General features: G+C 41.6%; 1 protein-coding gene across 7 annotated transcripts; it reads left to right on the forward strand.

Moving 5' to 3' along the window:
- The first annotated feature begins 12,047 nt into the window (after positions 1–12,047).
- GPATCH2L (G-patch domain containing 2 like) lies at positions 12,048–56,062 on the forward strand. 7 transcript variants are annotated; one of them, XR_010783872.1, is made up of 12 exons: positions 12,072–12,110; positions 12,583–12,902; positions 13,008–13,678; positions 19,887–19,951; positions 23,319–23,495; positions 23,871–23,950; positions 26,016–26,083; positions 26,903–26,942; positions 29,087–29,172; positions 38,641–38,732; positions 43,713–44,075; positions 50,915–56,062. XR_010783872.1 is itself a non-coding variant. In XM_066552792.1 (11 exons), exons 3-11 carry the CDS (start codon positions 13,020–13,022, stop codon positions 43,883–43,885), a joined length of 1,440 nt encoding a protein of 479 aa, XP_066408889.1. In that variant the 5' UTR covers positions 12,072–12,110; positions 12,583–12,902; positions 13,008–13,019; the 3' UTR covers positions 43,886–56,062. The 7 variants fall into 7 exon arrangements, 6 of the variants coding, with proteins under 6 accessions (XP_066408892.1, XP_066408893.1, XP_066408889.1 ...); XM_066552792.1 differs by having other exon boundaries at positions 43,713–56,062; XM_066552794.1 differs by having other exon boundaries at positions 13,011–13,678; positions 43,713–56,062.
- Positions 56,063–71,788: the final 15,726 nt, after the last annotated feature.

Genomic DNA, 71,788 nt, shown 5'->3' on the forward strand with positions numbered 1-71,788 from the left:
TACTGTATTTCCTCAGTATCTATGCCTTAGACAAGTTGCTTGTGAGCATTTTCCCTTCCCCACAGTGACAGGACAACATTCCTTGCTCTCCCTTTCAGCCTGCTTCTTGCTCCCTCTATGTCTGCTTTCTGCTTGTCTTCCATCATCCCACCGTTACATGAACTTCTACTTTAACTTCGCCAGCCACTTCCATCAGCCCTTGGACGTGTGCCTGCTCCTTCCTCCTCAATCAGTCTCTTTTGCACCCATTGTTCCTCCCGGTGCCTCTTCCCTACTCCCCACATTCTCAGGTCCTGACTTTTGCTGCATTCCAGCTCCACTATCCCCTCCTGCTTGGTCCTGCTCCATTGCCCTCCCCACAAACACATGGTGCCATTATCTAAGGAAGGGCCTTGAGCACCCCCCTTGGTTTAGCCTTGTGCTTCCTCTTGCTTGGTCACCCCCCTCCCCTACCCAGGTCTGCAAATCACTCCTTCCCATGTCAGCCAGCAAATTGGTTTATCCTCCCCCCATCCCAGCTTTCATTACCTTGCCGAAATGAAGCGATATCTCCTCGGCGGAGGCTTCCCGTCGCTGCAGCCAGTACCCAAATCATGAGAGCTGGCATAATAAATGAAGACAAAGTGCCGGCGGCCCGGGCCATCTCTCCCACTGCGCCACTAGCCGCTGCCAGCTTCATTATTCGCTTAAGTTGCCGGAGAAAATTACTTAACCCTGACCCGTGTATTAGGGCCCTGTATTAATGCTGCGACAGGCGTCTCTTACAGCAAAGAACAATTTATTAGAGCCGAAACAGGCTGCTTTTCTCTGTCATTTTTCCAATCTGAGCTTTGAACACACATCATTAAACTTGTCTGGCTCTCTCCCCTTCTCCATCATTCCTTTTTTATTTTTTTAAACAGAAAGTGCTGTAGAGAATAGAGATTGTTCTGAACTCACTGAGTGCCTCAGACTTTGCCCCCTCCTTTCTCCTGTTATGCTCTTTCCTCCAATCACATCTCCATCTCTCTCTGTCTAATTCACCCATACTCTTCTTCAAACTCTTCTTTCTGAAGTTCTCTCACATTCTCTGCTTGCTTACCTGTCCCTCTTTGTATGGGTGTCACACTTCTTTCACTCCCTAACTTTGACTAATCTCACTTTTTTCTCTGGGACAAACTGGAAGAAATATGCTGGAAAGGCATGTTCCTAATGTCAGAATAGGGTGTCTTACTTTAGTTCTGGGATTTCCTGGAACAGCAGAGATCATCAGAGCATGGAGTTGCCTTATGAACTCATTTTCAGTACCACCATCCTTATCCCCCTCTCTCCAAGGGCTCACCTAACCATTGTTAGGGCCTCTACATCACCCAGCAGTCCCCAGGCAGTGTGAGCACCAGGAAGGGTTTCAGAGGACTAGCTTGCTAAAATATATGCAAATGCTTTGGTGACATTCAGTTGTGCTCTCTTTAAATCTGACTCTAGTTATTGAATTGACAATGCACAGCCTTCAGTTGGGATAGATTTAGCTGGAGGCTAACCATGCAATCTCTCCCCTTCTCTATTTTCTGATGGGCTACAGAGGGAGAGAGACAAACAGAGGGCCAGAGAGGGAGAGATGAGAAGCAACCATACAAGCTCTTCCTCAGACCTCACTGGTGAAGCCTTGCAAAGTTGGTGACAGAATACTATCTGAGGAAGAAAACAGATAGTAGCAGAGGGTTTTTCAAATACTCGATCACGTTTTGTTTGAGATGCAAGGCCTAGATTTACTCACTTGAAGAGAACCTGGGCAATGTGAGTGCAGAATGATAGCTCAGACTGGATATCCAAAGCTGGAAGCTACCAATTTATAGCAGTCTCAGTGGAGTCTCAGCTGTTTAAGGCTTGGTGAGAGTGTATTTGGGTTCAACTGTCAGGACGGTTCAGAGTGCTTAGCCCCTGGGTCAGACTGCCTATTGTGCTGTTGTAGTTTATCTCCAGAACTCCTCTGGCCAGAGGTCAGATTAGCTGAGGGGCTGGCAAGAAGCCTATGTTTGCCTTATTATCAATTTTATCAGTGCAGAGCTGCCTCTTAATAAAGAGGAAGATTCTGTATGAATGAGTTGACTGGTGATACTAGAAATTTTAGGCTAAGCCTTCAACATTGTTAGAAGGAGACAACATGAGCAATCCAGAATTTAAACACGCAAGCTATTTATGACAAACATTCTTCTCCATTTCCATTTTACTGGTGATTTGCACAAGAAAACAGCAAGAAATGTAAACTTTATTTAAAGAAGCTAAATATACAGACTTTCATAAATCATTCTGGTTTGAAAGATGTCTAACTCTGGTTCTGGAGCTACTCTTAACCGTCTGCTAATAGTTTGCTCATTGCCAACAATTTTCTCATGGGAATATGTGCATGAAGAGAACCTGCTAATGATTGAATGGATCTTGGTGATGATCACCATGCCCTCCAGTTTGCTTTCCAAGAGACCATATATTCCTGGAGACGTCCTCTATTTGTCAGCAATGAAACTCGATGCTAAATGGGAGGCCTTGCCTCATGTGGAGGGTCTGCTTCTCTCTGCTTCTGTCTGGATGGCCCTGAGGAGCTGGAGATTACGAGAACTCAACACAGTCACGCATAGATGGGATTAAGCTAAGAAGGGGTAGGAGATCTGCCTGTTTGTGAGTTCGTGGAGATTATTTGTGCTACTGTGTGCAGAACTTTATACACTGTGACAGTGAGCACTTCTGTTTGCTTTTATGGTCTCCTGTGTGATCTAGGTGAGAAGTATTTCTGGTTTTACATCAATTTATTGTAAGTCTTATGCTGGATTGATTTTCCTGCAGCCTATAGGGGACAATCTGCCTCTCATCTTGAATCTAGAAGAATGGATTTGTCAAAGGAAGAGGGAAGTCCAGACTCCATAGTTTTTTTCAATCTGCAGCTGCTCAGTCGACACTCTGACTTCTCTGTTGCATCTTTTCTCTCCCATATGGACCTTGCCAAAGACCCTTTGTCATCTCAAAACCAGATTTTTGACCATTTCAAGTACATTATTGGCAAAAAATCATAATAACTACAGCACTAACTAATATTAACTGTGAGAGTAATAGGTTATATTACTCTAATTTAGCTGGAATATTATTATCTTCCTGTCCACTCAAAATTTGTCTGGGATACCAAAGTTTTATATTGAAAAAGGAATGAAAATTGAAGTGATGGGGTTTTTTCATAGAATCATTCACATTCAAGGTGGGAGTTCAACTTTTTATCCTAGTCTCATCCCCTAGTGCTTATGTGGGCTGGATAAATTTTCAAGGCTGCTTACCTTCACAAAGAGGGAGAAAGTTATTTCTAGCAATGTCAGGAATCAAGGGGATTCTGTAGCTATTTGTCAGGGGAGTGATTGTGAGCTGAAGGACAGGAAATTCATGAAGACATAAACATGGTACATGAGATGGCTTGGGGGCTGGTGGGCTGTATCACAGTAGTGATACCTCTAGAATAGAGGAAATATCTCAGGAAGCACACACAGAAAGAGTGGTGCAAAAGCTGGATCACGGTACAGTATGGGGTAGTTTTCCTCCCCTTGTACATAACTTCTGTGAGTGATTCAGTCAAAGGTCCTAGTTTTTAGCCACCTGTTGAGGGATCAGCTAATGCAGGACACTCTGAATAGCCATGCATGACCTCCTCTTGTAGCTGGGAGGGAGGCCAACACTTCACATGTTCTTTGGCCATCAGGGAAAGGCATTTAAGATGAGCTGTGAGGTGGCCCTTTGGGAGCTGAACAGCTCCAGTGGGCTTTTGTTCAGAGTGTGCAGGCTCTGCCACCACATAAAGCATCTCTTCAGCCACTAAAACTGCTGATCTGTGGAACTTCTTCATTGCTTTTTCCTCAGATGTGATTAAGGGGTCACTGGTACTGACATGGAGAAGAGAGGTGGAGGAGATGGCAGTGAGGGTGAGAGGGGATGGTTGGTTGGTGTAGCTGCCCTTCTGCTGGGAGTCCCTCCCGAATTCCCTGCCACTCTCCTGCTTAGCCTGATAGCTCCTCCAAGTTCTCTAATCACCTTCTTGCTGTAATGAGCCTCTCATCTCACTGATGGAAATCAGGGTATTTGGTTATGAAAGGGACACTGTTAATAACACGATCTCTCTCTTCTCCACTCCATCCCCCACTCCCCCATCAACCCCCCTTCCAGTTCTCCACACAATTCTCTCAATTAATGATAGGCAGAAATTAATTTTTCCCCTGGACTGAAACAATTGCTTGGCAGAGGATTGCCAGCTCAGTTCCAGATAGGGACCTTTCCCAGCAGAGCCCAGAGAAAGGAGGAGAGACCGAGGCGATAAGCAGGGCCCTATCAGCAGCCACAGGACGCAGTAATACAAATGTTATCCTTAGAAATGTATTTAAAGAGGATATGTTTATAATTCGAAGGGGATTGTCAGGACTGCTCCCATCCCCCTCCCCACAGATCCATGCTGCTGCGTTCTTCCTTACCACGAACTGCTCTCAACCCTCCGAAAGGCTTGGCAATGTCAGCACCCCAGGCTCCCCCAGCCACAGTATGAGGTAGGAAAAGGGGATGCCTGGGTGCAGTGCTGGGAATGGCTCTGGAAGGCCACAGCACCCAGCAGGCAAAAGCCAGGAAAGACAGGGAGGAGGAGCTTCTCCAGAGGTAGGGACTTGGAGCAGTTCTACTTGGATTTTGAGCAACAAGAGGCAAGGAGTCATAACTACCCTGTGCTGAAAGAAAGCAGTGGTAGAAGAATGAAAAAGTACATGGAGATAAGGAAGGCAGCCCTAGCTGCCTGGAGGGTAGGAGGAGGTTAAGTACAGCCTGGGGCAGGGATGTAGTTGCTGTTGCATGTGACTCAGAAAATGCTGTCCTCTTGGCTGCTTTCTAAAATGACACATTGATAGATCCCATATGTAAAATAGCTCCATGTTTCAAAAAAGCTATCTGGCCCAACCCAACCTACCAGATGCCAGCCAATAAGTGTGCTCCTGGCTGAAAGTTCACACACCCATGGAACAGGGCACCTTTACCTTCCCCTCAAAAAAGGAATAACAACACACTCAATAAGGCCTTCTAGCAACCCCTGCCTGCCCCCTTCCTGCAGATTTGTGACATGCCCCACAGCTCTATATAAGACCTGCTGTTCTTCTTTGTACCAGTTAATCTCACTGAAACAAACAGGCAGATAATCACAAGACACAAGGACAACAGGAAAGGAACAAACAAGAGAGGCCGTAGAGGACTTTCAGGAAGCAAAACCTGCAATCATTATGACTGCAAAAGACATAATTCCAGCCTCCTCGAGGCTTTACCTGTCCTTGCAGGTGATGCCCACACTTGGCTGTGCTGGGTTGCTTTGAGGCCTACAGATTTTGAAACACCACTTGTTCTTGCTGAGGGCAAGCTAGCACTCAGTTCCTGCCCAACCACATTAACATCCACAATGCTCCAGCCCTCACCAGCATCACTGGTACCACTGCCTGCTCTCTGCTGCCATGACAAGTATACTTCTTTTCTGAACACTGAAGCATCCTCAGGGATTTAGTCAGGTCCCTGCAGCTGCCTGTTTGACTGCTAAGTGCCCCTCTAGGTGTCTCTGAGGCTGCTGTTTTTACACCAGTAATGGCAGGTAAACAGGCACTCCAGTAACAGCCCAGATCATTCCAGTCCTATGAAGTCCTTGATCAACTGCCAAATAAAGCAAAATTGTAAAACAAAACATGCTAGATAAGAGATGAGTAGCTTCATGACCAGACTTTTTGTTGCAAGATTAAGGGGAATTCAGCAATTAATTAGTAGTTCTTTAGTTCCTGCCTTGCTTGCCCTCTGTATCTCTTTTTGTTTAGTTCTTGCTTTCAAATTACAGCATTAACATCCTTCTTTCTGTCCTTTCCATGGAAGAATCCAAGTAAAGCTGATTCCATTTTATTAATTTCTTTCTGAAGGAACTCTGTATCTGTGACACTTTGTCTCTCACCTGTCACAGTAACAATCACATTTGTTTTATGTTGCCTCACACCTATATTTAGTGTACTCTTCACAGCAATCAGGAGCTTGATTTGGCCATATCAGCAGGTGTGGCACCTTGTCACAAGTCCCAACACTGGATCCTGCACATGATAATTGCTCAGCCAACTGCTAGCAGGGATGGAGTCCTCATGAATCCTCACTGAGGTAGGATCTGCATCGCTATTCAGTGCTCAGCACACAATACTGGAAGGAGAGTTCGTACACACCAGGTTCCACAAACCCCCTGGCTCCCCTCACTTCAACTCACTCTGTCTCCACCAGGCAGACTTTATCGATCCAGTGCCACATGTGTGAAGGCAGGCACCAGTCCCAGAAGGTCCAGAGCATCTACTGGGGCAGAAAGGGTGGAGGGGGATTTGGTAGACCCTACTGGCCTTCCAGTGCAGGGGAGCAGTGTTAGACCAGTGAGTCTGAAGAAAAGATACATGTTTTAAAACACAAAATCAATTTGTTGTTGTACAGTGTGAAAAACTCTTCCTTTTGCTGGGCACAAGTTAAGTCTTTTGGCCTCATGTAGAGGTGCTGTGGGAAAACAATAAAACCTAAAATCCAGACCACATTTAATGGAACTAGGCTGACTCACTGCAAGATTAAAATACAACTTTTGCAGACAAGCCAGCCCCACTTTCTGTATTACTTCATGTTCCTAACTAGAAAGTTCTTTCAGACATCTCTGTGGAGTGTATTAGGGACACTGGAAATTAAACACAGGCCTGTCAAAGGATGTTGGAACACAGGTCATCCCTAATCATCAGGACTATCAGGAACCCTTAAAGTCCACATTAAATGGATACCAAAGATGCTGGCAGCCCAAATGTAGGCCTGAGTTTCACTGCACCCTCAAAGACACTTGGGAACCAGAGCATAGTAGGGAAACACCACCTGATGCTTGTAGAACAATAACCAGAAATAAACTGACTCTGTCTGTTCCACAACTTCTGTTGGGCTTTTGGCCCAACATCAGGCAAGAGTCCTGATGTTGGGCCAAAAGCAAGAGCTTTGACTGTAGAGAAGAAAGTATTTACGGCTGTGGTCTGTAAAAGAATGCAGACTGGATATTTGCCCTGCAAATGACACCAAAAAGAGAAAACACCACATTTTTTTCCCTACTGTCTCTCTCCACTTCTGTCCTGACTCCCTCAGCAGCTTGGTTTCTCCACCCATTCCAAGTGCTGCCAAACAGCTCCCTCAGATCAGCACACAGTGATATTGGTGGTGGTGGGGTAACCTGTGTCACAGGAGCATGTGGTGACTCATTTTCCCAGGCCCATAGGAGTCACTAATTTGAACTGTTACTGGCTTCTTTGGCAACACCCATGGAATGATATGGGAATGTGAAGGTAGGATATGACCCACTCCATAAGGGAAGGACACAGAGTTGTCTCTGCAATTGACTGATTTACTTGAGCTTCTGCATTGAAGTTCCTGGGTTCTCTGCATGTCATTTGTTCCCTTCCCTCAGTGTTTCTCACTGTTGCCAAATTGATAATCCTCAGTGATGTGGTGTAGCCACCTATCCTGGTGACAGTGGAATTCTTCCCCTTTTTCATCATATTTGGTAGTACTAAAATATTCTTAATTGATAGTGGCTTGCCCAGTTACTCAGAAAGAGCTACCATGAGGTCCACCATTAAAGCTATCACTAGATCAGTTTGCATGGCCTTCACTAGCAGAAGTTTGAATGAACCCAGTGGTATGAAACACCAGGAAAGGAAGCTGAGCTCTGTGAGTGTGTTTGGATTGTCCTCCCTAGCTATGTTCTTGGGGCTGGTATTCAGTGATTGTTGCCTTACACATAGCCAGAGCCTCCATGACAGCCTCCTCCCCCTCCTTGCCATTTTCACCCAGCTTTTGACACTGGGCTGTCCATACTGAGCCAGCCTGGTGTCACCTCACACAAATGTTGGTGGACTGGCACCTCCAGATGGGAGCAATCCAAGGCAGACTGTACCAGCTCCTAGGGAGAAGTTCCTAGAAGGGTCTTGACATGTGCAGAGCCTCCCAGATACCATTTCTGTCACTTTTCGGTGCTGTTTCAACTTGGACTTGGGAAAATGTGCTTTGAAGGCATCTGAGGGAGTGTTCTTCCAAGACAAGTAGACAGTGCTGGTTAGTCACACCAAGCTGCTGGTGAGTGTTTGATGCACAGAGAAGGTCTCTCCCTCTGGCCAATGTACACCTGTTTCTGGTAAGGACTGGATCTCTGAGAGTGGGTACATCCCAGCACACCCACACAGCTGGACCAAACTGACAGCCCAAGATTTTCCAGAGGGCAACATGCAACTTGACAGCCAAAGTCTTCAGAAACTCCTTCCAGGTGGTGGAGCAGGAAGGAAGCATGGCAGTACAGCCTTGTCCACTGTGCACTTCTCCCTCCCTCGCTCCCTCCCTCCCTTTCAGCCCTGTCCTTTCTCAATACCCAGGAAAGATTAACTCCTCTTTGCACACCAGAGAAAGTTATTATCATTAATGAAGAATTAAAAGAGAGTGATTAATAAAGGGCCCTTATCTGGCCATGAGGAGGAGGCTGGACAATGGAAGGAAGATGGAGAAAATGAAAAACAATAAATATGAAGCGTAAAAGGAGGCGAGCACTGCTCCCACTTGTTAGATCGCAGCTGCATCTCCTGAGGGGGGAAGGCTCCAAATTGCTAATTACTGCCTCTGAAAAGACCTCGCTCTGATATGTTTTCTGCTGAAAGGTTCCCATTAATGAAGCAGCGATGATGCTGTTTCCCTTTGACTTGCCTTCAATTCCCTCCCTGAGCTTCCTCCCAAGCCGGGAACAATGAGGCCCTGGGAGCTGGCGGCTCCCACAGGCCTCTCGGAGACTAGGCCGGGGGCAGCCGAGTGAGGGGAGCCGAGCCGGCTGTGAAATATGGAGGGGGGAGATAAGGCAAAGACAGAGGAAAGAGGCTCACTCCCAGGAGCCCAGGGAAAATTTGCAGTTATTATGAAGGAGATGAGACAGATTAAAAGCCCTTGTGTTCTGCGCTGCCCTTTTATTTAGTGGCTTCATCTCTGAGATGAAAGAAGTTGGAAATGACTTTCTCCGCATTTTGCTGCAAGAAGCTTCACGGCACATTTTTTGACTTTATTCCTCCCTTTGTCTCTTGTCCCCTTTCTGTCTTTCTTTTTCCTTTTAACCCCTGGAAGGTTTTGCTGTGAAATGTCATGGGATGAGGCAGAGCATTTGCTGGGGTAGAGCAATGACCCTGCTGCTCTCCCCATCCTACTGGGCTGTACGGCTCCTGCTGCCCAGCAAGGAGGGAGCTGGGCCAAGGTGCTGCCACGACAAGCAGAGAGCATCCAGCCAAGCTTCCTCTCCTGCTTGCCTCAGAAATGTCCCTCACCACTAACACACCCTCTCCTGCGTCCAGGCCCAGCAGCAGTTCAGCACTGGTGACCACAGCCTCTGAGCAGGAAAAAACCCATCCTTACAAAGCCCAGTGATGGATAAGAATCCATGTGGGGTAAGAGTGCTGAACATTTTGTATCTCTGGAGCATTTAATGAGCAAAACTAGTGCTGAGAAGTTGGGACAGTTCCCATTCAGGCAACTAACAAAGTGCACAGAGAGTAAACGATTTGCCAGGGATATGGGATGAAGTTGAATGCAGACAAGGATTCAAAATTAACTTTTGCTGACCCATGTCAGGGTGAACCTTGTAAGACTGGACAGAAATACCATAAACTGCTCAAAACCAGATTATCCCAACTGCCTCATTATATTTCTTGAACTCCTATTCCAAATTATATTCCTCATTATATTTCTTGAACTCCTATTCCAAATTATATTCCTCATTATATTTCTTGAACTTCTATTCCAAATTTTTTTCCACATCAGTGCTCCTTTGTGGTACCCATTTAGTTCTTGGGACCCTTGCAATTGCAAGAGCTCTTTCATCCTGTCTCTTGCTTTTGCCCTCTCTCACAGAAAACTGACCCTGTGTGTCAGTATGTTGTCTTTACTCAGGCCAAATGCTGGCAATATCTGCAGAAATTTGGGTTTGAGTGTTGAATGTGGAAAAAAATAATGGACGGGTGAATTACAATTTATACCAGTTGAAAAACATTTTGTTGACCTACAGAGAACAGAGAACTAGTTGGGAAATGAGGGGAAAATAAGAGAAATTAGAATGGGCATCTGCTGCCATCTCCCCAGGACATCTGAATACAGGATTTCTTGTACACAATTGTTTGTCTGGTTTGTTATCCTGCCTGGAACGGCAGCCAGTATTGAGTGCTTGAAATGAAGGGGTAAGAAGCTCTGAAGTGATGTTTACAGAATAACCTTCCCATCAGGGGAGTTTCTCTCTAACCCAGACATTTTGTAGCTGTTTTATATCCTGAAGCATGAAAAAGGATTGCAGCAGTGAAACAGGATTAGATTTTAGGAGGGATTTTCTCTCAGATCTGAGAGTAAAAAGAAAACCCCTGTACTGGAAATAGGAAACTGGCCGGGAAAACAAAATGCTGCTAACAAGTAAGGTGAGTTACTGCCCCAGAAAGGGTTAAAAAAATAAAAGGACAGAATTTTACAGGCAAATTTGTGCACATAAAGTAACTTTAATCAAGTAAGCAATTGAAAATGGGATAAAACAAAAATCTACCTATTGGCTGCTTTTCTTTTTTAAATATTTATTTTCCAAGGAAATAATAGAGAACTACAAGGAAATGAAAATGTTAACATGACAGCTCAGACTGGCACAAAGGACTGGTTAGATAAACAGCATGAAGAAAGTTAAGCAAAGCTAAATGAAGCTTGTCCACTTGTCTATTGGGGTGTAGGAGCCAATGGCAAACTCAAGGATTCAGTTATTTTTGAAGTAGCTTGACAAACTAGGGAGGGTGCCAGAGGACTGAGGAAGAACAAACACAGCATTGGTCTTTTGTGGTGGGAGTAGGGAGGCAGCAGTGGTCTTGGCAAATATCACCCTTTCACAGTAACTTCTGTTCCTGGCAACGTGATGGAATAAACAGAAATGGGGGAAAAAGTAAGAATACAAAGGATTAGAGATCTGTGAGCAATAGGCAGTAGTATATATTTCCAGAGAATAAATCACATCTAAATAAATCTGATTACTTTCTTTTGATTTAATTTACAAAATTAGTGAAGAGAATAACTCAAACATAATATAGATATGGACTCTGGCAAAACTTTCAATATGCTGCACTGTAAAACATTACATGAAAAACAAACCGGTATTGGCTTGAATGTGAGTGCAGCTATCGCAGTTAAGAAAACCCCAAACAACCTTCTGGAAAAAAAAAAACAAACAAAACCAAACCAAAACAAAACAAACAAAAAAAAACCCAGAAAAACAAACCAAACCCAAACAAAATCCCACTCTCAACCCCCACCCAAAACCAAACAAAAACCAAACGAACAAAACCCCCAAATAAACAATAACAACAAACTCCGAAAACCACCCAAACAACAACAACAAAAAACAGAACAAAAATTCCCGAAAATAAACCAAAACAAAACGACGACGAAAGAACCCCACTCAAAACCCGCTGAAGAAGCATCATGAAAGCTGAGAAATAAACGGAATGTTATTCAAAACTAGATGGTGCTAGGTTCACACATGGCTTTATTCTGATGGCTGCTGGCGATGTGTAAGGGGGCACGATAGGAAAAGAGATGCAAGCCTTACGGAGAGGGTAGCAGCACTGGGAAGTTTAATGTGAAGTTTAATTTAGGATGCACACAACTAGCGTGGCAGCAACGAAACGGAGGAGTTTGAGTACCAAGTTTATTTACTGCCCATTACAAATAAAATACGATAACCACAGGTTACGTATAGGCAAGGGCTGCCCCGCTGGCAGGTGACGGCCCTGCAATGGCTCCAGTGGCGGCACCAGCCACGGCGTCAGCACACAGAGGAGCACGGAGCTCGGCAGCGGGCCGCGCTCGGGGGCGGGCCGGGCGGCGGGGCGGCGCTGGCCCGGCCGGGCCGTCAGGGCTCGGCGGCGGCGGCGCGGCGGCCCCGCCCGCGGGCGGGGCGGGCGGAGGAAGTGGCCCGGGGAGGCCGGAAGCGGCGCTGACGAGAGGCTGGCGGAGAGGGGCGCTGGCCGGTGAGCGGGGTCGCGGGCAGGTCCGGCAGGAGGCTGCGCGTCCGGGGCGGTGAGGGCAGTTTTCCCGGCGTTTCCCGGTGAAGCTGGGGGGTGTCGGGCAGAAACAGCGGCGTCTTCCTAGAGGAGGGAGCCAGTGCGGCCGGGTCGCTGAGGAATAAGGGAGGCGGCCTGCGGCAGTGGGTAGTTCACCGGGCTGGAGGTGCGGGTTTCTGAGCCCGGTGGGAAGAGAAAGCCCACGACTGCAAGGCACGGGTAGGGAGAGGGGTGTTGTGAGATTCGGGATTTGGCCAGGACTTTAGGATTGGCACACTGACAGCCCTGAGGTGTAGGGGTGGTATTTTTCAGCAGTAGGAGTTGGGGCTTGGTCTCATACACCCTGTTCTAAGGAGCCCCGCGTCCCGTGCGCCTTGCTTTACAGCTGAAGTGATGCTGGCTTGCAAACTACCTGTTTTACCATCTGTTTTACTCCCAGCTTTGCTGCTTGTCTACTTTTTGGAAGACTCAATCTTTTTGTCAAGCAGGCTGATCCTTCTCTGTTGCTTTACTGAGGCCGGTAGCAAAAACTAGTTGCCGGCTTCCATACCCTTTGGGATGTGTAATTAAGCATGCTGCTTCAACACAAAAGATGAACCTTAAGGCCTTTTCAGACACAGAGCACTCAACCCAACTGCTGCAGTAGAGAGCGATCTGTGCCACCATGGCTAGAAGAGGGATTTAACCCTTGCAGAAAGGATTTAACCCTGCCAGGAAGTGGCAGTTGTCCTGCATTGGGTCCTCCCAGGTAACTTCGAAGTAAGTGTCCAACTCCTTTAATGTTACAAAGGGTATAGCATACTACAGTCCAGAGATGTGTTGGTAGCAGTATTTATGTCTGGTGCTAATTATTGTCATTTTTAGTAGGCATTGCCAATGGATGAACTGGTGCATGACTTGGCCTCAGCTTTAGAGCAGACTTCAGAGCAAAACAAACTGGATGAGCTATGGGAAGAGATGGCGCTAAGCCCACGGCAGCAGCGGCGTCAGCTTCGCAAGAGACGGGGTCGTAAGCGACGCTCAGACTTCACACATCAGGCAGAACATGCCTGCTGCTACAGCGAGGCCTCAGAGTCGAGCCTGGACGAAGCTGTCAAGGATTGCCGTGAGGTGCTGACAGCTAATTTCAGTGACTCTGATGACATGGCAGTGGTCAAACGGCATCCAGCTCTTAGTGCCACCCTGAGGAGCAAGCAACACTTGTGGCATGAGTCAGACTCATTTACAGAGAATGCGCCCTGCCGACCTCTCAGGCGCCGACGGAAAGTCAAACGTGTGACATCAGAGGTGGCTGCCAGTCTCCAGCAAAAGCTCAGGGTGTCAGAGTGGAACTATGAGAGGGGCTGCAGGTTCAAGTCAGCCAAGAAACAGCGTCTTTCACGCTGGAAAGAGAATGCCCCTTGGACATCATCCAGTCATGGCCTTTGCGAGTCAGGAGAGAACAGGCCCTTCCTCAGCAACGGAGGAAGGAAGGAGCGGATGGAGTGTGAAGCCGATGATCAGAAACAGGGTTCAGATGAAAACATGTCGGAATGGTGAGATCTCAGTTTCTTCCCTGTGCTAGTCAGATGGCTGCCTTGCTTGCAGCTGCTTGTAAATGCTGTGCCTTGCTTTTTGAAGTTCTTAAAATTATTCAATGCCGCTCTTTTTGTGAAGATGAGAAATATCTCAGCTGCTTCTAAAATGTGGATTTTTTCAAAGTCTTTCCTGTCAGTATTGTATGATGACCCAGAATGCTTCCTTGAGAAGTTGGCAAGCTGATAGGTTCTGGCTCCTGTTACACAAAGAGTCCTCTGAAGTGTCAGTGGCCTTGCAGCATGCTTGTGGCCTGTGGTTCTGGGAGTAAACTCTCAACTGGCACTTGTGTTGTGTGATTGGTACAAGCTGATCTCCATTTCTTATTTTCAGCATTTAAGTAGTGGTAGATAACAGATCAGATCTCCTATCCATAACTGCTGGCCCTCCGTGCAGGTGCTGTGTGAACCTCAGTCTAACCTTCCTTGCAGTTCTACATTTCTGCTCTTGATCTGATCGTTAAAGCCTAGCTATGGAAGAATGTGGTGAGAGGATGAAGAAGTTGAGGGCAACTTATGTTACTTACAGGATAAGCCTGTGCAAACAGTGGAGTCTGATGTCTTGGTGTCCAGTTTTGGAGAACTTTGATGAATTTGTGGCAGAATCACATACAGGGGATTAAAATAAGACATGTAAATGTCATGGTCTAAATTTGCGTTGCCCTTGGGAATTTTTTTCTCCAACTGTGACTTTTATGCTCTCTGTCTAAGGTTTAGGGTCATAAAACTGCTTCTGTTGGAAGAGATTTTTCAGGTTAGAAAAGAGGCAGCTGCTGAGAATTAAATGGAGGAAATTTCTTAATGAATGGCATACAAAAAGCACATGTGATCACTGATTTTCTAATTATCATTGTGTAAGAACAGCAGACATTGAGGAGACATTTAAAACAAACAAAAAGTATTCTTTTTCATGAAGCCTGAGGTCTGGAACTCTCTACTGCAGGACATTTTAGAGGTCAAAATTTAAATATGTTCAAAAGGGAAATGTGGAGCATAGGCATATCGGGGGCTGTTAAACATTACAGCCCAGATGAAAGATTCCACTCAGGAAGTCCTTAAACTGCTGACTTCTAAAAGCTAGAGCAGCATACAGAGAAGTCTGTTTGTCACGTTCTCATGTTCTTTTCTCAAGCACTGTAGTAGTCACTATCAGAGGAGAGTGGATTTGGAAAGTCTAACTCTTTGCTACAGTATGATTGTTCTTATGTTGAGGTTCAATTAAGTGTTGTGACAGTCTAGCTCCTGCAGTTTGTCAGAGTGGACAGGTGGCACTTCATTATTATGGCTTTGTGGATAATAGCTGGAATTGCAGACTTCTCAGTGCTGTTTTCTGGGACCCTGTGAAAAGCTTAGGTTATAGTAAGTCCTCACTGTGGTCCAGGGAACCACTATTGCATTTTTACTGGGTCAGTTGTGATTTGTAGCATGTAACTCTTACAGAGTGGTCACTTTTTTCTTTTAAGAGTGACTGTTGTTCCTAAAAAGTAGGTGTGAGGTGGGGCTTTACAAGAAACTTGTGGATGGAAACCTTTTGTTGCTAGTTGTTAAAGTAGTTTTATCTTCTTAGAGCTGTTTGCTAGTAGTCCAGGAAAAGAAGTGTGCTAAGTAGCTCCTGAATAGTGCATGTCAGTGGTGATGGACTGAGAGATATCCTTACTAGATGTGGCAGTGATGGACAGTGTTCCTTGAGTTGGTTTTTTTAACACCAGTCAGAATCTGTTCCATCATGTCAGACTTGAACTTAAACCAGCAGGCTTTCATCCAGCCTTTATTTGTGCCAGCCTTGGAAAGAGTAAATAAAGAGCTATGTCCAGACTGTTACTTGAGGACCATGCTGGGAGATGGCTTTGTTCTGTCTCAGTTGTCCCTTGCTCTCAGACTAATTATTGTGCAAGTATATGCATCAAATGACACTTACCATCTGCTGCCAAATCCTTGGGATTCTCTCTGGAAAGCTAGTGCTTGGAATATTTGACCTCTCCAACACCACATGTGTGATCTGTGCTGTGACTCACTAGGGAGGGCCACAGTTGGAGGGAGTAATATATACAGCCCTCTTCACTGCAGAGTATCCCTCACAGCATTGAAGGATCATGCTTTGGTCTCTGCTGCTCTAAATATAGCCCTTTGCTGTGAAACTGGCTGTGTTTGCCTCACTCCCACTGTGCTCTAGCTGTTTTTTCTGGCACAGTAAGGGAAGTACTTTTCGCAGATGTATGACAAGGGCATATCCTGAGGAAAGAAGAAGAAAATTGGATGCCTGAGAGAGCAAATGGTGTGGTTGTCATCACAAGCTGATGGGATGAAAGGGGACTGATGCTGCTTGTGGGACTTGTAAGCAATCTGTGGTGATCTGGTGATTTGCAAAACTTTCATACTGAACTGGTTCCACTACTGTTCACTCCTCTAACAATATGGAGCGTGACAAAATGAAATGGGTTTTCAGGCAAACTAAGTTCTGTATTCAGAATGGATTTTTTTTTAATCTTTTTTCCTCCAATACTGACAATTTCTTGGTTTGTTATGTAGGAATGAATCTGTAAATGCTGAAATATCCTGTGTTTTCTCTGCTTTCTACAAGGCTTCCTATCCTAAGTCACTTCAAAGACCTGTTAATTCAGTTGATAAACTCCCATTCACTGAAAAAGTCTTGGATATGGGTTCTTTACAAGGAAAAGGGTTCTTTTCTAGTTTGCTTGTGGGACTATGCCCAGTCCTTTCCTGGAGGAAGATGAGCTACAGTATTGTGATCCAAGTGTACATATAATGAAATCTTTGAAATTGTTTGCAAAACACAGCAAAAGATGAACATAAATTGAGAGAAGGATGGATGTGCAGGAACACAGTAAGGAAATGATGATGGTTCTGAATTGGGTAATGACATGACCCAATGCCTAATCTATAAATAACTGTGGAAACAACAAAGGAAACAAGTTTTAATTTAAGCAGTCATTTGTATATTTGTGCAAAGGTGACAATTAGCTGCTAAGACTGTTAGAAGTAATATGCCTTTCTGTCCCTAAATGTTTTGAGATTCCCTGCAGCCATAATAAAACAAAGGCAAATTATATATTGAGTGCTGAAGTTTTTTCTCTTGTTGATCTAAACTGAGTACTTCCAGAATGTTCTGGGTTTGGTTTGAAGGCAGAACAAACCATAGTACAAGAGCTGTCTAAAAATCACTTTGAGTAGTGTGTTTACTTGGGAAAAAATATGCAGTTGGTCTCATCTGTTTTCAAGAACCAAAACTCTGTGACTTTATCAAACTTGGGATTCTACTGACCCACCAATGCTGTGAGATTTCACTGGCTTAATGCTGATGTATTTGTCATGGTTTAACCTGCATAGGCAGCTCAGCTCCATAAAGCCACCCACTCACTCCCCTGCAGGGATGAGGGAGAAAAATGGAAGACTAAAAGTGAAAAAACGCTTCAGCTTTAGGTAAAGTTGATTTAGTAGGTAAAGCAAAAGCTATAGTGCGCAAGCAAAGCAAAATAAGGAATTCACTATTTCCTATCAGCAGGCAGGTGTTCAGCCATCTCCAGGAATGCAGAACTCCATTATTTGTAACATTATTTGGGAAGATAAAACACCACAACTCCAAATGTCCCTGGTTTTATTCTTCTTTTTCCCAGCTTTTGTTGCTAAGCATGACATTATATGATGTAGGATATCAGTGTGGTCAGCCAGGGTCAGTTGTCCAGCCTGTGTACCTCCCATCTTCTTGTGCACCTCCAGCCTGCTCACTGGCAGGGCAGTGTGAGAAAGCTTTGGCACTGTGTAAGCACTGCTCAGCAATAACTAAAACATCCCTGTGTTATCAACACTGATCACAAATCCAAAACATAGAACCAAAGTGCTGCTATGAGAAAAATTTAACTCTGTGCCAGCCAAAACCAGTACAATGTTCTGGCCTGAGAATGTGACCATTGCTCATCCTGAATGTGCAGTTAAGTTGCTTTACCCTTTGGAAGGGAGCTGCTTTGATGACAGTCTGCAGTTGCATTCATGAGTCTGGCTAAGCTGATGAATTGGAGGCCAGTCTCTCCATAAAAAAAAAAAAAAAAAAAAAAAAAAATTCCTATCTTGGAAGGCAAGTGACAAAGACAGAGTGTTCCGCTTCCCCTCCTTTTCCAGCCCAGCCTGACCTTCTGCAGCCCCTCCGTGCCTCTTGTTTTCTTATTTTTATAGAAAATCAATATCCCTCCTGACACAAACAATAGCTCAGGCAAAAGAATAAATGGGGGAAACCTGAGATCTCTGTCCATCACCTCTCAGTTTAACTCCCCCAAACTATTTAATTATAAGCATGCTTTGCTTCAGGTGTTTGCGACAGTGAAATTGCTAAATGAGGACCATTTTAACCAAAGATTGGGTGATCAATAACATTCTATAGCAGTAGCTTGTCGGATCAATAGCATTCATTATTTCATGGTTAAGGTAAGTAGCCCCCTTTGCAAGTGGAGGTCATTAATCAGTGCTTACTGGACCTACAGAAAGGCCTGCATAGGAGTCTAGTTCATGTTCAGCCCTGCAGTGTAAAAGGGGTAGTGAAGAGGGTGAAATCCCTAAAAGTTTGTTCCTGTAAAGCACTGGCAGTGATGCTTATCTGTAAGGAACTAAAGAGCTCTCAGTGCAACAGGATGCTTATAAAGTACAGTTAATATGACCTGGATGCTTGTCAATGCTTTTTCCTTTCTCAGGCACCTTTCCTCTGAGGATGCTAAAAACCTTATGAAGCAGTTAGTCGGTCCTCACATCTGCAGCTTGTGAGGATTGTTTATCCAAGCTATCAAAAGGGAAAGCAGGCATGCTAAGGGATTGGCCCAGGGTCATACAGTTAGGTGGTAGGAGAGCTTGGGATGAAACAATTAATTCTTGGTTCTCAGTCCTTGACCTTAATTGCTATGGTGTATATGTGGGAGGATGAATGCATGGCCCGGCTTAGTAATGGATTAATTTGGAATTTGATATTAACTTGCATGCTGTATAGATTGTTCATCCTTTAAGTATAAATGGCCTTTATACAATGATGAAGATGCAGAATTTTAGATATCCAGCATGATGAGTTGACTTGGCTGTTCTTGAGAGTGTGTTTTCTAAGACCAACAATATGCTCTCAAAATAGAGTTTTATTCTGTGCCTGCAGTTCTTTAGAGTGACGTATTTTGTGGTCCCTCATTATTCAGCCTTGTAAATCAGGGGTTTCTGGTATGATCTCTAGGATGATCAAGTTTCCCTGGAAGAGTGGCATCCAGAGATACTTTCAAACAGCATTCCCTGATTGGAGACTGATTCTAGTGCTGACTTACACCTGGGGTTCACATCTAAGGTCTTAGTGCTCGGGGAGTAGGCAGTAAGTAGTTTCTGCTTGTCCTGGTATCTCTCAGCTAAATCAGAGGAGGTACTGCCTGAAGTGTCCGAGGAATGAGTTCAAGTCAGCGTTAAAGCCTTCAGATGCTTGGGACTGACATGAGCAGGTACTTCTGCTATAAATATTTGTCTAGCTTTGCAGGTCAATTAATAGCTTTCTACACATTATTTTCTAGCTCTATTCTTTTGTTCAAGAATTAAATATTCTCTAACTGCTTCAGGAAATGCAAAGCAATGCAAAATGCTATGACAAGGTTGCATTCAGCAGGATCAAGTCATGCTGTGCTAAGGTATTTAGCTGGAGATTTGTAAATGTCACAGCTGCTCTTTACTTCACATAAAATAAAAGTTGGTGGAGGGGAGGCTGTGTGATAGTGTAACATTTTTGAGGAAAAGGAATCTGAAATAGAAAACTTAGGAGGGTTTTCAGTTAAGTGACCCAAGGACAGTGTTTTTAACTGCATTTAATTTCCTGGTGAGTATTCCACGTGATGCCATAGTTAGGTTAATTCTAATACCTGAGGCAAATGCCATTTTATTAATTACTTCTTGATAACTTAGAACTAAACTAGATACAGGATTCTACTCCTTTTCAAGTGATGCAGCGTTGATAAGTTTTAACAGAAAGAAAGCAGTTACATTTTGTTCTAGAGCCAGTCATGTATCTGAAATTCAGTTCTTGTGAGACATGTAAAACATTTTGGTCTTGGAGAAGCTAGTAAAATGTAGTAGAGTGGTTTTTGTATTATGCCTGTTGCAATTGTAACCATGTTTTTTTTCTCTGTTTTTGTTCCAGTGAAACCAGCAGTGTTTGCAGCAGCAGTGATACTGGCCTCTTTACCAATGATGAAGGCCGCCAAGGTAACAGGTGTCCTGTGATTTTCCTCATGTGCTGCTAGGGAGTTCCTTGCTTTCTTTACAAGTGCAAAGAAAGATCTATGTTTGAAGAGAGACAGAGAGGGAATTGTGTGAGGAAAAACCAGTGGCAGGGAGCAGCTAGAAGTTAACCAATGAGATGAGGGCTACAAATGTATGATTTTCTTAACACTACACTTTCTCTGATGAAATACTTTGTGTATCAGATCCATAATATTTGCAATATAAGAAACTATTATTGTGGAAAGGCACAGACATACAAGAGGAATTTGAGAGCTCTTCATAATAAAAAAGCACAGCTTATGATTTGTTTCTGTAGGTGTTTTAATGGTTGTCTACATACCATTAGCACCTGAAATCTGTTAGTTGTTTTTTCTATGAGAAGAGAAGAGAAGGAGAAGGAAGAGAAGATGGGGAAAAAATTACTTAATGCTGACAAGTTACCTAATAGACTGTGCTGAGAAGATGATGGTGATATGTGATAGGTCTTATTTCTTTAAATATGTGTTCCTTCCTTGCTCTTTTGGGCATTAGTTGAATGTTGTATTTTCTATGTCTATTGTAGAAATGGTATCTTAGGAGTTTTGAGTGTGAAGTGCAATCTGGTTTTATCAACCACAGCACAGTGTTCAGTTGATGTGGGATAGGGCAGAAGTGTGAAATATGTTGTAGTAGATGCGCTGGCATTGAGGACTGTTACATTTGGAGCACGTGGAATGTCACCCTAGAGACCTGCAATTCTGTGCACTCTGATTCTGTCACATTTCACAAGCTAAGATTTGGATGAGATCTCTTCTGGGAATATATGAGTGCTAAAGGAAGTAGCACCAGTCACTCAATAGGATAAACTGCTTCCACTAGCTTGTTAATGGCCTGGGTACCTGTGTGAAGCAGCACAATGATAGCAAACATGCTTATGTGTTTTCTGATCGTATTTTAGGCTGTAGGACCAGTCTGTGATCTTAGGGGAGTATAATACTTTGCTTAAGAGTAGGGATTTCAAATATCAGCTTTGACTGTTGCTGAAAAATAACTGTTTCTAGACTCTGGTTCTTCAAAGGCAAGAGAAAAGTAGAATCTTTTGCCCTCTCTTTTTATTGATAATTTTTCAGGGGGAGCTGAAATTAGTGAGCCCTTGTATATTAGATGACAAAGCAGAGTAGTGACTGAAGTGTTTTACTTCATCACTTGAGACAAGATGGATGGAGACTGGATAGTGTATATATATAGCTGTCTATATGCTTGCCCTATATACTTGCCCTGATTTTGTACCCTGTTTTAGACATTAACTTTTGGCTGCTACTGGAAGTAGGATGCTCAATATACAGGAACATGTAGAAATATGACTTAGATGAATTAATAAAGTCCAATTACAGCCTTCTCTGTCTTGGTAAGAGAAGAGGTTTGGCATCCTTGTCATCAGGTCTCTCTCTGTTCAAAGAGTTGATACTGTGATAGCTTTCTGGCAAGATGTTTTAGATTACAGTTATGTTAAAAGGGTTAAAAATATTGTTGCACTTTTAGACTAAATAAAAAATATCTCCTTTTCCTTTGTTTTCTTAACAATTCTTAGTCATAAAGTAAATAATAAAACAACAGCTTTCTATGTCAGTAAGATGGAGAGAATGCAAATTTTTTTTTTGTCACAGATCATCACCTTATGAATAGTTTTCCAGCACAATTACAGGCTGAACAATGGGAAACTTAATCTGGCAGCATTCTTAAATAAATGCAGGGTTTTTCCCTCCTTATTTTGAGGTTGCATCATGTAAAATTTGTGCTGTTGCTAATTAAATAAATCATCTTTTCAACTGCACATACCAGCACACTTCAGTGAGCAGAGAATGATCCTAGTTCATAATTTGATTGTAAGGTGGGTTTTTTTGGTTTTATATTTGTTACATGCATTGGGATCTCTCACAGTGAAAATGACTGAATATTAGCATATGATGCTGATGGTTAAAGTTTGTCTTGTGGAAACAGTGATTTGAGGTAGACAGGGCACTATGCCCAAATTTCTAGGAGTAGTTTTGCACAAATTAAGATCTCTTAGAATAACTATTTAACATTACTTAGTTTTAATTTGCTATGAAGTGGAGATGGGATTTTTATACTTTAAGATAAAACTGGTAGGTCAACTAGTGCATGGCAGAAAAAACGATGTCAGACTTTGGGATAAAGTGTTCTGGCTGTCCTCCCTGTTGCTGATCAGAGTTGGTTTTGTGTGTTGCTTCTTCTGTTATGTGCAAGATTGCAGCATTCTTATTAGGATGAGTTTTTTTTTACTTTCTTGTGTTCTTTTTTTTTCTTTTTTTCTTTCTTTTTTATTTTTTTTCCCAGCAAGACGTGTGAGTAGGCATAATGGACTTCAGTCAGGAATAATGTAAGTCAATGAGGAAAGGAGAGTTAGTGGGGATGCTTGAGTTGAGGCTTAGTGGTAGGCAAATGAGAATTTTCCCTAAGGTAGGTGTGTTAGTTCTTTAAGGCAAGATGAAGGACCTTGTAATTACATGGGACTATGTGTGAGTTGGGCTACTGAAATGCTACATGTGTCAGGTTCTTTGCTCTCCTTTTTTTTTTTCGTATGCTGCTCATGTGCTACTGGTCTCAGGGAATTTCTAGCCAGACACATTTACTATGAACAGTGTCTGATGCAGTTCAGTTTTAGATTGCAACTGCATTAACTACAGCAACCCAGCTCCATGGAGACTTTGGTCGTGACTTCTGTTGCTGCTGCCTTAGTTTTCCAAAGGGTTTGTAGTTCTTAGAGATTCTAAGAAGTTGATTGAGAGCAACTCACAGCATGGTTAGTACTTACACTCAGAGTGACCATTTCTGATAATTACGTGTTTTTGTCTTAGCTGCTGTCTTAGGAGACTAGGGGTCTTTCTCATCAGTATGTTTCTTTTGCTTACTCTGTGAGCCTGGTCTTCTCTTGTGAAACTTCTCCTGTGACAGCCTATAACATGTGCCAAATGATTGGCCTCTACCGGTGTCACAGTAATTACTTCAGAGAAAGAGTTCTGCATAAGACATCACACAACATTGAACTAAGGTTGATGAGATGCAGTAGGTACAGAGTGCTAAACCTGCCCTAGGCAGGTCTATAAAGAGGCTTTGTTCTATAGGGAAATTCTGGAGACTGATGAGTTGGATAGTTTAAAGTGTTTAGTGAGGCCCCATAGTTACTGAAGATCATTGAAACAGAATACAAATATAAGGCTCTCCAAGAATGAATTCTTAATGAGACTTCAACTGTTTCACATTCAGATATGCCTACTTGTAGTATTTTGAGGAACTGTCCCAGGGTACCTTGATGTTATTTGTGGCTAATTCCATCCTATTTCTTTAGGAGATGATGAGCAAAGTGATTGGTTTTATGAAGGAGAGTGTGTTCCAGGATTCACTGTCCCGAACCTTCTTTCCAAGTGGGGAGCGGATCACCGATCTGAAGTGGAGAGGATTGACTCAGGCCTGGACAAGCTCTCTGTTTCCACCTTCCTTTTGCCCTCACAGCCAGCTCAGAGAGGTGAGGTCCAAAGGAATTGTATTTGAGAACTTGTGATATGATGGCAAGAGTAGATTCTTTTCATAGGTGTTGCATTTAAACTGGTATTGGTGATCTGTTAGTTTTTTTTTTTTTTTAAGATCCAGTTACGAAAAAGCTGCACTATTGGCCAGTTTACTGAAATAGTCATAACAGCTGCCCATTGGCAGTCTTCCTTTTTTTAAATGTAAGGACTTTATTTGATTTGTGAATAAACTGGCATATCTACATCTTTGAAACTGAAAAACAAGAGACAGAGGATCTGATTTGATTACTGAACTAAGGAGTTTTCCTGGTGGATTTGTCAGGAAGAATCTTCTATGTTCATTGCTCAGTTTTTCTGTATTTGGTTTTCAGGATTTCATGCTCGCCTGAATCGCCTTCCAGGAGCTGCTGCCCGTTGTCTCCGTAAAGGTCGGAGGAGGCTGGTTGGCAAGGTATGACCTTTTGAAAGATGATCATTTTGTATTTCAAATTCTGGTCAGCCCTGAAGTACTATTCTAAGATACCACGTAAATTGTTTTCTGCAGAATGGTCCTGTAAATTTTTTTGTTTCATGTGTTGTTTGATTTGTTTAACTGCTTTGACTGTCAGAAGATGATTGAGTGACTAAGTGGATTTTAAGGCACATTTGGAGTGGCAAAGGCAGCTGATCAGCGCTGAAAGCAGTATGAAAGGAGGCCTGAAGAAGAATGTCAGGGAGCATAAATATCAAGAAGATTTAGACAGAATATTGGGGAAAATGATGATGGCATGAGACTTGCGCATGCTCATCTGAGACTACAAGGGCAGAGAGGTGCCTCAAAGGTGAAGGAAGGCCAAATTTTATATAGGGAAGAAGACTGATATGAATGGCAGCAAAGGAAGGTGGTTTTAGCAGTTGCATTTTTAGTGGGAAGAGAGGAGAGTAAAAAGGTATATGCAGTAAATGCAGACAAAGCTGCCCAAAGCTGTTGACTAGTTTTAATATATTAGGGCATACACCAAACAACATATCAGTCCTTTTTCTAATAGAACAAACAATACTTTGCGGATGTCTGTCAAAAAGAGAGGGGTACACCTGGTTGGGTCTGCATCATGGAATATTGAGCACTGCTGTTTGTTATAAAAGATGGTTCTGAGAAGGAAGGTGTTGGCTGTGTTTGGCTTTTCTTTTTATTGTGATGTCCTCTGTGCTTTTGAAAACATTGGCATAAGTTCTGACCTGGCTGGCTGTAGTCTGCTAACAAGGTTGTGTTAGGGGGGCCTGGAGTCTGGAGGAGTGCGACAGCTGCCTTCTGTTCAGTCATACTTGAAAGATCCTTGTCTGCCCCTTCTTTCTTCCACTCACCTTGCTTAATTGTAACCGGCATTCAAAATATGAATCCTCAGCTGGCAAGAAACTGACTTTACGCAGGGTTCCTGAGGCCACCTGCAAGTGACTGGGCCTGGCGGCACACCTCTAATGATCCAAATGAGAAGGATAATATTTACTTGTTTAATTCATCTTCATCACCTTAAAGGGATCTTTGTCATTTGCAGTGGAGGTCACTGCTCCCCCTTCCCTATCTCTCTCGAAATTGTAATCATAAATAATGAGTTTCATTCAGAGCTCCCCGGCAGCGAGCTGCTAATTACCAAAAGTACGGCTTGTAATTTACACAGTAATAAACTGTAAATTTAAACATTATAGCACTTAAAGTTAATAATTTTCCTGTAACAAATAGCTGTAACAAATAGCCCATCTTTCACCCCTGCTGCTACAGCTGCCCCCAAACTTTGAGTGTGTTTTGCCTATATACCTGGCACAAACCTTACCTGTGGACGACTTTTGCCCTCATCTTCAGCCCCTTGCTGAAAAGCATACTTCTTTCTTGGAGGCAGTTGCTATGCAGATGTGAACAGCTGGTGCATGTACGTGTGTGCCAGCATTGAGCACATACACAGGTTAGCATCTTGCAGGAAGCAACACGCTCCCAGAGCAAGTCCTTTCTCCTAGGACCTGCCTTTTCTTCAGTTGCTGGAGGTCCTGCTGCTGAACTGCTGTTTTCAGAAATGGCAAAAGCATCATGCTTTTACTCCTTAATTTATTAATTGCTGGTTGGTGGATCTCCACTGTTAATAGAACAGTGTAGTGTCCTATCTCAGCCTGTTTGTAGCCCAACTGACCCCAGTAACATGGAAAAAAGCATTTCCCAGCTGTCTCCCCTGCTCTCATGCATCCTTGTGCTGCATACTTTGCTCTAGTTCAGTTTATGGTGTGCCCCTCTGCAAGCAAATATCATCACTAAAAATAAAAAACAAGCCTCATAAATAAAATTGAATTATTTTCTGCTATTCTAATTAGTTAAATCATCTCAGGTGAAGTTCTAAAAGGAAGGAGTGAACATGTTTAGCTGAGAGTGGGCTGGTAAGGAAAGGATGTGCCCTAGGGGAGTAATATCTGTTTTTACTGGCAGCAGCAAGCTATTTTCTGCTCACTGTGTGAGGGTTTGCAACCTTTTGCCTGTCTTTGTGTTTCAGGAGACCTCCATGAGCACTCTGGGCACCGAGAGGCTAGGTCACATTGTTAGTGATCCACGCCAGAAAGAGTAAGGCCCTTAACTGTTGTTATATAGAACTTTGGGAAGGGAAGAAGAGCTACAGGATCCTCTTCCCTTTCAGGGGGTGAAGAACATGAAGAACTGGGTGGACAATTAAGCATAACCTGTGGAATGGGAGGCAGTATTCTACTGATAGCTTCTCTGTTTTCTTACTTGTAATTGCTGACTTCCCTTTGTTATATATATATGTTTATATAAGGCTGCCCCAGTGTGTGGATGCTAGTCAAATGCTCTTTTTTTACAGTCAGCTTTTTTTTTCATCCTCCCTTATAATGTGCCATTCTAGTAACTGCAGATCTTTTGGACATTAAGAGAAGACTAAGCCCCATATGTTCATTTTTTAAAATACTTCTTTGTGGAGCTGTACTATGGGCGCATAACCAGACTGCAGAAATGATGCTGACAAGGCAGCTGTGAAATTACTTCTTCTTTCTTTGGTGTTATGTCTCCTTCCACAATTAGTATATTTAAATTGTACTCAGCACTGGAAATAGTCTTGGTGCTTATCTTTTGGCATCTGTCTAATGCTGTTCTGGGGAATGGGTAGGTAAGGATGGCATGTCTTGACTGTAGTGCAGTGGGTCCAGCCTTCACCAGCTGTAAATACCTTATTTTCTTCCTTGGATATGAAATTTGTTGTTTTTAATATGACTCCTGATGATGTTTAATCTTTTTCCTTCTCTCTCCATCTTTGTTCTTCCTTTCCCCTTCTTTTCTTATCCCAAACCCTCCCAAATCCCTTTTTTCTCCCCATGTTCATTCCTTGGCATTGTGCCCACCTGTCCTTTCAACTCTGCCTCCTTCCAGTTTTTGGTTACCATCCATGGGGAAGAGAGACCGCAACCAGGTAAGGAGACTCTGCTTTTCCTTTTTTATTTTCTTGGTTCCCTTCTCTCTAGAAAGGACACAGTGCTGGCTTCTGATTTCTCACACACTGTGGCCTGTGTACTTGAGGTAAGGCAGTCCTGTCCCTTCTCATTTTGTTAATTGATGTCTTCTGGACTTTGAACACAACCCATTTCCTGGGCGTTGTATTGACTATTTAAACTGAATAGCACAGTTTATACTTTTATTTATCTCCCTGTTTCAGGTTAGTGTTTGCCATCCTTTCTGACAGTGAGTGGGAGGGAAAACGCCTCTTGACAGGAGGAGCTTTGGCCTCTCAAAATTCCATAAGAATTGGAACCTTTTTCTCTTTTTAAATGCTTTGTTTTGCCTTGTTTGGCTCAGATTTCTACCTGATAGTCTCATCCACAGAGAAGGGAAAAAATGGTGAGCTTAAATTTTGTAGTTAAATAGCTGTAAAATGTACTTAAATAGCAGGAAAATGTAAGAGGTGATAAGCAAGAGAAATAGGCATTCTTGTAACTGAAACTCTTGTGTGTGCACTTTTATATTCTCCAGTAACTCTTTCTAAGCTTCAGTGATAGGAGATTTTTTTTACTTTAAGATATAAAAGCCCAGGTTCTTGATAGCAAAGAGCAAAAAAAAACATTCTTCCGTTTGAGCAGTCATATTGTAGCAGTGCTTCTGGCCATGCACACTCCTTTCTATTCCCATATGAGTTGTTTTATGGTTGGTGAGCAGTAGGACTGATTTTTTTCCCTTTCAGGTGACTAAAAATGCATATATGGAAAGAAATAATTTTCAAACCTTTGTGCAATTGCATGTTTTCCATTAGTGAGAACATTTTACAGATTGCTTTCATATTGTTGTAATAATACTCTTATCTAAAGATAAGAGTAACTATATAAGCTTTAAAATGACCAAAAGTAACTTTTGTTTTTCTTAAATGAACTTGAATCAGCCATTCCAGTAACAGAGGGTTCCTGGTGATTCTCCCTACTGTGCAGTTGCAGTGTTACTGACAGTAACCAAGCAGTCCCACTTCAGGAGGAACTCCCTGATAGCAGCAGCTTTGTGGTGCATCTTCTTTCTCAGGAAGGTGGAGGGTAAAGGCTTAGTACTGAGTTCTGAAGTTGCAGACAGCTTGTATGAGGAGTCCAGCTACAGGTGTGGATTGTTCCTTTTTCCTTAATTAAAAATGCATCAGTAATCCTAGTAATACAAGAAAAGCATTCAGGAGATTGGTGTAGCACTTTGCAAAGCAGATGGAAATTAATTTTGTGCTTGAGGTGTGAATTATAAATAAAGAGGAAATAATAAATGGAAGTATAAAGCAGGTCCCTCAGAGAAACTACCAGTCTAAAGCTTCTGTTTACATATTGAGTAAAGTTTGTTCCATGCATTGATTGACCAGATTATTCCATTTCTGTCCTGACCATTAAAAATCCTGACCATTGCATTTTGTACAACAAGCTGTCCTGCACAGGTTTGATGCCCTCAAGATTTGTCTAGTGTATGTCTAATGGAGTAGCTTAGAGTAGCCTGACCATGCATTGTGTCAAAAATTTGTTTTAAGCAGTTTGCAAAGACAGCTTGTGAGGCTGGAGGAGAGTGAAGGAGCAACTCACTTGCCATGGAATGAATTGGGTGCTCATTGTGAGCTTAACCTGGTGGACCTGAGTCTTCTAGAGGTCTGTTTCAGTGATATACACAACCCTTGGGGATAAAGGAACTGCTCTGTGCTTGCACAATTCATAACAGCGACTTTTTTCTCTGCAATGTGAAGGTAGACAAGAGGCTTTCTGAAAGAGAAGCAGATTTTTTTTCTCACGGCGTGCAGCAATAGAGCTCTTAATCAACCAGCATTTTTAATAATGCAAGTTGGAAGAGGAGTGTGCTGAGGCTGTCTGTTGTGAGAAGGTGGTTATGAGATTTGCTGTTTCACCCTTTGTGCTAGCCTTTTGTCTGAACTGAGAGTCTGTTCTCATCTAGTCTTACCTGTTGAGGTGCCCAAAAGGTCTCCTTCTACTATGTGGACAGCTGAAAGTCTCCTTGCACTGTGTGAACGGAACAGATCTGAGGAGCTTTATCTGGACACTATTTCTTTTAATGCTTTGCTTAAATAAAAATCTCTTGACTTTCCAGTTCAATCCATTATCTCCTCTCTACTCTCTGGATGTGCTTGCTGATGCTTCCCACCGAAGATGCTCACCAGCACACTGCACTGCCAGGTAACTCCCTTGCTCTGCTTTCTTGGGGATGTCTCATTTCCCTCTCCTGGATGTCTTCAGTAGTACTGTGTGATCTGAACAGGAATGGATCTGTAACTTAACACACTTTTCCCTGGGAAGTCCAGGTCCAAACTTAGCACAAAATGTAGCAATGCACTTTATTTGAGAATTTCAATGAACTAAGTGCTTACAGTATATGAAACAGTATATGACAGACAGGCAGAACATACTGTTCCTTTAGAAATAACTGCAATGTGTTTTGAAATGTGCAATGAGTTGCTGTAAGTCTGTTTTAAAGGTACAAATGGACATAGTATCATTGCCCACTATTAAAATTGGAAGAAGATGAGAGGGAAAATGCTGACAAACTGGTGTAGGTGACATGCTGAAGCATTTTGCTATCCTAGGTGTCTAAAATAGACCCTCTGAGCAGATTAAGAACTCACCTGAGGTGACCTCTAAAGCTTGATACCTCTCTGTAGCAATAGCTGAAACTTAGATCTGGTTTGGCCAGATGTTAGGTATATTTAAGTCTGCATGGTTTGGGTTAATATACTGTTCAGGCACCTTCTGCTGACTAGTCTTAAATTAAATTCAAGTGTTGGCCTTAGAGGTGACTCCTGGTTTTGTGCTGCAGGTGAGTGTCTAAAGGTAAGGTGCCCTTGAGCTCTTTTTCCTGTGCAAGTAGAGAAGGCCTTGCTTTGGACACAATTCTGCTTATGTACTTGTACCAGGGGCCCAATCTGAAAGAAATGTCTGGACTTTTAGCTTCATGGCTTTCTTTCCCTTGTTAATTAGCAAATAGAGCATGAAAAATGTACTAAGGTTGTATGTGTCTGAACAGAAGCTTGGCACCCACCCAGCAAAGCCTCTCTTCCCACTAGCTTCTGCAGGGAATTCTGCGATGTCGCACCATGACCTCATGCTGCTGTAGCCAGCATGTTAAAGCTGGAAAAGGGGAGGGAGGAAGAAATCAGCTCTTAAATGTTCAACTGGATGAGAATGAAAGGAATTCAGAAGACTGTGCATCAGCAAATTGATTCCTTTCTGTGCTTTTGCCCCACTCTGGGGATGTTTTCTGCCTGGGAAGCAAGAAGATTGAATGGTCTCTTAATTTTCAGCTAGGATAGCCTTTCTTTTGTCTCCAGTGTTTTAATTGGTGCTTTATAGAAGTTTGTCTTCCAGAAACGTGAGCTGGACAAATCCTGCTTGCAAATTCAAACTGGGGAAAATTTCTACCTTTGTGATGGTCAGTGAAGGCCCTTTGCAAAGCCAAGCTCTTTGTAAGGGATTTCTAAACCTTGAGGGATTGTGTTTGCTAGGCTTTTCTGAGTGTATGGCCTAGGTAACCAGTTAATATAAATGCTTGGTTCCCTCCTTTAATGAACAGATGGCTGGTATCCTGACAAGCATAATTACTGATGAATTGTTACTGAATTGACAGAGAAATTGTGCCATCCCAGATGCAATCGTGTTTTTAAATGCCTGGAATTTGAGAAAATAGTTCCTATTTTAGTGTGAAATGTGCTCAAGAGCCTTTATAGGAGAAAGAAATATGAAAAGAATGAATGTGTTTTGTGGCCCCACGTATGTGGGAAAGATTGAACGCTTCGATACAAGGAACTTCCTTTATGTAAAGATGCTGCTAAGGGCACAGAAGGAGATTGTTCCTTCAGAGAAACATCTTAATAGTAGTTCTTCTTTAGCTTTACATGCCAAGCATACTTGTTAGTAGTCCATTTTCTTACAGGAGGTTCAGCTGATCTCTCTAAACTCAGATAAGCTACTGCCCCAGTTAACATCTGCTTTTGCCATGTTTGGAATCAATTTCAGTAGTTTGTGCTTCAGGAAGCTTCTAACAGCTTCCACCTCATCCTGGAGAAATTCTGCGCTGAAATTTGTTAGAATGGGATATGCGTGTGTGTGGGAAGCAAATTCTCTCAAATAATATGAAATATATTGGAAAAGAAATGGTCTTGATGTTGTGGCCATCCAGTTTCTTCAACCTCATGCCTGCTGTGCCATGCAAAATCTCCTTTCTCTGCTTGGTTTTTGCTATGACAGAGTGTGTCCAGTGGAGTATATTTAGAATGGAGTCTTTTCTCTGCTATGGAACTGTTTTCTTTGTCTCACTGGTGGATTTTGGTGCAGTTTATCTGGAATACTGGTAACCCAGTATTTTTGTTTAAGCAGAGCTGAAGGCCAGAATACTGAGTGCAGCTGAGGATTGTGAAGGAACCTCTTCCTTGACACTGACAAGCCCATGTGGAAGGTTCCTTGGGAAGTCTTATTTGAAAGGCAGTATAAATCGTACACTACCTTTCTTGATTTATGTCTATGATGAGAAGAGCTTTCATTCAAAGTGTATGCACAGCACTGGGAATTTCACACCCATCATTAGAAGCAGTTTTGTGTGTGTGGTGACTGTTATCATTAGTGGTATAATTTTATTTTGTGAAGCAAGGAGAGTTTTCTGCTTTCTTGCAGTCTTCCCAAGGGATGGCTGGTGTATTAATTTGCTGTATTGCCTCCTGGCTGTTCCCAGACTGTTTTTCCTCTTCATCATGGAATTTTTAATGGCCCGGCTGCCTCTCGGGAGGCATGCAAGGAAGAGTACCTCAGGGATCTCTTCTTTTTTCACATGCCTATAATTACTCTCCTTTAAGAGCACAAAACGTTTGCTAATCATGTCTTGTCTGTTAAGGTTTCGACTTCATGATGCAGACTGCTAAAAGCAAGCAAGTAGAGACTTACACAGGCAACTCAAGGGATCCTTCCCTCTTTCCCCTCTGCCCGTTTGCCTCTCTGGGAGGAGCGGTCTGAGCAGAATTTTGTTGTTGAGCTTCTTCTACTTAAGAGGATTTTGTATAGGCTGAAGCTGAATAGTTTATTAGATGTTGGTTATTCAATATTCTGTAGCTGAGACGATATTGTAGGTTGTTGTTTGATGGAATGCTATTCCTTTGAGGCAGGATAAGAGTTTCAGAAGAGCCTAGAACCAATGTTCCCTTTAATTTGAATAGCAGGCAGAATAAGAGAGAAAGGTAGACGATAAATTGTCCCTAATGCCCTTTATTATTTGCCTAGCCTTGAAAATAGGATTATGAGAAAAAAAGCAATTAAATGTTCCCACTGGCGGTCACAGGAAAAGTGGACCTTGGATGGCAGGCAGATGTTGAAGGTGGAGACTTGAAGAATTTTATTAGACCTTTGAACAACACATATAAAGAAATGCTTTGCATGTACTCTGTTAATACTAACTGTAAATCTAGAGTTTAATTTGATTTAGAAGCAAGTCTGTCATCTTGCCTGGAACATGGAATAAAGATGTAAATGTATGTATGATCTCCTCATTTACTGCCAGTTGCCCCATACTCTGGGTTTAGTGGTGCTGTTAAATTGAACAGACTTGAATGTCTCAAATTCGAGTTCTGGCTCTAGAAATACTCTTGTGAAAACAAATATTGTTCTGTCACTTCTGTGTCTGTACACAGAGATCTTGGTATTTCTGCTTCTTACCCCTGAGCATGTGGAAATACAGAGATTGCCTGCAAGGTCAGGCCTTTTCTGAGGCAGCCAGAGGAGTGAACAGATGTCCACAATTTCATACTTTTCCCACTTGAGCAGGACAGTATCCAGTTCATTCTAGGCAACTTTTCTCTCTATTTTTTTTACTCATTTTCCATTTAGCTGGAGGTTTTCATGTCTTCCTTTGCTAAAGCCTGGCTAATATTCCAGTTGGGAATATAACTGAATTCTTCTGACAGGCATGCAATGAACAGCAGCTATCAACCTAGTGTCACATGCAGTTGACTGCGGCCTAATATTCCCATTTTGATGAATCCTAATTCTCTGGAGTGAAAAATAAATTCCCCTTGGCTTCAGAATTTTTTTGTTTTACTTGCTATTTCAAATCTATGTACTCAGCAGATCTGGCAAACAGTAGGAGTCTTTCTGGCACAGTTACAGTGTGATTCAGTGTGAAAATAGGGAATATAATATATGGGATCACATCTCTGCTTAGAGTGCTTACATGGAAAACAAGAAGAAAATGCATTCACTTGCATTTGCCACATGCAGACTTTTAGGAATGAAATTGCCACATCGTTATAATGCTTACTTGGGGAACAGACTGCTGCTGTTGAAGATCTATGAGATTTGGATGGTTGAAGAAGTGAACTGACCTATTAGAGATTTTGGAATCTGAAAATGTGCTCTAGAAGCCTTCCCAGGAGGCTCTGCAGGGCATAGGAGACTGCTCTGCATCAGGAATATCTACACTGGGATGTGATAGCAAGAACCACTTGTGCGTGTGGGAGCTTTGCATGCAGATAGGATGAGCGACTTGTATTGATTTACACATGTTATGTGCAGATTAGACTGGTGCCCAGCTGGCTCTGTAGTCAAAGAGGAGGAAGAAGTCTGCTTTTACTATTAATTTTGTGAAGCCACCATCAACAGCCTCAGGTCACACCTCAGGGCTTAGAGAGAGAGCCTTTCATTTGGCTTGTGTTTGCTCTGAATAAAGCATCACAACAGCAACAGCTGGGTTGTGTGGAGATTTAGTAGCAGTATCTTTGTTAAAAGGCAGTCTCTATTAACATTCACTTTAACATGAGGATAATAACATCCCTTGTTTTTCTAGTAGTAGACTAATGACTGCCTCTCACTGTATAATGCACGTGCCTTGCTTCTTCTGAGAATAGGGTTAGAATAAAGAGTGTAAGCAGACAAGCTGGATGGTGTGAGATGACAGTGAGAGGCATACACCCACAAGTGTGCAGTGTGCCTCTTGCCTCCAAGAAGGCCACAGGTTGTCACATTTAGTTCTGTATGGCCCTTTCAGAGACCTTTGTTGCAAGATTGAGCTGGTTTTTACCCTGAATTTTCAAAGGTGGACTTCATGCTACAATTAAGATTTCACAGATAGTGAAGTTTTCAGGGTCCTGGTGCTGTCCAGTAAGATTCTTTGTGGAATGGTGTCTGCTTGTGCTCTGTATTGTCTCCCACAGATTATATTGCCAATCCTAATTTTCTGTTGAAATACTGTAGTAGATGTGAAATAGTGGCAAGCTCCTGTGCATGGTCATCTCAAACTGCAGAAGTGAGATGGGAATCCTGCGTATGCAAGCACAGATCAATAAAAATCATGTAAATAAAGTCATAGAATAAATATGTGGAAAAGAAATGAAAGGAAGCATTACTTCTGACACATTAGAGACTACCATGAATTTAATCTTTCTGCATAACTAAACCTGTTTTTTCTCCAGCATGATCTGCATGCAGATTTGGGTACCATAAGTACTATGTTAAAAACAAAAGACAAAAAGTATTTTCTGAATAATTCCTTTAGTTTGTCATTACAAAAAATATTATCACTGTCAAAAAGACACTATAGACTTTTCATATTGTTGAAAGCCATTTTTCCTATATTTGTGTAATTTTTCATTCACTAACTCCTGGCAGTGACTGCTGTGTGAGTTGAACATATTGCAGCCAACAAAACAGCCACATTTTTGATCCTGATTTGTTTCTCTAAGTGTGTTCTCCTTTTTCTCTTCCAGGGTTAGAATTTCTGTTATCTCTAGATTGTAAACTACGTTTTCATGTTAGTCTCTGGTCACCTGGCAGATCCATCTGTGACTAAGCACTGCAACTTTGTTTTTTTCTTATGATAAACCTGTCATAGTCCAAAAGAAACCAGGGAATTATTTTCTCATTACTGTTTATGCAAAATTGAAGAAAGCATGGAGGCCTAGCAGAAGAGAGTGAAGACTAGTAAGGACAGTGTAAGTTCTATTTTACTTTGTAAGTTTAGGCCCAGATCTTTCATCTTACAAAGTTCTGGTCTCAAACTTCTTCACAGAAGGCTGTGACAATGCACAATTATGCATTTTCTGTCAGCCTTTCCTGTTCTAGTCTACTTTAGAGTAATTTTTAACTGTTCGGAAGAGTTGTTAAAATTCAGCTTTGGAAGGAGAACTAATTCATCATTGCAACTTGTGATATTTTCATGTTTTATAATTCAGCCTATCAGTGCTATGTTGGGTGCTGTGCATATCCATGACCTGATTATCCTAGTGGTGGTGTTTCTAGGAGTCTATAGGAGTCTGCTTTTAAACTGAGATTCATGAATTCTGTTATTTCAATGATATAGACCTTCATGCAAGCTAGAGATTAGAAATTTACATTGAAAAGTGTGCTATCTACCAAAAAATTCCATATTTCTTAAGTTATACCTCAGGCATCCTTTCTGTCCAGGCCTTAATGAGGACTATCATCCATGAATGGAGTCTTCTGCTCTTCTCTCTCCCAAAGTACTTACCACCTGGAGATTCCCTTCAGATTTATGGTGCCTGTAAAGTGCACCAGCCACTTGAAATGACACTTTTACCACTGGGTCAGTCAGAGCCAGTGAATAATCAATAGGTTCCTGATTTACTAACTGAAGTGTGGGTGATCAGTAAGGGATAAACCTGAAAGAAAAACATGTTACAGAGACAATTTATGACCTCTGAGCCTTTGTATCTTACTAGATACAGCTACTAGATAGAGCATTCTTGCTAGTAGTCTTCAAGTGAAGTATGATTTGTCTTTACATGCACTACAAGAAGGGATTTTGAGATTCTTCTAATTTCATTTTTCTTTTTTTTACCCCTTGTGTAACCATCAGGTAGGGGTAGATGTTCGAGTATGTAGCAGAGAGCCAGGAGCTTTTATGCAAAATCTAGCTGTAACATTTGTGAGCTGGGAAAAATTGCATTAAGTCTCTTGGAAATGATACTACATACTTCTTTCCTAGTCCATAGTGCTTCTCCACCTAGAATCAACTGGCTAATGTTGGTGTAAGTTCATAAAATTAAAAAGAGAGCATTTAAAATTTATTTTTGTTGTTACATTATTTAAAATTAATTGGATTATTACATACAATTATATAATAGTCTTGCAGTTAGTAATCTAATACTGTGTCACTGAATGCAAAATAAAAACGGAATCTTTTCTTCAGGCTATGTGTGTTTAGATGTTTCAGAATACATGGTTAAAAGCTATGTTAAAACACTCTATAGCCACTCTTATAGTCGTGTAGAAAAGCAGTTTTTAGCATTCACAGAGTTTCTTAGAGGTGAGTCACTTTGGTGTACAGACATGAGATTTGAGTGTGCATTCTGTAGATGTGCCACTATTTTTGAAAGCTTTTTTACCTCCAGGGAAGGTTTCTCTAACCACCTCCCTGGGCAGCTCATTCCAATGTTTGACAACCCTTTCCTTGAAGAAAGTCCTTCTGATATCCAACCTGAACCTCCCCTGGTGCAGCACGGGACTTTGTCTTCTCATTCTTCTGCCAGTTGACTGGGAGAAGAGATTGACCCCCACCTGGCTACGCCCTGCTTTTCGGTAATTATAGAGAGCAATATGATCTTCTCTGAGCTTTCTTTCCTCCGGGCTAAACAACCCCAGCTTCCTCAGCTGCTCCTCACACGGCTTGTGCTCTGGACCCTTCCCCAGCTCCATTGCCCTTCTCTGGGCACACTCCAGCAGTGTCCTTTGTAGTGAGGGGCCCAGAACTGAACGTAGGACTTGAGGTGTGACTTCACCAAGTACAGGGGAATGACCCCTTCCCAGGTTCAACTGGCCACAATATTCTTGATCCAAGCAATGATGCCACTGGGCACACACTGGCTCATGTTCAGCTGCTGTTGATCAGCCCCCCCAGGCCCTTTTCCTCTGGGCCATTTTCCAACCACCCTTCCCCCAGCCTGCAGTGATGAATGGGGTTGTTGTGGCCAAAGTGAAGGACCCAGCACTTGCTCTTGGTGAGTTTACTGAGAGTACACTCCATCCCCTCAGGAGACTTTGTGTGGTTGTATTCATATGTGCTCCCACATTTGAAACGTAGCACTATTTTAAAATTTTGACTGGCTGTGAAACGTAGCACTATTTTAAAATTTTTGAAGCTGTTCTTCAACGTCAGATTCAGAGGACAGATCTTATAGACTTCTTGTAGAACTTTTGAATTTTACTAGGTGTTATCTTTTTTTTTTTTTCGTGGTTGCACCTTTTTTTTCAGGTAAATAGATAGACCCAGCAGCATTCAAACAACTTATAGACTGGACTAGCATAGGAATTTCTTTGTGGTCCCTGCACTGTTCTGTATAAATACAAAAGCACAATTTGGTTTTGCACAAATTCAGCATCTAAAATGATACATATTGTAAATATGTGGGTTTGGTTTTTTAATAGATTTTTGTCATGAAAATAAAAACCCGTTAAGTTTTTCTTTTTTTATATATTCCAAAGGCTTTAGTATGTGATAAAAGTGTTTGTTAAACTTTCAGGATTATTTTTTTAAAGTCAAAGTAACAAGCTTTGAAGACACTGAAGCTTTTCAGCACTTAATCATCAAAACTTGTAGGGTTACAAATTTTACATCATGTAAGCTCCTCACAGTCTTTAACTGATTTTATTTGCACTGTGGTTCTGCATTTTGCACATCAGATCTCATGATAAGAGTGGCCAAGGAACTTGCCAAAGGAAGTCTGTTATACTGGACAAAGAAGACAATTTGAACCCAATGTCATTGCTGAATTATGCCTTTATATCCATTATGGATGGAATTTGAGGAAGTTCTCTAGTCTGCTGCAAAGACTGTTATTTCTGAATTAAATTTCTCTGCTTCCTACAGGTACATGACTTGGAGGAGTTCTCAGCTCAAGTCAGTTCCACTCATACAGATTTCTTCTTAATTGGCACATGGCTACTTCTTAATTGGCAAATGATTAAACTGAAATAGCCATCAGTAGGCTTCAGACTTAACAGTTGATATTAACAGAACAGATTAAGAATTTGAGCCAGTTTAGAGGTGCAACAAGGCTGACATAAGTCAGATTCAGCTGTTTGCACAGCACTTTAATAAGGAAATAATGATTTTAAAAACACATGAGACAGCTTTGTGTTCCTAACTTTATGAACTTACTACTGTAATGGAAACAACATGCGTGGACATTTGGCATTATAGGTACAGTCTAAGATGACTCTGCAGTACCAAATAGATTGCAAAATAATTTCTGACTAAGGAGCAAATATCATACAGTTTACATAAAGAGCAATCTTGCAGACATTTGTTATTCTTCCATAGAAGTAATGGTAGGACACATATCACATCACTGCTTGATTACGTCTTTATGTATGCAAGGAGTTAGTTTGGAATTAATTCAGAACCAGAAGGCTGAAGGCTTTAAAGGCTAAGGAATAATTATTCTTCTGAGAAGTTTATGTGTGAGCTCTTAAAGGAAGTGGGAGCATAATTTATATTGACAAAGAATGTGAGCAAAACTCCCTGAGAAACTTTTGGGTTGTGGTACTTACTAGTTAAGAAGCTGATGGGAAGGTAGGAGCTGGAGGTGACTGGTCAGTCTTACAGAAATGTGATATGGGAATTGAGTTTAATTTGTTTTATTTTCTCCATAGGCAAGCAAATGTCCATCTGGGACCACCATGTTCAAGGGACATCAAGAGGAAACGAAAGCCAGCTGCAGCCTCCATGTCTAGCCCAACATCAGGTAACCTCCAGCATTTTTATAGTCATGCCCCTTTTGAGTGAAGCACCACAGGCAAAGGTAGCATTACTTTGGTTTGAAACTAATCAAATGTGTTGAGAGGGCATATTGTGGTTTTGCATAGCATCAAAAGCTGCTTACTGAACAATTTTTTGGCAATGTAGCAGTGGTAAGTTAATTTGCAGTGCTTCACCTTACTGTGAATAGTAATCTGCTTCTTCATAAGGTGTTATTTCCACTGTCCTAAAATATGCAGTTCATAATTGGCAGTTGATCAGTATGCACAGTGTTCCTTCAGTATTGGGCTGGCATTAGCTGGTGGCTCTGATGTCCTTTATCAGGGTATTTGTAGACACTTTCACAGGAGCAAAAATCTGGCAATTTTTGTGTAATCATTGGGTGAAACCACTTACTCCTTAGGGGTTGTCTTATTCTTTTGGATGAAAATAGTTTTTTCTTGTTATGGGGATGTAGTCATTAAAATACTGGTCTATTTTCATGTGGCAGATTTCTGGAAAGTCATTGATTAGTCATCAGAATATGAAAAAGCTTTAATCTGGTGAACACAGTGGGTTTTAGCATGTTTCTTTCTGTCCTTTGACCTTACCCTAAGTTGTGACTATCCGCTGATACATGTTCTTCCAACTAGTTTATTAATAACTCTTGTAATCCAGTAACAAGGTAGTGGGTAAGACGATGGAAAAAATAGAGATGTAAAAACAGTGGGGAAGACCAAATAAACTGATGATTAATAGAGGGAAGTTTGTGTTTCTTCCTTGGGCTGGTGGATAGACAGAATAATGAAGTAGGGAAGAAAGCTGAGCTTTCTCTCCAGGCCACTGATCTGGATTGCAAACTACTGGAAAGGTTCCTTACTAAAAAAAAAAGAGACAAGAACATTATTAATCTGTTTTTCAGCAAAAGTCTCATCTATTATTGATTATTTATTTAGGTTATTCTTTCCTGGCTTTTGAGTATTCCATTTTGAGATGTTTGAACTTCTGTAGTAAAAGGGATAGTATCTGAAACCACAGAATCTTAGCACTGGAATACTAGATTTTAGTGGTATGAGTGCTAATGTCTCACTGTCCCCTGTTACCTGTCCATTTATTTATTATTCAGAGAACTTCTGTTTCCATGCCTACATGTTTCAAAGTACTATTTAAGTTGTACTTACCTGATTAGGCAAATTGTATAGTGAACAGTTTTTGAAGAGTTGAGAGTGCATCTGAAGTGGAACTTAGCTCTGGAAATAGCACAGGGGTTTGGAAAGCTTTCTTACTATGGATGAGGGAGAGAGGATTGTTATGTATTACAAAATAAGGAAGAAGTGTAGTTAGTAGATTATGGGCAGCATGCTTAGGCTGATCATCAAGAGACAAGGTCTGCAAAGTCTTTAATGGTCAGAAATGGTAAAGATCCCTTCCTGAGATCCTGTTTAGAAATCTCTTCAGCCAAGTGAACAGATGTGGGCAGGGTGTGCTGCAATACTGACTTGTAGAAAGAAACTTTTATGATTGGGTAACTGAAGTTGTGTCCTAAACAATGTTCTACTACAGATTCCCAATTACAGTTGAAGCACAACCTGGACAAGTAACTTGGAAACTTCTGGAATCTGATGTTATTTCTGTCAAAGGAGATTTTGTTATGGAATTACTATGTCTAAAAAGATACATAGTATTATTCTGCCATAATGTAGAATTAGTTGGACGCTCTTACATTTGTTGGATATTGATAAGATAAAGATTTTTCTCCCTTGCCATGCATCTACTCACCCCCATATAAATGTCATATACTGGGGTTCACATGAGGAGTGCCTGAGGAGTCATGGCAGTCTCATTTTTTTCACTTCTGAGGCTTTTTATGTTTGTGGCATTTTACTTCTGCAAAAGGTGGAGCACTGGTAAATCAGAATACAGGCCATGCCTGTCATGCAGACACAGAGTGCTGGCTTTCTTCACCTTTAAATAGCTCCTTCACTGAGTCCAACTGCTCTCGTCTCACTTGTTGACCAGGTCCTGCTTCAGTGATCTCCTTTTTTGCAACCTGAGTGCCCCGTGGAGGTGAAGGACACAGCCTGAGCTGGCTTCATCAGTCAGCAGAACAAATGGGCTTGCTCTGCCGAACATCGGGCCATCTCGGATTCCACCTCTTTTATAGAGATGAGTGATGAAGAGGGGCTCGTTCCGCTTTGCCGCTGTATTAATACACATCAGGGGCCAGCTCCCGGCACTAAATCACGCTACTGCATACATCTGTTATCGGACTCCTCACCAGTGTGATGAACAAGACTGCAGATAGAGGCTTCCTCGTGTCATTCTTTATAGGATTTTCCTAAAAGAATAAATAGCTCAAATCTCTGCCAACACTATCCCCTGTCATTGTGATGAATTTAGCTTCTTTCTTAAACATGCAGCTACAAATCTTCGCTGTCGCCTCACCCCCCCACCATCCACAGAAAGTTTTGAGTTGAATTTGGCTGAAATCAGAAGATGCTAATAAAAGGCAGATGAGATGTGGGTGCTGTTTCCCTCCTCAGTGCAGGAATGAGAAAAGGCAGCTAGAGATAATATTTATTTGGGAACCAAGCAACTAAATTTATTCCATGTCTTCTCACATACTTTCAAGACTGTGAGTATTTATGAGTTCTGGTAAAGTATCTTTTCCCAGAGACCCTTGCATGAACATAAAAAAAACTGCACTACTGTAGAAGTGCCTTGGGTCTCTATTGTATTGCTATAGTATTAAAGTTCTGGTATTAATCCTGCTCTTTGAGGCTAACTGGCCTAAATACCATAATTGAGCTGTTGAGAACAACAAAATTGGGTAGAAAATTCAGAATTAACTTGCACTTTAGGAAATGACTTTTATCAAAATTAAGTTGGGCAAACTTATGCAAATATTTAGAGAGACTGAAAATTAATGTTTTCCACATTACACAATTGAACAGTGTGAGCCCTAAAGCATGAGGCCTTTACCTGATAAGAGCAAAAATCTGGCTGGTGTAATTTGGCAGTAGAATAAGGAATTCTGGAGGAAGTTAAGGTTGACTGTACTGGATTAGACCAGAGATTCATCCAACTCAGTGACCAATAGCCAGTGCCTAGGGAGGAAGAAGATCTGTGGTGGTAAAGGCCCTTTGACCTTTCAGTGATCTGAGACTTGGAAGGCATGGATAGTGTCCTTGTGTTTAGTTACTTTCCATTCAGTACAGTAGATTTGGAATAATATCCCCAGTGGCACAGTAGAGCTTGTGTGAGAAATACTGCATAAAATGTTATTCTCATGGAAGTTATTCTCTGGTTTGAAAGGAATCTGATGAAGACTGTCACGTCTCTCTTCATTTTGTCAGAATAGGCCACAAGTACAGATGGCTGTGTCATAAATGGTGAACAACTAACAATCTTTACACTGTTGTTTTCAATGTTTATATGGTTTAATCCTCTGTGTATGTATGTAGCAGTGCACATGGTAACTGGCATCCTAATCAGCTATTACAGTGAGTCCAGGCTAAAAATCTGCATAAATCGATTTTTGTCTGCCTTGGCATGTATTCACACCTAGCTTGTAAAAAAGGTGACAGCAGCCTGTGAAACTGCTTATCAGAGAACAGTCTGATGAGTATTAGCAATTTGGTGAATTTTCCTTCTTCTGTTTCTTGCTAATTATTCATTCTTTGCCATACCCAGAAACAGAAGCCAGTTTCAGTCTTTTCTTTTTCTTTTTTTATGAGGAAAGATGGAGAGCCTGGGTGTGGAGGCTGCTAGCAAGGGGCACATAGTGTAGTATAGCTGGTGATTGTGAGTTTAAGGACTGACTTAGTTGTTGGGGTTATTTTCACGTTTCATATGACCTTCAGATGGAGGAAGATGATGGGCTGGATCTAAAATTGCAAGGTACTTTTGTCAGCTGTGTTGTAGCTGTATGGGAATGACTTACTGCTTTGGATTTACAGAAGCAGCATTGTTGGGGTTCCAGATCTACTGAATGTGGAACCTCAAGCATTGAACTGACTTTTTATTTAAACTTCAAAGCAATCTTCTCCAGCTGAGGCTTGCTGTGGCCTCCTTATCCTTCATTCACTACAGAGCAGCAGATGCAACTTGTAATTAAAACACACAAACAACTATTATCTGTTGTGAGACTACAGTGAAGAAATATATTTTGTATTGAAGTAGTTACTTGTTTAAAAAATTCTGTTTGCTCAAAGACTCCTATGGCAATTTCTCTTCTTTACCTGGCCCTGTTCTACTTGTGAGGATTGAGTGATTCAGGATACTGAGAATTGGAGAAAACTCTCATATCTCTAGGTTTTTGGCAATCCTTCTGGAAATTTGGGTGACTGTTGGGTTGAGCTATGGATCTGCGAATCTCTCTGGCTATTATAGCTTGTCCCATTTTGAAGCAGTCGTTGTATTGAGAAAATGAGAATGGATTTCAACCTAGTTTGGCAAGTAGTTTCTTGTCATAATATGCTGATTTACCATTTTGGATATATGTGTAGGTTCATGGTACTGCCCTTTCTGGATGAAGAGCAGTATGTTTTCCTCTTTAGATGAGCTTAGCAACCTGAAATTTGCCACACCTTCAGAGACTTTGAAAGTCTCAAGTAGAGAGTTAATTGAGTCTTTGCAAGGAGTCTAAGTTATTTTAAGATGAATGATTGTGAATTGATTCACTTTAAATATGGGAGAGCTAAAACCTTCGATTTTCAACAGGAACTCTGACTAAGGGAACTAGTTAGTGGACTGGGAACTTAGAGTTTTGAATGTGTGAATCGTTAGAGCAAAATTGTTAATGCTATCAAGAACCTCTGTTTCAGAGGAATTTGGATGAAGAACTTTTAGAAATTCAATAAATAATATCCTCATAAATGAAATTATATATATGAGGGGTTTGCCATGAAGTTAGTTGTTCTAACATTTTTATTGCCCTTTCTTACTGTCTTCCTCTGTTCCCCTTTCCTGCAATTTTATATTTCAGCAACTTTATCTGTCCACGTGGATGCAGCAGAATCAGAGCTACCAGCAGCACCATCCTTGAGATCCCAGAACTCTGAGTGGACTGGGAAAACACCAGCAGCTGAGAAATCTACTATTGCTGCCTCCAGTAACTTTTTTAAAATGCCACCAGAGAAGAGCCCTGGATACAGCTAAAAGGGAAGCACTGCAACTGTAAAGGCTTGCTCGACTTTGGAAGTATTTGATTCTGGTGTTTGTCTGCACCAAACATCTTGTTTGGCAGTGTGGTATCTTCAGTATTGGTGCGTGGTGCGTGCCATCATCCAGGCTGATCTGTGTGCCTCACACACCTAAATCATGTTTGTGAATCTATGTTTAAGAAAAGGTAATCAGTGTTGGGACTGCAGTGGCTTTTAGAAATTTTCCTGCTATCACTGTATTTATTATGTATTCATCTCTTTCCCTGATTCCAGCTCATATGTAATGGGTCTTGTGCAGGTTTTCTTTTGGGTTTTCAGATCCTTATTCACCCTCTGGACATGTTGCTTGTTTGTGTATTTGGCATTTTCAGGGTGAAAGTCCCACTGCCATTCAGTGAGGTAGGAGTCTCCCTCTGCTTGCTTCCAGACCAGAAGGATTTCTTGGCTGGGGAATGAGGAGGGAATGCTAACACATTGAAACATGGAACCTGAATCCTGTATTAGCAGAATGTTTTCTGGCCATGTGCTAACAGACTCAAATTATGTTGATTCTGGCAAAGCAAATATGGTGCTTGTCTTTGTAGAAATTGCCATTAGCACACTGGCAGCATTGTCCATTCCACCGTTTCCTTCTCCCTTGTTCTGAATGTCTTCAGTCTTTATTGCATATTGCATGTTCATTCCTAAACCTGCTACTGGATAAGGATTTGGGAGAGCTACTTGGACTAAATGTGCAAGCTGGTGTCCTGGATAGAAACCTGGAGCCTTGAATATTGTTGCAGTATGGTAGAAGATTATACAAAACATCCATATCTCAGTATATAAATTAAAAAATGTCTGTTAGTGTTTCTAAAGGACGCTTGTTGACGTTAACATGCCATTGAACAAAAAGCCATTTAAAGTGTCACCTGAGTTCAGAGCATTATAGGTATAGATCAGACTCCTTGTGTATCATGCTTCCTCTTTCTTCATAAGTATTGTCTGCTATACCTACTGGAGGTGTCCTCACCTGCTGATAATTGCACATTACACTGCAGTGTACACTAAAGAGATTCTCTTCATAGAACTTCCACTTGGTCCGCTGTTACCTCCTGTGTTGCAGAATATATGAACAGGGATTTCTTCTCTCTCTGTAATAACTCTGGAGCTTATCTTGGACTATGTTTTCAGAATATGTACTTGTGTAGCATGTACCAAGGAACAGGTGGCCTCACAGCTTCTTAAGTCCTTTAAGTCCTATCTTTAGGAATAGAACTTCTTGCTTTCCTTGTGTGGAGCTTTCAGACAGGACTGTTTAAACTTGTAAAATCTGTTTTGATTGTGGCAGTTCATCTAGCACTTTTAAGCAGACAGCAAAATTTGTGTGATTTTACTGATTTTGCAGTGTTCTGTTATCTTATGAATCAAATGACTGAGGGACAGATTTGATTGGGGGAATATGAAGCAATGATTTATATTAGCTGTGTATTAAAATGGGAAATGGTCATAATATACACAAAACAAACTGAATGACTGTAAATCATGATTGACAGATATAGTTAGTTATACTATATGCACACTGTGTCTGATCCCCTAATATCTACTTATTCTTGGGGAGACATCCAAATTGGATTTATATTTTGCAGCACAAGCAAACTGTCAGATCTGTCACTATAAATCCTTCTCAAAACTCTTTTTTTTTCCTTTTTTTTTTCTTTCCTTTTTTTTATTTATTTGCATGGTACATTTAAGAAGTAATTAGAACGGGGAAACCCTTTTTACCTTAATGAAGGAATACAGAAATCCATTTGGATTACAGGACAAGCTGTAACAGTTTATAAAGGAAGAAGTGTTCCTGTTTTAAAGTTGTCATGGCTTTTTCGTATTTGTAGCTATTTTGAACAATGATGCCTAAGGGGTAACACAGGAAGTTTCAGCACTGGAGGGCCTGTAATCTAAAACATCTGAAGAGAAGGTAAACCTGAAGAGTAGTAGTTTGACTATCTAGTACTCATGAATACAGTAAATGGGAAAGGTGATAATGTTCTCCTGACAACTTGCAGATAAAATTTAGGATTTGAAGCCTTGTAATCTAAACTGCATGCTGCTCTAATGATAATGAATGGTTCCCTAAAAGAGCATTTATGAAATTGACTGGTTTTGATCTTGTGGAGTATCCTCCACAACCTCTCTTAGTTTGAGTCTGTTCAAGAGATTTACTCAGATTACTGACCATTCAGCTTTATGCAATAAATACAATTTATTTTATTTACAAACAATTTTAGCCATTGTATTCCCTCTTAAAAATCAGTTGTGCTATATATTGCTACATTCTAAGTATTGTCCAAATAGTTTTTTTCTCTTCTGTGATGTCAGGATGCTTTAAAAGCTTTTTCAAGAAAGGTGTTACGGAATCAAGAGCCTTCATCTCATTGTGGTGGTGGAGGGGTGGGTTGCAATGCTTCATGTGATTTTTCTCTGGGTGCAGGGAAAGAGAATTTATCATCTTTTCCTATTGAGATCAGTAGCACTGTTATCTGGTTTAGCCCTTACTTAGGTTGTAAGCTCCTAGGAGGTATTTCTTGTCTTTAAAGGCAGATTGTACCCATGGCAGTACTGAAGAGCAACTGTGGCAGTGTCATGACAAACCATACTTCCTGCTGAAAAGTTCCAGGAGACTCCAATTATTGCAGCTGCCCTGTCTTTTCTATTTCTAGGTTAGAATGCATTTACAAATCAGTCAGATTCTGAGCCAAATTCTACTGAGTGGTAGGCAACCTAAATGGATCATGTATCTTGTTACTCTAGGGTATTTATCAAAATATATCTTCAGACTTCAGTAACTTGATACAGATTTTAGTACCTACAGCATTATTAGATGAATAAAATAAGTCCATTGATTTGCCTCTTTTTTTTCATCTAAGGCAGATTTCTTAGAACTCACTCTGTCACACAGTACTCAGTGTGAAGGATACTGCTTCCCATGTAGATTACTTGAGTAGAAAGGAGTAATAACATGCCTTGCTTTAGTAGCTGTGCTTCTGCCAAGATGGTCCAGTATGTGATTATTACTCCAAAGATACTCAGCTCACTCGTATTTCGCTTTTTGTGCACCAGGACTTCCCAGTCTTTTTTCAGTTTTGTCTTCTCTCTAGTTGTCTTTCTCCTTGTCCTTATGGGACACTTCAACTTTGCAGACAGGACCTGGGAATACCATACTACTGTGACAAGCAACTCTGGGAAATTCCTGAAGTATGTTGAAGATAATTTGTAGTCACAAGTACTCAGCTAACTAGGAAAGATCCCCTCTTAAACCTGTTATTTATTAATGAAGAAGGATTTTTGAGAGATATGATGGTAGGTGGCTGCCTTTGCCACAGGATCGTGAAATGGGTAATTTTAAAATCTTTGATGTAATGAGAAAAATGGTCAGCAAGGTTCCTACCCTGAATTTCAACAGAGCTAACTTTAGGCAACTCAGTGAACTAGTTACTAGTGTGCTGTTCCTTGAGTCTGGTCAGTTTTTAGGAATCACCTTTTAAAAGCACAAGAGCAAGTGATCTCTCTGTGTTGAAAGTCAAACAAGCCATGCAGAAGACCAGCTTAACAGGGAACTCCTCTTGAATCTCAGGAAGAGAAAGATTCTATGGTCTCTGGAAGCAAGGTCAAGCTTCACAGAAAAATTACAGAGCTGTAGTTCACGTATGTAGGGAGAAGATATGAAAGGCCAAAACTTAATTAGAGTTGAAACTGGCCAGAATTGTTGTGTTAGACAAGCAAGGGTTTTTGAAGTACATAAATAGCAAGACGAGGTCTAAGGAAAACATTTGACTGATATTTGTTGTAAATGATCACCTGACAAATTGGAGTGAAGAAAAAGTGGGGGGCCATTCAGTACTTTTTTTTGCCTTGGTCTCATTATAATACTGACAGACCTTGGGCTGCTCTGTCTTCTGATTTGGAGGATCGTTACTGTGGGAATAGTGACTTTGTTTGTGCACATGGAGATTGTAAGGGACCAGTTGAATGTTTGTAAGTCTATAAGGCCAGGTGGGATTCATCCCAGAGTACTGAAGGAGCTAGTGGTTGTTGTAGCATGACCTCTCTCAATCCCTACTGAAGGTTATGGAAGTCTGGGAAAGGTCTATCCTGACTAAAATCTACTCAGTGTTATTCTAGTTTACAAGAAGGGCATGAAGTGAGACCCAAGAAGCACAGACCTGCTAGTCTAGCCCCAGTACCTGGAAAAATTGTAGGGGAGATCATACTGGGTGCTACTGAAAGGCAATTAAAGTCCTTTAAATCATAGAATATCCTGAGTTGGAAGGGACCCACAGGGATCATCAAGTCCAACCAAACAGGTGTGGTGGATGATGTGGTGGTTGATGGTGAAGGTGATGATACATACCCCTTCTTGTCTCTGGGGGTCTCGTGCAATTGCAACAGTTTTTCACCGATGGCAGTGACCAATCTTAAAATGACATACTTCTCTGTGTAGGGAGAAGATGGAAATTCAGTGAAAGAGAAATCAAACACTGAGAGAAGCACATTTCCTAGTTGTTCTTTGCACATTTCTGGTAGTTCAGTGAGCTCTAGTCAGGATTAATGCCCAGCTTGGTAAGTACTGGAGAAGACTGAATTAAAAGAATGTAGTTTCTGTCATGATGGATTTATGATTTTAAGGTACAGTAACAAGTGGAGAAAGCAGCAAAACAGGAGCTGGAGAGAAACTTGTTAGAGGCTGGGACTAGTGCTACTGGATGATAGATTAGCTTTGTGATTGTGGTATGCAGAGGTGTGTCTTGCCAGCATCATTCTTGAATAATGACATTGAGTAGGTTAGTGCTGTCCTTCAAACTGTAGATGCTCTTGCTCTTATATTGTGGATATTGCGGAGATCTGCTTAGTGGGCAGAGGATGAGAAGGGAAATTGTAGGAAGGGCAGCAAGAAGCATGATGGAGTGCCTCTTTTATTGTAACTCCTTCTGTACTGAAGAAGGAAGATGCTACAAAAAACTTGTGTGCCTAGATACATACAAAAAGTATGTGTGCCTAGACATTGAAAAGAAATTATGTTAAGTGGATAGGAACTTTGCTTCGTTGTCTTGAGGAACAGTTTGTAACCAGAGAATTTTCAGTAAAGGAAAAGTGAAGGATACTACATTTGTTCAGAAAATGTATTTTAATGGTCTGTTAGGAAACTATCAAAGGAAGATGAACTTATGTTCTCATTGTGATGCTTCATTTCTCTGTCTTTGTTTCCTGTATTCTGTTCCAGTTTGTGTTTTGTGATTGCGACATCCTTTTGTACCATCAAGTGGAGGAAAAATACTTTACAGTAATGCTTCTTAAGGCTTGAAGCATAAGGGGACACTTGCTATACAGGAGGTAAAAGATTATCTTAGGCCATTAACTTTACCCAGTACAAGGCTTGAACTCAGCACAGAGGACATAATGGCTTAATTATACCAAAGCATCTCTTTTTAAGAGAGTGAATAGTGCCACAGGCAGGTCAGCTAAACTGGCAGCAGTGCCTGCAGACCCACGTGTGGCTGGGCCTCAGTCACTTGACATCTAATACAGATTTACAATGTGGAGACAGAAGGAACTTTCAACATCATTCTCAACTTTAATGTGGCGAGAATGCCTTCCCATGCAAGCATGGCTGTCACTGTGAGTCCAGCCAGCTGAAAAGATGTGCTCACTGGCATGCTATGTCAAGAGAATTCTTGTGCCAACTTAAAGAATTGGTAAAACTGGAAAATGGACTGGTACAGCCTGTTATATCAGAGAAAGATGCAAAATATATATACTTGCAGACAATAATCAAGAAAAGTATTGCTGAGCCCTGGCTGTTATGGGCTAGAGTATTCAATGTCCTGAAGCAGAGATGCCAGTATTAGGATGATCAGGGTTTTGCAAAGCTGCCCTCTTGTCCTTGTAAACTCTGAAGGAAATGGGTTGAACAGCATGGAAATGCTGTACTGTGTCAGACCAAAGGTCTGCTTGTCTTGGTAGTCTGTCTCTCACAGTGACCTGGTTTGCCTACCTGGGGCATACTGTAAAGATAAAGCAGTAATATAGGGATACTTTTTTTTAGTGTTCTCTTAGCCCAGTGTCCTGCCTCAAAAAAGATGTACAAACTTTTTTTGAGGCTGGAGAAAACATTTTTGAACTTTTGGTTATAGTATTTATCCTGCAATGGGATTTAAATATATTTTTACAAGGACATATCCTGATGATGAAAACATCAAGTAAGGATTAGCATATCTTTGTTTGTAGTCAGTTTTCTTATTAATTACTGTCTTTATAAGTAAAAGCATCTTCTCTTGGAATATTTTTTTCTTAATATCAACATCATGACATTGTTTCTTACCATGCTTTTTTTTCAGCAAGGGTGAAAAGTCTTGTTCTTTCTTTTCAATGAGGCTTTTTTGACATGTATTTGTATGCCCTGTCTACAAGTCCTATGTAATCCACTAACCCATATAAATCATTTTTCATAAGCTTCATACCGTAAAACTTGTCATTTAATCTTTAATTGTGCTCCTGCATGAAAATCCCCAGTATTCCACATCCATATGCATTCAGTTCTAGTGTCTATACATAAAGTATTCTTCAGAGTTACAGAGTAGCTGTTAAGAGTCACTTATGGTACTCCTCATAGAGTGTTCTAATATTGCTATTCAGGCTTCCTATACTCATATAGCCAAATATGCTGCCAGTCTTTGCTGCCCAAACGCTGCCGTAACACTACAGTAGGAGGTGGTATTCAGGCAGTTGAACCTAAAGTTCTTACCACTGCTTTTCAATGTACAAGGTCCTAGAAAGTAAGAATTTTTTTTTTTTAATTCAAAAATCTATTGCATTTCCTTTAGCAGTATTATAGTCCAATTTTGTACCAATTGTATTTATAGTTTGCAATACTTAAGAGCTCAGTCTGTTTAGTTTTATCAGAAGAAGATCAAAGGTGTCATGCCTGTGTGGTAGAAAACTCTTTATGGCATTGGAAATTCTAAGTAATAAAGCATCTTTTTTCTTGCAGGTGGCATATAAATTAACTTGGAGCTAAAGCCTAGGCTGCCTAGATTGGTGCATGTGAGATTTCATTGCTGGAGGCATTTCTAAGAGGGCCATGATCTGAGACTGGTCTGGCCTGACCAGAGTCCTTGGGCACTGCTGAAGTCCTTGAATTTTCCCTCAGGTTTCGACAACACCAGATAGTGACCATCAGTTGCATTTCAGCTTCCTCCTACTGTCAAAGAGGGCTCTCCTAGACATAGCTCACAAAAAGGTCTACTCAGAGTCTGTGAAGAGCTGCCTTGTGCATGTCTCACATATTTTATGAGGTCATAAGATTTAGCTGTTTGATAGGGGTTGGACTCTGGGTTCTTGGGACTTTATTTTAAGGGTAACATGTAAATAAGAAAGATTCCTGCTTGTATTCCACTGTTTTAAATAAGATGTGTATTCTCTGAATGAGGCTCTTGCAGAATCTCTGTTCTGATTATAGAAACTGGAAATAAATCAATATATGAAAGAAGTGTTTTATCTGATATAAAGGAACTGAGTTGAGATGGGGGAAGTTTTGCTGACATCTGCCTAGATTTACAGTATTGGGCTCTCCATTAATCTGCATGCTTCCTTGACCGTTTCCGTAAGTATAAAGTATAAACTGTAATCTGAAGGTCTGTAGGGAGTTGCTATGCTTTTCTTGCTTTGAATTGCAAACCTGAGTGAAGGATTTGAGGTAATTTATCATGTCCGTTCCTTGGAGTTTTTTTGTAATGATTTTGTTTCCCAGTTTGTCAGGACATTGTCTCTAGACAAGTGAGATGCTCCCTGTTTGGAATTTGAAACAATTCCAGAGTTTCTTAAATAGCCTTTCATTTCTAAGCCACTGCTTCAGATCTGCCCAGTTCCAAATGGGATGTCATTTAAATGAGCAGGTCAGTTTCAATTGATGGTTTAATGGATATCAATTCATTTTGCCAACACTAACATCCTTTTAAGATAGATTGGCATTGTTCTTTTTTACCATGATAACACGACTTCAAAGATCAAATGAACAGAGGACTTCTAATTTTCTTTTGCCTATGCCTGTGTCCCAGTATTAATAGCTATGCATATTTGTGGTAGGAGCAACATAGGAATCCCTTTACCTTAACTGTTCTAATAAATAAACTGTAAAAATTAGATCCCAAGTGGACTAAATGTTTTTAACCAAAAAGATCAAGATCCTTTGGAAATGGCTTCAAGTTTTTAACACCATGTTGGCAGTAGAGGGTTGGGCAATTTTTAAAAGTGGTTATTTTCCTCTCTCATCTACAAGCTGCACCTGTGAGAATTGTGAAATGTTCCCTGTGAAATATGCTGATTTTTTTTAGGTATAAGAAGTTGGAACAAGGAGCAATAGATTGCCTTCTGGGAAGGGCTCAGATTTGGCAAACTACTGGTAATGTCAAAAATTTCAGATGTCTAAAAATTAGCTGTTTCAGTCTTACACCTACTTGCAATTTTGTAATTTTAAAATTTTTAATAATTAGGCATTTAATCTGATAATTGGATCAATTTCTATTTAAAAAGGAAAAGCTGAATGGTGCTTTTTTACATGTTTTTAATTTTACATCCCAGGGCTGAGAATTTTCTCAGTTCAGTTTGAATAACTGGTGGTAAGTTTGATAACAGGGCTGACTATGATGGCATTTATCAATTTTGATATTTTTCAAACCATGAAACCTTTCTTTGTGCGTTTTCAGCTCGTAAAAATCAACTGAAACTACAGATGAATGCAGGTAGACTTGCTATATTCTAATGGAGAACTTCTCACATATAAATAAAAGGGTATTTCCAATCTGGGGTACAAATTTTGTTCTCTACTGGCATGGAGCAATTTCCTGGTAAGAACAGATACATACATTCTTTTTTTAATGAAATACAGTACAGGTTTTCAAAGTGGTAAACTATGTTAATTTAATTCATTTTTGGTGGGGGAGTGACAGAGAGGTGTCTAAATATGAGAATGTGAGCGGATCTTAGGAGTTGCTGCAATAGGGCAGATGTAGCACACAGAGTTTTCAAAACACACTTTAAAAATTGTACTGGAGGTTGGAGAATTGTACCTAAAGATTGGAGAAATCTTCCTCTGAGAAGTGTCATCACTCACAGACTGCCTGCAGGTGCAGTGATGGCAGACCAGTGGTTCTGATAAACTAATGCCAGCACTGACACTGATGCTTCCCTTGTAATTTTGACACCAGCTTCCTGAGAGGTTCACCAGTGTTGCCTTAGGGCTCTTCTTCATCCTGCTTCACAAAATAATTTGCAAATGCTTGGACTCACCTAGCCCTCCTCCATGGGGAAACATATGTTCCCATTTTGAGCTGGAAACTCCTGCTGCTGAATGTTATATGGTGAGTGAAAGAAGTCCTGTGTTTTCTTTCTTGGTCATCCAGTGAACAGCAAGGGGAGCTTTCATGAATCTTTTATCCCTTACTGCTCCTATCAGATACTGTGGAGACAGGAAGGAGGGAATAAGACATGCAGGGTTTGATTCCTGGGTGGGGAGAGGGGGCCATGAGGTGTGGCTGTTCTGCACTCAATGCAGGAGCTGCCTGGGGAAGGTGACAATTCCTCACACTGATAGGCTGCATGACTCTAAACCATGGGCTTCATCTGCGTACATATGTATTTAGACATTTAAACAAGACTCTTCTTCAGCACCCCCACCCACCCCTCAAGTAACAAATAAAACAAACCAGAAAATTTGTGTTCTGATGACAAAGCTGCAATTTGAGTGGTCCATGTTGCTGTAATCAGTGCCCTTCTGCATGTGCAGTGCAATGCAATCAGGCACTTGCATGATTTGTTGTTGGGTTTGAGTGTTGTGTGTCTCAGTCTGTCCATCTGCCCCCTTCACATGAGGTTCCTGCCTTAGTGTAGGACAGTTGAGACTCTCTTAATGTACAGCTGCTGGCTTGGATTTTTTTCATGCCCCTTACTTAGGCTGACTTCAAGCTGTATTTACTGCACAGCATCCAGACTCCACTCTGAAGAGGAAAGGTATTTGTTAGTATCTTCAGGGTACTTCCTGCTATGACAGTTTAGAATGTTAATGATTTTGTGTGCTGAGCATTTGGATGTTACTGTCACCCTTATTGCCTATGGGAAGAATTTGAGACTGAAGCAAAACCCTTTTTTTTTTTTAATTTGAAGAGCCTAAGATGAGATACACAGACAGTGGCAATTTGCAGGGACTGACTTTGTACCCTTTTGTGGGTTCAAATCACATTTCCTACCAACTTCCTTAGCAGCTATAAGTGCTCAGAGCTTCTGCACATCCAGCCACAATTACTGATGAAGGTGAGGAGCACTGTCCTTATTGCTGAAGTCTTTCTATGACTTAGCTAAGAGAGAGATGGCAGCAGGCAGGCATCTCTCCAGGGCTGATGGTCAGTTACTTTCATCATGAGAACTTGGAAAGCGTCCTGCTTTCTCCTTTCTGTCATTGGGTCTGACTCATTTCTGCTCATCTCCTTCAGTTTTTGCCCTTCGCCTCTCTGGAGGCATGCCTTCTATGGCTCTGTATAAAAAGTCTCAAAAATAAACTGTGTAATCATTTGATTTAGCATTATTGTAAAGGGTATGGACTAAGGGACAACTTAGGATTGCAGAAAAGGGATTTCTTCCTTTTTGAATATTTTTATCTGTAACCAGATATATGTATATCTGTGTGTATATATTTTATTTATTTTTGAGCTAGGACTTGGTATGTATTCACTTTGTATTGGAGTTTCCTTATAAACGTATTTTAATTTCCCCAAATATGTTTTGTCTCTGGAAATACTACGATTCCTTCAAAGGACTTCAAAGGAATTGAAAGATCAGCCCCAAATGCATAGTATTGTAGAGAATCTGCTGTGAAGTAACTTGTCTACTACATCTCAAGAAAGAGAATATGTACGTGAAAACTTGCTATGGAACAATCACACTTTATATACTTTTACCTGAACATCATAGGATTACATGAATTTTAACTCATGTCTGGCAGAGATATTTCAAGTATTGTCCTCTTGATTGTTTTCTCTAAACTACAGAGTAATGATTGTCTAGTGAAGTAAACCTGACTGTTGTTTAACAAATGATAGGCTGCCTTCTAATGCCCAATTCAGCAAAGTTTTAAAAGAAGTAAGTCTTAGTGTATATTTTGGGAAGAATGCCCTTGGAACCAGAATCAATCATCTGACTGAGCTGTATTAGAAAAAAGGAAAAGGTTACAAAGAGAAAATGATACTGACTATTGTCTTTATTATCCTAAGTCTTGTTCAGTTCTCTCCTTGGACTCTTGGTTTACATCTTCTGGAGAAATTAGTGCATCTTGAAAAAAAACCAAAAAGACAAAGACAAACAACCTCCCTCTACAAGCTTTTTTGTGTTCATTTGTTAGATGTGGGTTGGCAGGCTCTATTTGCAAGCTGAATACCCATTTTATTATTTAAAGAGATTCCATTAAGCTGAAAGATGAAAATCAAAATGTTTGAATTTCTATTAATACCATTTTGGGACTGGACGGATAGCTGCAATTGTGCTTTTCTTATCCTTGCAGTGAAGTACTGCAGTCCACATAATTCCTTGCTCACACATTACACATCACACCTGTGCTAAGTGAGCATTTTGTGAGGAAAGTGCACTGTTTGCTCAACAGAAGCATAAAAGATGACACATGGTAAGTTGCTGTACACCTTATCTTCTCTCTGCTAATCGCTGTGGATAAAGTGATGATGGTGCACTACCATATGACTCAGAAACAACTTTGCTGAAAACCACAAATTTATTTCAGGTAAGTTACATCCCATGTGTATGTATACTTAAATGTAACTGTGTAATTGTCCCTGGGAAGAGCCCAAATGCTTGTCACAAATAACTGAAAACCAGAAGCATCAGAGCTGGTCTATTTAGAATATGTCTATTTTGTCATTCTGCAAGTACCTCAAGTGTTTAGGATATGGATGAGTACAACTTCTACTGCTTGTCACTGAACTACTGCTGGTAATTGAAAATTGGAATGCAGTGTTCCCTGGAGAGTTTGTCATGGAGCTCAAGAGGTTAATATGTAGTTATGTGATGATACTATAATTTTATATGCATCTGCAGATACTGCTAATAGACATTAAAGTGGGCATTTACATCCTTATTATGGGTCAGTACTTGATGTCATAATAAAAAAGTCACATCAGAAAAGTACAGGATAAAAATCTGATTATGCACATTTTGGAATGTAAATGGCTTTAAAATTCAAATTGTCACCTGGTGGGAGGATCAGGAAGGAGTCAGAACAAGGGCAAAGGGGCAAAGCTGTGAGACACAAGGGGCAAGATAAAGGAGGAAGAAGAGACAGGCAGGAGTAGGCCTTTGCTTGGATAGTTTATATCCATATGAATACTATACCCCATTACTTAAGCCCTTCATGTCATCTCATTAAACATAAGCTTGAGTGAAAAGTGGACTTTGTAATGGAGTGTGAAGGTCAGTAAACTCCAGATCTTCTGTCTTTCCACAGATTTCAAATCTGCTCAGTGTTGTTAAGGCTAAAACATCATGTAGGTTAATGCAAGGTGTGCATTTGTAAAGCAACATCAAGGCTAATGAAGTTTTCAAGGCACAACAACAGCTGAAACTCTCTCATAAGTCTGCCCTAAGTAAATATACTGGCAAAGCTGTAACTACTGGCCCCAGAGCTTGAGGAGGGGAGGGTACTGAGGAGACAGACTTTGAGTTCTGAAGGGCTGTTTAAAATAGCTTAAAATAAGTGGAGAAGTACCATGAGGACTAGAGTAGCATGTGTGATGTATGTGCAGCTGGATACATCAGGATACAGTGAGTTCAGTTGTAGATGCACTCAAAGGGTTTCCAACATCACCTTGAGTGTCTGTGGGAGCTGAAACCCTAAAGCATGTAGAAATTTGGAAGGGTGTTGACTTTCTATTTCTGCGCTACTTTTTCATCCAAGCACGTCCTAAAGCGTTCTAAAAAGTCTGCAGTTGACTGAAATGTTAGGGATTTTTTGGTTGGAATTACAGGATGCAAGGCCATGAAGTGAGGTAAACGGTTTGTTACTGATGGAAGGAAAAGCTTTGTCCTTCCATCTCCACTGCATTGTTTCTTCATGCTTGGCTGTAAGCTCCTATTTCCTTTCCCTCCTTTGACTCCTCTGAGTCACATAAACCACTTCAACTGCAAAAATTGACTTGGTTTCTGCTGGTTTAGTCAGTTGATTTGGCTTGATTGATGTGCACGAGGAGTGCTAGAGGCAGCCCAGGGCATGATGGCAGGACTGGGACTGGGGGCTTGGATGGGCTGGGAGAAAGTCCTGGGAATAATGGTTTGAATGAGGAAGACTCACACAACTGGCAAGCACTAAGGTTTTAACTTGGGCTCAATTGCTTACAGATCTGTGCCCACCACCCCATGGTCTCCAGGGATTCAGCAGCTCATAGAAAATGCACACAATGCAAGGCTGCAAGAGGGGCTTTGAGGGGGTGCTAAAGTCACATGGCCCTAAACTGCATATACCTCTTCTCCCAAGTGCTCCTTAAAGGTTTCGACTCTAGCTGAGGAGAGAAGAGACATTTCCTGTGACATAACTGCATATGCTTCCTAAATAGGGATTATGGCTGAAAGGGTCTTGGCTGCTCTAGAGAGCCCAAAGTGTAGTTTACATGGGTGTCTTCTAGGGTCTGATTTATCTATGAAGCACAATGAATGATGGGGCAAAATTATTGAAAATACTTGGTCTCTCTACCCCATGTTTCTTGTGATGAGAACCAGCTTTTCTGGTAAATGAAAATGTTGTTAAAAATGCCATCTATTGTTTGCAGCAGCTTTCAGTAAAAATACTGAAACATTGAGGCTCACAAACAGCCTGTTCTGCTGTTTTGGGATCTGATATAAGGCAATTTTGGGATCTGATAAAAGGCAATGTTTTGGGATCTGATATAAGGCAATTTTTTCAGGAAAATGGGAGGCACAGAGAGAAGTTAAAATTTTGCAAGGATTATAGGGCAGATCTGTAGCAGACCTGAAAGGCTTTGGAAATTGCATGACTAGAGGCCTTATATTTCTGTGTGCCTACACTAATGAGGTGAAATAAAACTCCAACTCCACTCCATTCAGTGGATCAGTGAGACACCAAGCAGGCTGGTGGCAATCAGTCAGCTACTGAGTCATTTAGTGATTAATGGATCCTTCTTTGTGAATGGGCATGTCCCTTGGCTGAGATTGCTTTAGGCTGCTGAGAGAACAGGAATGGAGGAGTCCATCCCCCTGTTTGCAATTAGTGTTTGTTATTAAATGCTGACAGTGTGTTCTCTCCTCTCATGTATCTCATCTTTGTTTATGTACTGGATGTTGGCACAGGCTTCTGTGCTGTAATGTCTTGAATTAGCTGCTGTTGAAAGGAGTCCAAGGAGCAGTGTGCTCTGAGGAGGACAGGAGGGTGGGAGAGTGGCTTGGCACCAAAAGAGCAGGAGCAATTCTGAGGGAAGGATGAAAATGGGTTTAGTTAAGTGGGAAGCTGGCAAGGAGCAGCAATGAGTCCGTGCACATCTCTGCTCTCATATATGAGGCCAAACACTGTGATGGGAATAAGGAGCTGCATAGGAAGTGTAACCAATGGCAGGAAGGGGAGATAGCCTTGGAAATGGTTTGGTAGAAGGGGATTTTGCCAGTCATGGTATCTTTGGGGAGGTAGATGGTTGAGTTAGGAAGCATGGGACCTAAGAGGGGGAGACTGCAATCACTGGAGATAGGGATAGAAATATATAGAGAAATAGTAACAAAACTCAAGCTGTCTGTGGAGCATGAGGAAGAGACTAAAAGCAGAGAGAAGAATGGAGAAAAAAAATACTGTCATCTCTGAACCCCCAGCTGATTTGAAGGGCATCACTAGGTGTGTAGGATAACACAGTGGCCTCAGCCCTCTGACTGGGAGAGCAGACTTATTCCAATCTGTGGGTTTTACACAGCACCTAGGAGGTTTAAGATGCGACATCTGGGCTAAATACTAAGGCAAGTGCAATGGCTGAAGCTCTCTGCCCTTGCCTGTGATGCTGCAGCAGTGTGTGGCATAACAAGCAGAATTGGCCATTTTGTAAGTCAGGTCTTTCATGTGTTTGTGTGATGAGAAAAAATGTAGCAGGATCTACAAGGAAGCAGTATAGTTTGGTTATAAGAGGCCAGGACTTTGAGCTCTGTCTCCTGCAGCCCATCTGCTCAGAGTGGCTACAACAGGTTATTTTAAGATGAGAGGTAAACCCAAAGTGAGTTGATTTTTCTTTCTCTAGGAGTTAGATACCATCTCTGTCACTCCTCTCCTGCTTTCTTCAATAGGGGGATGAAATGTTAAATAGGAATAAACAATTCATCTTGTTGGAGTGCTACTTGATTATAACACTTACCATGTTTCTTTGCACAGTGGAAATAGACAGGGAAGGTAGCATGTGGACAGGTTTGCCTCCATTGGATGCATTCACTCACTGCCAGCCTGTGACCTGACTGGTTACGGATTTGTTTCGTCCATCTGAGTCCAGGAAGCTTTGGCAGTTGTGCCAACTAGAGCCTTGATATTCATTGGTCACCTGGAGTGGAGTGGGACAAACACTGGTTTATTGATCACCTGGTGATCTGTGTGTAACTGCCCCTCTGTGTTTTGTGGTTTTGTCCTCCAAATATTTTGCTCTAGTCTCTGCAAACTTTGCCCCAGAGTATCTTTGACAGCACAACTGACTGCTTCTAGTTACTTCAGATATTTTGGATGCACAGCTCTGTTAATCCAGAGCTCATTTGTTGGAGCAAATTGAGGTCCACATCACCAGAAGGATACCTTGCTCCAATCAGTACTCACCTAGCCCAATTAGAGTGAGCATCTTTATCTTTTCCTATCTCTTACTTAGTCTTTCCTGGTCTTCCCCTCCCTCTGATGCTGCTCTGCCACTGCTTCTCCCCCACAGCCCACATTCAGGTGTGGCTCCTTAAAAGCAATCTCTGTCAATATTTGTCATTAATCTGTTTCCATTTTTATTTATAAAAGAAAGAGAGAGAGTGAGAACAGAACAGCAGCAGTAGCAGGGCAATTGCAGATGAATAATGAAAGGATTCATCACAGCCATACCAGGATATATATATTTTTTGCAGCCAAGCGAGACGGATTCCCATCACAGCTCGGGGACTCGTTCCACACAACCACTCATCTTTCATGCCAGGGGGAAGGGAAAGGTGGAGACAGTATCATTATGGATGTAACAGGGCTCTGAAGTGACTGGTCAAGGTTGCTGCTTCAGTCACAAGGAATCTGCTTACAGGAATTTTCTTTCCAGCAGGTGTTATTGCCTGGTAAAGTGGCCTTCTACAGCAGCCTGCCACTCGTGAAAGGGAGGCTTAGGCTTTGCTAACAGGGATGCTTGCTAAGTGTTCGAGTCACCAAGGAAGGACACAATGTCCAAGTGAGGATTTCACAGGAGTGGCAGACTTGTCTTGCGGAGGGATAGAATGTAAGAAAATAAAGATAGTGCAGAAGGTACTGCACTATCTGAGGAGTTGCAGCTGCACTAATCACCAAAGATTAGGAACAGGCCTGCCCTTAACAGGCCACAGCTGTGTCCAATAAGAAGAGTGATACAAAAGAGTGGGTTAGCTGCGTGAGGAGAGAGTTGGAGTTTATTGGCTGTGCTGTGAGGAGATGCCCATGAGAAATCACCGAGAAGGTACGGAACTTTTGAAATAAGATGACAACATTGTCTGAGACCAAATGAGGGACATGCTGGACAATGCAGGAGTTTTTCTCACATTTTTGTCACTTGAGCCCACTCTCAAGTTCTCTGTCATATCAACAAACATCTCTCAACTTGCCCTGTACCAACTTTACAAATCCATCTGTCCTGTTGAACACAAATGTTTTGTTCTTCTTGTTCCCTTTTAGCAGGTTAGGTAGATGAGGATTTGTCAGATGGGAGTGTTGAAGCATTCTGGGGTCTGGAAGGACTCTGTGAAGCCAGAGGGGAAAGAACTGCCATTTAATAAATTATGAAAAAAGCCCAACAACAACCAAGCCCAAAAAACTACTCTGCAAACAAACAACAAATGCCTAAAATATGTCTGATTGATTGGGATGTGCACTCAAATCCAGAAAGATCTCTGTTTTCTTCCTTCTCCCAGGTCCAGGGTAGCAGTGTCACTGCTTCAATGCTGTTTGGCTCTGTGTGCTTGGGTGCACACAGATGTAGTGGTTATATTCTTCCACAGCTGAAGAGGTAGTCTGACTCTCCAGCCCTCTTGTGCTTGTAGTGAGGCAATCCAGGCAATGCAATTTCCATTCTGAGGCAGAGATGAGGTGTGCTGAGCAATTCTCAGATGCAGAAGTGCAGTTACTGTCTGCTTCTGGGGCTTGGAGGGTCTGAGTTTAAGGAAAGAGCATAACATGTGACTATATTTTTCCATCTAGGAAAGCATAAAGGAGGTTGATTTAAAGGGCAGGATGGCCTTATTTTCAGTTGCTGCAATGACATGTATTGCTGGTTATCAGTTCTACCTTCGGAGACTGCATCAGCCCATAAAAAGCACAAAAGACCTTGTCCCAAGGGACTGTATATTTGTCAGGCCTCTTGGCATCCTGGAGCACTTCATGGATTTCTAACAAGGCATTAGATCCATAACATAAGGGTATTCCTGTATTAAATACTATTTCCTCTTAATTAAAGCTATTGGAGGCAATCTCAGTTGGATGGGAGGGTCCAATGAAATGCTACAGCTGAAGTGATCCTTGAAAGAGTAAGACAAGAAAATATGGTGCTTTGGGGGACCTTTAGGACTGTCGTCTTGGCAGGGAGAAGAGCTGTGACCCATTCTATTCCAGACCCTGCTAGTGCTCAGTTTTTCCTGTATAAAATCACAGCTTTGCCTGCTGTAGGGGGATCAGGGAAAAGTGACCTGTTTGTCAAGTAGCACCTTCATTTCCCTTTTGTACCCAGGGAATGTAATGCAGTGCTTAGACTCAGTTTGTAATTTTTATCATTCTGGCTCTAACATGTGTCTCCCTTTGGGAAACCATTTGGTCCATTTCCCCATATTCTGGCACAGGTTTATGACATGTCATTATGAACTGGATGTCATCCACTTTGGCTACATGATCTAGCTCCATTTATACATCCTACCAGGTCTCCATTTTCAGCCCTAGATAAGGACTCTTGGTTGCTCAGCATTGAGAAAGATTTTCTGTTGAATTTGGAAATTCTCGGGCTATACAAGAGGAGGAAGCCTCTATATGGGCTGTTTGCTTATTTTAAAAAAAGACAAAAAGACCATGATATTCAGCCATGATAGGTCTCATTGTTGTACAGCTGCAGAAGTAGACTTTTTTTTTTTTTTTTGTATCCCCATAGGATCAGGGCCCTGAAAGTGGTTAAGAAGCTGTTACTGCCCATGGTCACCTCCTGACCTTGGCTGGATATAGCCAAGTGTTTGGACATTAAGGGAAAACAAAAACACTCATCAGCTTACTTGTGCTTGCAAAACTGGGTTTCATGGGCAGGTTAGAATCTTGAGTAGTTCTGGAAATGCTGTGCTCCTTCTGTTTTTCTTGGTGGCATTATGGATATTAATAGAAAGCTTGCTTTGTCACAGCCTGGGAGATTGCCTTGCTTCTAGCTGGTGCTTTCCAGGTAGATATAAACTTGATGTGTAATAAATGAGTAGTAACGTGTTTGTGGAGAAGAAGGTTCTCTTCTGATTCCTACCAGTGGATTGTTTATGGCATCTCATCCCTCTGGTCCCTTTGTCCCAGTGATACTCTGACTGAATTATTTTGTTTCAAGATTTTAGTGGCTACATGCAGTGACTAACTTAGGGCATTCATTATTGGTTTCCATGCCTATTCTGTCTAGACCCCTCCTCTTCCTCCAAACACTCCCAACCAAACCAGTAGCTGGTGGCTGCATTCTGTTGAAGGTCCCAGTTTCTAGCGCTTCTTGCTGTGTACCCACTGACACAGGCAGCAGCACCATGGCACAAGGTGATGACCAATTCTCTGTTGCAGGGTATCACTGAGTTCTATATCACTATTTTGCATTTAAGTAACAAAGATAGATTTTCTTTAGCCTTGAACAATCTGTAAAATATTGCATGTAAGAAAATTGTCTTGCCAAAGGCTTTTGGTGCAGCAGCACTCAGTTTTTTACTGGAGATGTCTCCTCCCAGACATGTAGGCTCTTCTCAATTGGAAATATTTAACACCCTATTAGTTTCTGATGTGTGCTTTAATATATTGGTGATCTCAATGTTCCCTGAGAGGCTTCGAATTATGAGGCTATAACAGGTGCAGGTTTGCATAACCTTCTTTGAAATGCTTCACTCCATCTGATCCAAACTTAGGTTATTTTAGTGTGAGGGTGCTGAAAAATCTGCACGGTATCATGTGAGTGGTGGATGAAGAGTTCTAAAGTCCTCTAAAAATGGTTGTATAAAGAAAATTGACCAGGTAGTCTTCTGGAAAAGCAGTGCTTCAAAGAATCTGAGGACCAAGGTGCCCTGAGCTACTGCTGTAGCCTGTGAGATCTGTGTAAACTCAGTCTTTCCTTTCTTTCTGTACTCCTATAGTCCCTAGAAGGTTTTGGTCAATATTGAAGTTCATCTTCCTCCAAGGCTCTACAGACTTTGAATAGGAGCATTTACTGTTCAGAGAACATACTGTGGGGTGTAGGTGTGGGTGTAGGCCACAAGTGGTAAAGGTGAGGAAGGGCAGGATGATACATGATCTGTTATGACATCAGTGGGAAATGAAATGGCAAAAAAGAGATGCTGCTGAACTCTTGATTGCTGAATTAGTTTTCTTTAACCTTCAGGACCTGGGCCAGGGCATCTCAGGATGCTAGCTAAAGCACACTGGAAGTCATCAGGGAAGATACATGTATGAAGGTATGTGCAGGCAGGAAGTAGAACCAAGATAAGAGGTTGATGTGTTTTAATTAGAGATCTAGCTGGAGCTCACATTTTGGAGATGTTAATGGAGAAATATGGTTTCGGTTGAAAGCTGAGCAATTTTTTGTACCTTATATCTTAACCTATTGTCAACCTTCTTTGGGTTTTTTAATTTGGAAAGCCAGACTGCCCTGCTGACTGTGTGGATGCATTTAATTCTGTGTATGCCCTACCAATGCAGTGGGAGCCAGCTAGAGAATGGTGTGTGCCTGTCCCTAGGCTTCTCTTGCTGATTCCTGCAGCAGTGAGAAGAATTGAGGAGTTGTAATGGTTTCAGCCAGTTTCTGCTGTGTATTTCTGGTTAAGGACCTAAAGGCAGTGCTGGCATCAAGGGCATGAAGCTGTTGAATCCTACTCTGCCTGGGTCTGAAAAGTTGTAAAACAATGAAAAGGGCTGTTTCAGCTGTTCTTGTCTGCAACAGCTATGGTGGCTGATGGGCTCAGCTTAGCTAGGGCAGAGACTTTGGGTTCTATCTGAGGAAGCATTTGAACTCAAGAAGCTTTATAAGGACTGAAAGTCTGGCAAATGGGCCAGGCCCTCCCAGACTGTTTTATGTCTTATTCAAGAGCAGATATCCCAGGTGCAGAGATAGTTACTTTTTTTTTTCAAACAGGTTACCAAGAAAACACAGACAGTTTTTCTAATACTTTTAAAGTGAATACACAACATCAAAGCAATATTAGCACCTCAATTCAGAAAGTTAAGGAGAGATCAAAAGCTATTTTTCCCCAATTGCTATTAATGGAAGTTACCCTCATTCATTACCCCTTTCCTCTTGCAAACCACTGGAGTAAAGAAGATGATTCAGTGGCAGGGTTCTGGATGTCTCATCAAAAGCCAAAGCATGACTGGGACAGTGAGACTGGATCATCCTAGCACAAGATGAAGAGCTACTCAAAGGCATCTGATCCGTGTCCCTTTTGAGGATAGGTAGAGTTTCACCCTTTGTATTTGGAATTTTTCAGAGGTGCTAAATTTCCATTGAAATTGCAGGGTGTCTTTTCTAGACTCAACTGTCTTACCAAATACTCTAGCTCTCCTAAATAAGGCTGATGTCTTGCTGATCTGTGCCCAGATCCAGAGGCTGCAAGGAGCATGTGTAAACAAAGTGTCCCAATGTGTTATATGTCAGTCCCTGAATTTCTATGTTTGCCTCAGGAAAGTGGTGAAGAGAAGCTGGGCTGCTCAGTTTGACCTTGCTTTTTAGTTTTTTCCCTGTTTTTTGGTTTGTTTGTGTGTGCATGGTTGTGGTTTTTGTTTGTTTTTCTCTTTGCACGTGCCTCTAATTGATCTTGAAAAGAAGGGACAGTTAAAGAAGACGTTAAGGTGAAATGAAGCCGTAACTGTGACTGGAGACTTTTATTAAGTGTGGCAAAATTCCCTGGGCTGCGTATAAATTGTTTATTGATTTTGGTATGGCTGGATGCTCTGGAGTAATCACCTGCAGAACCACTAGAGAGCGAGCAGAGAGGAGAGGGCTTTGCTAAGTCTCTGCTGCTTCCTGCCCCTGTCTGCTCTTCCTCTTGCCTGTGCTGGTGGTCTCCTCTTTAACCTGTAAATGAGCAGCCCCAGTGGGATGACTCTTGCAGCCCAGAGTGGGGCTCTGCCCTGCTGTTCCAGAAATGGCTGGTGAAAGAATATAGTAAGGGAAGAGATGGCTTTGGAGGATGTATCATACAAGTAATGGTATTGCTGAGACTTAAACTGCCCTTTGGCTCTTCCACCTGTTGGTTGCTACAGAGAGAAACCTGTCTGTGATACTCAGCAAAGTCAGTCATCTCTGGGCCTGCCTAACCATGCGGCAGGTCAGTTTTGTGAAAGGGCAGAGATGAACATATTCATGTTTTTCAATAGTTTCAGTGCTGTCAAGTTTTGCCTCAGTACCCCCTTCTTGCTCTCACATGCCCTTCTCCTCTGACAAAGCTGCAGGATGCTGCGTGCAGTGAGCCAGCCTGCCTCCCCTGTGCCAGTCTGTAAGGCCAGGAAAACTTCAGCCCCTCCTGATTTTTTCTTTGCTTTTTGTTACAACATTAGGGTGGTTTTACTGCTCTATTTCAGTAAACTACTTTATACAAAGATTTTTCTCATCCCATCTGAGAAGCCTGTCCTGGTAGAACTGGAGTTTCTGTTTTGTTCACTTCCCATGGAGGTGCTGCACACTTTCCATGTTACTTTTGTGCAAAGGCAATGAAGTCCTTAATTGATCCTTATCCAGAGTGCTATGACTAATGTATATTCCTCAAATATACTGTCTTTTCAGGTCCAAGGACGATATAGAAATGGAAGCAATATTTTTTTTGACATTTGATTGGGAAAGTGAGTGAATTTTCTGACACCTGTTGCACAGTTGATACCCCCATCTTCTTCTACAGGAGAGGTGCTGGTAGTTGGTGGGAGGTTTTATTTTCTGTCTCTGTCATTCAGAGTCCATATTTTCATCACCTGGTAGCATAGATTGGTTTAATTTCCTTTCTTCTATGGAGGAAGGACTTCTGAGGCCTGTAGTACTGTGGCCATTAAGTGAATGATACTCAGATATAAGTTTCTCTGTGGCGAGAAGAAAAAGACTTTTCCACCTGTTAGGCCCCTTAAAGTTGCTGTGCTTTACTACAAAGGTCAGAAATTCTGTTTTTAGAAGATGCAGCAACAAACTCTGTTCCTTTCTTAATCATCTAATCTATATATGAGAGTGGGAATATGAAGCCAGAGTAAAGGTAAGATCCTCTTTTGCATCACCGGGCAAAATTTTCAGGAGATCATGTAGATTCGATAAAGAAATGGTTTTTTGCTTTGCATGTACATAATGTTTCTTTAATGAAAAAGAAGGGTAAATGTGTATTAGTTTAAAATTTCATTTTCTGGAGGGCATAATGTTAATGGAAGGGAAAATATCTCTAAAGTGTTGGCAATTTAACTCTAAGGTTTTGAAATGGGATAAAATAATCTAAATAAAAATTTGCATCTACCTAGAGAATTCTCTGACAAAAACAGCACATGAACATTAGTGCTAGGAACAGCAGTAACTGCTTCAACTCTGATATTTTTGATTTTTTTTTTTACCCCTGTCATAAAGGTCAAAATTTTAACTTATTGTCAGATAAGGACAGTGAATCATGCTGATGTTGGTCAGTATACTTTGGCTAGGAGATGTGGATGCTGTAACTGCATCTGCATTAATCTGCACTGGTATTTCAAAGCATTTACTGTGTATGTACATCACGTAAAGTTTTGTAATGCTTAGTTGCTTGACTGAACTAAGATGATTGATTTATTCCCTCTCACTGAAAAAAACCCTCATAGTTAAAGCTGCAAAACTTTTTGCCATGGCTTGTGTTCCCTGACTACAAGGTCTTTCTCACAACTGCTGTAGATTTCTGATTCAGTTGCTTGTCTTGGTGATTTTTGAACCCCCACCCTTGGGAAGAGCAGCCTGGCTTTAAATTCCTCAGTCCTGTGCTTCAGACTGAAGGAGTTATTTTTAACCTGTCTTGACCTCTGCCTGAGCAAGAATGAAATAGGGATTGGGCAGAATATGACACAAATCAATAGGTTATCCCAACAGATATGATCTTTGGCACCGTTTTGCCTTGGACACTTGCTGCAGTAACAAAGATAAATGGTGATTTGTTAACATTGTGATCTAGGGACTGGGTGGCTCAGTGGATCCTGTGGTGGCCTCTGACCTCTGGGTCTCCAAGCTCTGAACATCAAGATGAAATCTCATTCTGATAGTAGGAAGGAAAAAAAGGTCCACAAGGGTTGGACAATTTTGGTTCAGAGCTGATCACAGTGCTCCAAAAAAACATCCCAACAAGGACTGAATAGACAATACCTCCTAACAAAAGGGAGTATGGGGAATTAGGATGGGAACTGTTGCAACAGAGAGCTGGTGATCAGTTACTGCAGGCTAAGACTTTCAGTGCTTTTACGGAGTGGTACTAGAGCACTCAAAGCTACTTTGTCTCCTTGCCTACCTATCAAAGAGGACTTGCATCACAGACAATTTGTGATGACTTCAAGTAAAAATTAAATTTGTTTTATGAAACAGCTTTCACTTAATTTTCTGGGACAGGATCTGCATGTCCTTTGATTACTGAAGGCTAGTGATGAGTGGTCTCTTGGGGAGCTGAAGTATTGGAAACCTCAGATACAGTTGTGATCCAGTCATGTCTCTACTAATCTTCTGTGATCTGTTCCATATCTCTAGAGTCCTGTTGCAGGTCCTCTGTTGATAGCTGGCTTTTTATATGTTCTCAGATGCATGCAGTTTGTCTTTCAGCAGTCCAAGATATTGTATTCTCATCAGGTGAAAATAGAGTCCTGCAACAGAATTTCTTCCAGGACATCTGCAAGGATTGGTAAGCAGTGTCTGAAGACTATTCTACGTTCTAACTTATCTCATGTAAACAGGTGGAAGCCACAGAAAAGTGAGTTAATTCTCTTCTCTCTTGGCTGGTGTATAATTCCCCCTGCCATTAGGAGGCACTATGGCAGTATTTGATTCTGAACTGAATCCAGCAGCTTCAGCCTTTTGGCTATCTATCTCTTGACAGTTCTTTCTACAAGACTGGCACTGTGCTCTCAGGTGCTTTACCATGGCAAGCACATTCTCTCAGTCTTGACTAGTCAAGGGGACAAAATCTTGCACCTGTGGGGGACAAGGGCTCTAGCAACTTCTTCATTGATGTAAGCAAGATGTTTACATAGTGCTTTTAATCTTTCCCATGTTGTAGATCCTAGGGTTACATGGGAGCTCATGCTGTGCTTAGGAGCCCCAGATTTATCTCTATGGTAGCCCCCTGCAGCATCTGTCCCTCCAACTTTGTATTTTACCCTGGGCTATGCATTGCTGGGTTATAGAGAATGATGTGAGTCTTGTCATTGAGAGCAGCCTCTTTTCCATGTTTTAACCCACCCCATCCATCTGTAGGTAGTATACCAACACCAACCAATACCAACAATGAGCTGGAATTGCATAGAGGGTCAGTGCAGACCTCTGCTCGTGTCTGTGTGTAATGTCATCCTACTGTTGGCAATTGCTCTTGAATCTCAAATGGGGAGCCTGTTTTTAATCCATGGATTACATACCCGATAGGTTGCTTGCATTCATTACTTGAGGTGTCACAGAAGGAAGTTTGAGACAAAGAATCTGGTCCTGCATGTTCCTCTCCTCATGAGATTCCTGAAAACTCAGCCCAGTGTCTTCCTTGTCTCAGACCAAGGCACATTTTTGTATCCTGCCCACATTCCTGTTCTGTGTCACATTGCTCCAAGTCTGTCATGATAATTGTTTCTCCAGAGACAGGGGCTGCAGCCTGCCCATAACCAGAAACCTCCAGCTCTATCCTTTCCTTCCATGGGAACATAGATTGCCCTGCCATTCTTGCATGTCAGTCTTTGACTGAGTGCTCTGTTGCCCAGAGCCTGTGACGGCTCCAGGACATGCAGAGCAAAGTGCACTGAGCAGACTGAGTGAAAGCAGCATGTCCAGTGCTTTCCCCTGCAGCCAGCGTGCCACTGCCATCAGGCTGCCACTACTGCCTTCCTGTGTACAGAGGACAGTACACAGGAAGGAACTGAGCCTGGTGCATGCACTGAACAGGGTGGTTTTTGGGCCAGGAATATGTTAGGACCTGCATAATGCATGTGAAATGACACCTGAAGTGGCCATGGCTGTAGCCTTGCTGAAGATATCCAGGTATTCTGTATTAGCACAGCTGTCTTTGCCTACCAGGCCTGCATTCAAAAAAAAAAAAAAAAGTTGGGGAAAAAAACCCAACCAACAAAAAAAAATAAAGAACTGGAGAGAGAGGCTAATAGCCTAGCAAGACCTACTTTTCACTATATTTTTAGCCTCTGATTTTATTTTTCCCAGTATAATTCTGGGTTAACTGTTTCATTGTTTGTCCAGGTTGACATCAAGTTTAACTGATCTAGAATTCTCTGACACAATCCCCTTCATCCTTTTCAAAATACAGGATTTTCCCTATCATCATTACTTCAGTCATGTTTCATAGTGAGTGGTTTTTTTGGTTTTGTTTTTATAAAGGCGTTAAGTGACATCACTAGTGAGTTCTTGGGAGTCCTCTGAGTTGTTCCAATTGAAAGTTTTACTTTTGAGAGATATTTCCTCATGTCTTGAATATAAAAAAACAAAGATGGCTTGAGCCATCTTGTGTTCTTTGGGTTTTAGAGAGAATTAGTAGCTACAAGTTTCTGCCACCTCTCCAACTATCTTGGCCTAGGCAAGGATATTCTTTCTACCACAATATCTGGTTTTATAAGGAGACAGGTCTATGTTTGTGTTGCTGGGAAATAACATTTATTTAAAGATGTGCAGGTAAGAAAGAAACTGTTCAAACTTCTTTGTGATGTAGCTCTTCCTGAGGTCCAGTTTACTTTGCCCTCATGGAAATGACTTTGCATATTTCTTGGTACAAATAGCCTTTTAGGAGTTTTCTTCTGAAAGATTTCATTCTTATGGAGAAGTTGATATTGTACAGCATGCTGCATTCAGACCGCTGCTGTTGCTGGCAGAGTGGTCAGTGGTGCCTCTGATAAGGATGGGCAAGTGCCTCATTGGGACTAGAAAAGATGGCTGTAGTTTGATGGGTTTGGGAGTGGCCAGGGTCAGGTCATCATCTTAGAGCAGCTCTTTTCCTTTCTGGCCCATCTATTCATGGGTGCCATGAGAAGAGCTGGTGTCCAGAGGCAGTAATTGCAGAGCTGTGGGAAGTAGCAGGGAGGTCATGTTGCTTCCTTACCTGCTCCTACTCCAGAAACACCTCTGCAACAAATTAATGTCTTCTGCAATCTATTTGTAGAATCATTGAATTACAAAATAATTCAGATTAGAAGAGATTTCAGGACTGTCCCTTGCTTAAGACAGGATCAACACTGAAATTTAGATTTGGTTGCTCAGGTCTTTATGGAGTTAGATCATGAAAGCCTACAAAAATTAATGTTGTACAGCCTGTCTGTGCAGCTCATTTCAATGCTTGATTGACCTCATGCTGGAAAAGCTTTTTCTTCTGCTCAGTTTGAGCCTCTCCTGTTTCCATTTGTATTTGTTATGTACTGCCAGTGCAGGACCCACTGTAAAGAGCCTGTCTCTGTGTTCTTGATAAGGTGCTTATTGAAGCCTGCTGTTAGGTCCCTCTAAAACCTTCTCCAGGCTCAGCAAACCTGGGTCCCTCAGTCTCTCATGACGGGGCAAATGCTCTGAACTGCTGATCCCCTCGCTCACCCTCCTTTTCTTGGACCAGTTTATCAATCTTTCTCTCGTAATGGGGTACCTAATCTAGACAACATATTCTAGATGGAGTTTGGCAAGTGCCAGGTGAAGTGGAATAACCACATCCTTGGGACCTGTGTGGCCATGGTCCTGTGAGTACATGCAGGGCCGTTTTTGCTGCCAGGGTGCACTGCTGGCTCATATTCAGCTTAAGACCCATCAGGCCCCCAGGTCCTCTTCAGCAGAGCTGCTGCCCAGGCAGGCAGAACCTAGTATGTACTGTCACAGAGGATTATTTCTTCCAAGTTATAGGGCTTTTGTATTTGTCCTTGCTGAATTTTGTAAGGTTCATGTTAGCCCTGCAGCCTCTCTAGGGCATTTTGGATGGCAACCCTGCCTTAAGCATATCAGCTGGTCTCCCCAGTTTGGTGTCAAGCGCAAGCTTGATAAGAGCATGCTTTGTTGTGTCCTCTAGGTCATGGATACAGATGTTAAACAGGACAGGTCCCCTGCATGTATCTTGTTACTGGCCTACAGGTAGGGTATAAACATGGCCCTCTGAGCTACATCATCCAACCTGTTTTTAACTCATCTGATAGTCCACTCAGAATGGTTTACTGTCAGTCTTGAGGCATTCTGGGAAACAGTGCTGAATG

Source organism: Molothrus aeneus, chromosome 6 (genome assembly GCF_037042795.1).
Source record: "Molothrus aeneus isolate 106 chromosome 6, BPBGC_Maene_1.0, whole genome shotgun sequence".
Lineage (NCBI taxonomy): Eukaryota > Metazoa > Chordata > Aves > Passeriformes > Icteridae > Molothrus > Molothrus aeneus.

Coding starts and splice junctions, on each gene's coding strand:
- GPATCH2L (XM_066552795.1), top strand. CDS start 13,020: ATGGATGAACTGGTGCATGACTTGGCCTCAGCTTTAGAGCAGACTTCA. Junction 13,679..19,886: donor GATGAAAACATGTCGGAATG/GTGAGATCTCAG, acceptor TTTTTGTTCCAG/TGAAACCAGCAGTGTTTGCA. Junction 19,952..23,318: donor CAATGATGAAGGCCGCCAAG/GTAACAGGTGTC, acceptor CTATTTCTTTAG/GAGATGATGAGCAAAGTGAT.